Source organism: Phalangium opilio, unplaced genomic scaffold (assembly GCF_054372755.1).
Source record: "Phalangium opilio isolate 3A_F unplaced genomic scaffold, DU_Popi_V2 ptg000505l_1, whole genome shotgun sequence".
In the NCBI taxonomy this organism is placed as follows: Eukaryota; Metazoa; Arthropoda; class Arachnida; order Opiliones; family Phalangiidae; genus Phalangium; species Phalangium opilio.
In genome coordinates this window covers 1,426,907-1,498,995 of record NW_028324239.1, presented here as the reverse complement: position 1 = coordinate 1,498,995, position 72,089 = coordinate 1,426,907, and the positions used below count along the sequence as shown (strand labels likewise).

The 72,089-nt window shown below is 36.4% G+C and overlaps 9 non-coding genes across 9 annotated transcripts; all 9 read left to right on the top strand.

The window, feature by feature from the left end:
- The first annotated feature begins 24,545 nt into the window (after nucleotides 1-24,545).
- On the top strand, nucleotides 24,546-24,618 carry TRNAY-GUA (transfer RNA tyrosine (anticodon GUA)). The gene has a single exon. It is a non-coding gene; the product is annotated as a tRNA-Tyr (tRNA).
- Nucleotides 24,619-30,416: 5,798 nt separating this feature from the next.
- On the top strand, nucleotides 30,417-30,488 carry TRNAS-GCU (transfer RNA serine (anticodon GCU)). The gene has a single exon. It is a non-coding gene; the product is annotated as a tRNA-Ser (tRNA).
- A 6,239-nt stretch (nucleotides 30,489-36,727) lies between these two features.
- TRNAS-GCU (transfer RNA serine (anticodon GCU)) lies at nucleotides 36,728-36,799 on the top strand. The gene has a single exon. It is a non-coding gene; the product is annotated as a tRNA-Ser (tRNA).
- Nucleotides 36,800-38,486: 1,687 nt separating this feature from the next.
- Nucleotides 38,487-38,558, top strand: TRNAS-GCU (transfer RNA serine (anticodon GCU)). Its single transcript has one exon. It is a non-coding gene; the product is annotated as a tRNA-Ser (tRNA).
- Nucleotides 38,559-40,247: 1,689 nt separating this feature from the next.
- On the top strand, nucleotides 40,248-40,319 carry TRNAS-GCU (transfer RNA serine (anticodon GCU)). Its single transcript has one exon. It is a non-coding gene; the product is annotated as a tRNA-Ser (tRNA).
- Nucleotides 40,320-43,348: 3,029 nt separating this feature from the next.
- TRNAS-GCU (transfer RNA serine (anticodon GCU)) lies at nucleotides 43,349-43,420 on the top strand. Its single transcript has one exon. It is a non-coding gene; the product is annotated as a tRNA-Ser (tRNA).
- Nucleotides 43,421-44,962: 1,542 nt separating this feature from the next.
- On the top strand, nucleotides 44,963-45,034 carry TRNAS-GCU (transfer RNA serine (anticodon GCU)). Its single transcript has one exon. It is a non-coding gene; the product is annotated as a tRNA-Ser (tRNA).
- Nucleotides 45,035-47,322: 2,288 nt separating this feature from the next.
- On the top strand, nucleotides 47,323-47,395 carry TRNAN-GUU (transfer RNA asparagine (anticodon GUU)). The gene has a single exon. It is a non-coding gene; the product is annotated as a tRNA-Asn (tRNA).
- A 3,896-nt stretch (nucleotides 47,396-51,291) lies between these two features.
- TRNAK-CUU (transfer RNA lysine (anticodon CUU)) lies at nucleotides 51,292-51,364 on the top strand. Its single transcript has one exon. It is a non-coding gene; the product is annotated as a tRNA-Lys (tRNA).
- Nucleotides 51,365-72,089: the final 20,725 nt, after the last annotated feature.

Below are 72,089 nucleotides of genomic sequence, written 5' to 3'. Positions count from 1 at the left end.
AATTCAATTTTCAATAAGAAATCGTTGTCACGGATTTTTTTACCTTGAAGAAAAAAAACATGCGATTTTTTCGGTTCACTTTTGAATGCATTTTTTTCTGGACAAATTTTTGACTGAATTCAGCTTATTTACCTATAAAATACTCATGAAAAGTGATTTCATCTCGATTGATCAATAAATAAAAATGTACCTCGATTTTTAATGAAATTTTCAAAATCGACGTTTCTCGACCAGAAAAGCACATTTTGAGTTTTATTTTCGCTATTTACAAATATAATCACTGAAACCATTAATTTTGTACTTTTCGCTTTAATTCAAGCAAATATAACGATATTCATTCAAAAAACTGTTAAAATTCAATTTTCAATAAGAAATCGTTGTCACGGATTTTTTTACCTTGAAGAAAAAAAACATGCGATTTTTTCGGTTCACTTCTGAATGCATTTTTTTCTGGACAAATTTTTGACTGAATTCAGCTTATTTACCTATAAAATACTCATTAAAAGTGATTTCATCTCGATTGATCAATAAATAAAAATGTACCTCGATTTTTAATAAAATTTTCAAAATCGACGTTTCTCGACCAGAGAAGCACTTTTTGAGAATTTTTTCACTATTTTCAAATATAACCGCTGAAACCATAGTTTTTGTACTTTTTGCTATAATTCAAGCAAATATAACGATATTCATTCAAAAAACTGTTAAAATTCAATTTTCAATAAGAAATCGTTGTCACGGATTTTTTTACCTTGAAGAAAAAAAACATGCGATTTTTTCGGTTCACTTTTGAATGCATTTTTTTCTGGACAAATTTTTGACTGAATTCAGCTTATTTACCTATAAAATACTCATGAAAAGTGATTTCATCTCGATTGATCAATAAATAAAAATGTACCTCGATTTTTAATGAAATTTTCAAAATCGACGTTTCTCGACCAGAAAAGCACATTTTGAGTTTTATTTTCGCTATTTACAAATATAATCACTGAAACCATTAATTTTGTACTTTTCGCTTTAATTCAAGCAAATATAACGATATTCATTCAAAAAACTGTTAAAATTCAATTTTCAATAAGAAATCGTTGTCACGGATTTTTTTACCTTGAAGAAAAAAAACATGCGATTTTTTCGGTTCACTTCTGAATGCATTTTTTTCTGGACAAATTTTTGACTGAATTCAGCTTATTTACCTATAAAATACTCATTAAAAGTGATTTCATCTCGATTGATCAATAAATAAAAATGTACCTCGATTTTTAATAAAATTTTCAAAATCGACGTTTCTCGACCAGAGAAGCACTTTTTGAGAATTTTTTCACAATTTTCAAATATAACCGCTGAAACCATAGTTTTTGTACTTTTTGCTATAATTCAAGCAAATATAACGATATTCATTCAAAAAACTATTAAAATTCAATTTTCAATAAGAAATCGTTGTCACGGATTTTTTTACCTTGAAGAAAAAAAACATGCGATTTTTTCGGTTCACTTTTGAATGCATTTTTTTCTGGACAAATTTTTGACTGAATTCAGCTTATTTACCTATAAAATACTCATGAAAAGTGATTTCATCTCGATTGATCAATAAATAAAAATGTACCTCGATTTTTAATAAAATTTTCAAAATCGACGTTTCTCGACCAGAGAAGCATTTTTTGAGAATTTTTTCAATATTTTCAAATATAACCGCTGAAACCATAGTTTTTGTACTTTTTGCTATAATTCAAGGAAATATAACGATATTCATTCAAAAAACTGCTAAAATTCAATTTTCAATAAGAAATCGTTGTCACGGATTTTTTTACCTTGAGAAAAAAAACATGCGATTTTTTCGGTTCACTTTTGAATGCATTTTTTTTCTGGACAAATTTTTGACTGAATTCAGCTTATTTACCTATAAAATACTCATTAAAAGTGGTTTCATCTCGATTGATCAATAAATAAAAATGTACCTCGATTTTTAATAAAATTTTCAAAATCGACGTTTCTCGACCAGAGAAGCACTTTTTGAGAATTTTTTCACTATTTTCAAATATAAATGCTGAAACCAAATTTTTTGTACTTTTTGCTTTAATTCAAGCAAATATAACGATATTCATTCAAAAAACTGTTCAAATTCAATTTTCAATAAGAAATCGTTGTCACGGATTTTGTATCTTGAAGAAAAAAAGCATGCGATTATTTCGGTACAATTTTGAATGCATTTTTTTCTGGACAAATTTTTGACCGAATTTAGCTTAAATACATATAAAATACTCATTAAAAGCGATTTCATCTCGATTGATCAGTAAATAAAAATGTACCTCGATTTTTAATTACATTTTAAAAATCGACGTTTCTCGACCAGAGAAGCACTTTTTGAGAATTTTTTCACTATTTTCAAATATAACCGCTGAAACCATAGTTTTTGTACTTTTTGCTTTAATTCAAGCAAATGTAACGATATTCATTCAAAAAACTGTTCAAATTCAATTTTCAATAAGAAATCGTTGTCACGGATTTTGTATCTTGAAGAAAAAAAGCATGCGATTTTTTCGGTACAATTTTGAATGCATTTTTTTCTGGACAAATTTTTGACTGAATTCAGCTTATTTACCTATAAAATACTCATGAAAAGTGATTTCATCTCGATTGATCAATAAATAAAAATGTTCCTCGATTTTTAATGAAATTTTCAAAATCGACCTTTCTCGACCAGAAAAGCACATTTTGAGTTTTATTTTCGCTATTTACAAATATAATCACTGAAACCATTAATTTTGTACTTTTCGCTTTAATTCAAGCAAATATAACGATATTCATTCAAAAAACTGTTAAAATTCAATTTTCAATAAGAAATCGTTGTCACGGATTTTTTTACCTTGAAGAAAAAAAACATGCGATTTTTTCGGTTCACTTTTGAATGCATTTTTTTCTGGACAAATTTTTGACTGAATTCAGCTTATTTACCTATAAAATACTCATGAAAAGTGATTTCATCTCGATTGATCAATAAATAAAAATGTACCTCGATTTTTAATGAAATTTTCAAAATCGACGTTTCTCGACCAGAAAAGCACATTTTGAGTTTTATTTTCGCTATTTACAAATATAATCACTGAAACCATTAATTTTGTACTTTTCGCTTTAATTCAAGCAAATATAACGATATTCATTCAAAAAACTGTTAAAATTCAATTTTCAATAAGAAATCGTTGTCACGGATTTTTTTACCTTGAAGAAAAAAAACATGCGATTTTTTCGGTTCACTTCTGAATGCATTTTTTTCTGGACAAATTTTTGACTGAATTCAGCTTATTTACCTATAAAATACTCATTAAAAGTGATTTCATCTCGATTGATCAATAAATAAAAATGTACCTCGATTTTTAATAAAATTTTCAAAATCGACGTTTCTCGACCAGAGAAGCACTTTTTGAGAATTTTTTCACAATTTTCAAATATAACCGCTGAAACCATAGTTTTTGTACTTTTTGCTATAATTCAAGCAAATATAACGATATTCATTCAAAAAACTATTAAAATTCAATTTTCAATAAGAAATCGTTGTCACGGATTTTTTTACCTTGAAGAAAAAAAACATGCGATTTTTTCGGTTCACTTTTGAATGCATTTTTTTCTGGACAAATTTTTGACTGAATTCAGCTTATTTACCTATAAAATACTCATGAAAAGTGATTTCATCTCGATTGATCAATAAATAAAAATGTACCTCGATTTTTAATAAAATTTTCAAAATCGACGTTTCTCGACCAGAGAAGCATTTTTTGAGAATTTTTTCAATATTTTCAAATATAACCGCTGAAACCATAGTTTTTGTACTTTTTGCTATAATTCAAGGAAATATAACGATATTCATTCAAAAAACTGCTAAAATTCAATTTTCAATAAGAAATCGTTGTCACGGATTTTTTTACCTTGAGAAAAAAAACATGCGATTTTTTCGGTTCACTTTTGAATGCATTTTTTTTCTGGACAAATTTTTGACTGAATTCAGCTTATTTACCTATAAAATACTCATTAAAAGTGGTTTCATCTCGATTGATCAATAAATAAAAATGTACCTCGATTTTTAATAAAATTTTCAAAATCGACGTTTCTCGACCAGAGAAGCACTTTTTGAGAATTTTTTCACTATTTTCAAATATAAATGCTGAAACCAAATTTTTTGTACTTTTTGCTTTAATTCAAGCAAATATAACGATATTCATTCAAAAAACTGTTCAAATTCAATTTTCAATAAGAAATCGTTGTCACGGATTTTGTATCTTGAAGAAAAAAAGCATGCGATTATTTCGGTACAATTTTGAATGCATTTTTTTCTGGACAAATTTTTGACCGAATTTAGCTTAAATACATATAAAATACTCATTAAAAGCGATTTCATCTCGATTGATCAGTAAATAAAAATGTACCTCGATTTTTAATTACATTTTAAAAATCGACGTTTCTCGACCAGAGAAGCACTTTTTGAGAATTTTTTCACTATTTTCAAATATAACCGCTGAAACCATAGTTTTTGTACTTTTTGCTTTAATTCAAGCAAATGTAACGATATTCATTCAAAAAACTGTTCAAATTCAATTTTCAATAAGAAATCGTTGTCACGGATTTTGTATCTTGAAGAAAAAAAGCATGCGATTTTTTCGGTACAATTTTGAATGCATTTTTTTCTGGACAAATTTTTGACTGAATTCAGCTTATTTACCTATAAAATACTCATGAAAAGTGATTTCATCTCGATTGATCAATAAATAAAAATGTTCCTCGATTTTTAATGAAATTTTCAAAATCGACCTTTCTCGACCAGAAAAGCACATTTTGAGTTTTATTTTCGCTATTTACAAATATAATCACTGAAACCATTAATTTTGTACTTTTCGCTTTAATTCAAGCAAATATAACGATATTCATTCAAAAAACTGTTAAAATTCAATTTTCAATAAGAAATCGTTGTCACGGATTTTTTTACCTTGAAGAAAAAAAACATGCGATTTTTTCGGTTCACTTTTGAATGCATTTTTTTCTGGACAAATTTTTGACTGAATTCAGCTTATTTACCTATAAAATACTCATTAAAAGTGATTTCATCTCGATTGATCAATAAATAAAAATGTACCTCGATTTTTAATAAAATTTTCAAAATCGACGTTTCTCGACCAGAGAAGCACTTTTTGAGAATTTTTTCACTATTTTCAAATATAACCGCTGAAACCATAGTTTTTGTACTTTTTGCTATAATTCAAGCAAATATAACGATATTCATTCAAAAAACTGTTCAAATTCAATTTTCAATAAGAAATCGTTGTCACGGATTTTTTTACCTTGAAGAAAAAAAACATGCGATTTTTTCGGTTCACTTTTGAATGCATTTTTTTCTGGACAAATTTTTGACTGAATTCAGCTTATTTACCTATAAAATACTCATGAAAAGTGATTTCATCTCGATTGATCAATAAATAAAAATGTACCTCGATTTTTAATGAAATTTTCAAAATCGACGTTTCTCGACCAGAAAAGCACATTTTGAGTTTTATTTTCGCTATTTACAAATATAATCACTGAAACCATTAATTTTGTACTTTTCGCTTTAATTCAAGCAAATATAACGATATTCATTCAAAAAACTGTTAAAATTCAATTTTCAATAAGAAATCGTTGTCACGGATTTTTTTACCTTGAAGAAAAAAAACATGCGATTTTTTCGGTTCACTTCTGAATGCATTTTTTTCTGGACAAATTTTTGACTGAATTCAGCTTATTTACCTATAAAATACTCATTAAAAGTGATTTCATCTCGATTGATCAATAAATAAAAATGTACCTCGATTTTTAATAAAATTTTCAAAATCGACGTTTCTCGACCAGAGAAGCACTTTTTGAGAATTTTTTCACTATTTTCAAATATAACCGCTGAAACCATAGTTTTTGTACTTTTTGCTATAATTCAAGCAAATATAACGATATTCATTCAAAAAACTGTTAAAATTCAATTTTCAATAAGAAATCGTTGTCACGGATTTTTTTACCTTGAAGAAAAAAAACATGCGATTTTTTCGGTTCACTTTTGAATGCATTTTTTTCTGGACAAATTTTTGACTGAATTCAGCTTATTTACCTATAAAATACTCATGAAAAGTGATTTCATCTCGATTGATCAATAAATAAAAATGTACCTCGATTTTTAATGAAATTTTCAAAATCGACGTTTCTCGACCAGAAAAGCACATTTTGAGTTTTATTTTCGCTATTTACAAATATAATCACTGAAACCATTAATTTTGTACTTTTCGCTTTAATTCAAGCAAATATAACGATATTCATTCAAAAAACTGTTAAAATTCAATTTTCAATAAGAAATCGTTGTCACGGATTTTTTTACCTTGAAGAAAAAAAACATGCGATTTTTTCGGTTCACTTCTGAATGCATTTTTTTCTGGACAAATTTTTGACTGAATTCAGCTTATTTACCTATAAAATACTCATTAAAAGTGATTTCATCTCGATTGATCAATAAATAAAAATGTACCTCGATTTTTAATAAAATTTTCAAAATCGACGTTTCTCGACCAGAGAAGCACTTTTTGAGAATTTTTTCACAATTTTCAAATATAACCGCTGAAACCATAGTTTTTGTACTTTTTGCTATAATTCAAGCAAATATAACGATATTCATTCAAAAAACTATTAAAATTCAATTTTCAATAAGAAATCGTTGTCACGGATTTTTTTACCTTGAAGAAAAAAAACATGCGATTTTTTCGGTTCACTTTTGAATGCATTTTTTTCTGGACAAATTTTTGACTGAATTCAGCTTATTTACCTATAAAATACTCATGAAAAGTGATTTCATCTCGATTGATCAATAAATAAAAATGTACCTCGATTTTTAATAAAATTTTCAAAATCGACGTTTCTCGACCAGAGAAGCATTTTTTGAGAATTTTTTCAATATTTTCAAATATAACCGCTGAAACCATAGTTTTTGTACTTTTTGCTATAATTCAAGGAAATATAACGATATTCATTCAAAAAACTGCTAAAATTCAATTTTCAATAAGAAATCGTTGTCACGGATTTTTTTACCTTGAGAAAAAAAACATGCGATTTTTTCGGTTCACTTTTGAATGCATTTTTTTTCTGGACAAATTTTTGACTGAATTCAGCTTATTTACCTATAAAATACTCATTAAAAGTGGTTTCATCTCGATTGATCAATAAATAAAAATGTACCTCGATTTTTAATAAAATTTTCAAAATCGACGTTTCTCGACCAGAGAAGCACTTTTTGAGAATTTTTTCACTATTTTCAAATATAAATGCTGAAACCAAATTTTTTGTACTTTTTGCTTTAATTCAAGCAAATATAACGATATTCATTCAAAAAACTGTTCAAATTCAATTTTCAATAAGAAATCGTTGTCACGGATTTTGTATCTTGAAGAAAAAAAGCATGCGATTATTTCGGTACAATTTTGAATGCATTTTTTTCTGGACAAATTTTTGACCGAATTTAGCTTAAATACATATAAAATACTCATTAAAAGCGATTTCATCTCGATTGATCAGTAAATAAAAATGTACCTCGATTTTTAATTACATTTTAAAAATCGACGTTTCTCGACCAGAGAAGCACTTTTTGAGAATTTTTTCACTATTTTCAAATATAACCGCTGAAACCATAGTTTTTGTACTTTTTGCTTTAATTCAAGCAAATGTAACGATATTCATTCAAAAAACTGTTCAAATTCAATTTTCAATAAGAAATCGTTGTCACGGATTTTGTATCTTGAAGAAAAAAAGCATGCGATTTTTTCGGTACAATTTTGAATGCATTTTTTTCTGGACAAATTTTTGACTGAATTCAGCTTATTTACCTATAAAATACTCATGAAAAGTGATTTCATCTCGATTGATCAATAAATAAAAATGTTCCTCGATTTTTAATGAAATTTTCAAAATCGACCTTTCTCGACCAGAAAAGCACATTTTGAGTTTTATTTTCGCTATTTACAAATATAATCACTGAAACCATTAATTTTGTACTTTTCGCTTTAATTCAAGCAAATATAACGATATTCATTCAAAAAACTGTTAAAATTCAATTTTCAATAAGAAATCGTTGTCACGGATTTTTTACCTTGAAGAAAAAAAACATGCGATTTTTTCGGTTCACTTTTGAATGCATTTTTTTCTGGACAAATTTTTGACTGAATTCAGCTTATTTACCTATAAAATACTCATTAAAAGTGATTTCATCTCGATTGATCAATAAATAAAAATGTACCTCGATTTTTAATAAAATTTTCAAAATCGACGTTTCTCGACCAGAGAAGCACTTTTTGAGAATTTTTTCACTATTTTCAAATATAACCGCTGAAACCATAGTTTTTGTACTTTTTGCTATAATTCAAGCAAATATAACGATATTCATTCAAAAAACTGTTCAAATTGAATTTTCAATAAGAAATCGTTGTCACGGATTTTTTTACCTTGAAGAAAAAAAACATGCGATTTTTTCGGTTCACTTTTGAATGCATTTTTTTCTGGACAAATTTTTGACTGAATTCAGCTTATTTACCTATAAAATACTCATGAAAAGTGATTTCATCTCGATTGATCAATAAATAAAAATGTACCTCGATTTTTAATGAAATTTTCAAAATCGACGTTTCTCGACCAGAAAAGCACATTTTGAGTTTTATTTTCGCTATTTACAAATATAATCACTGAAACCATTAATTTTGTACTTTTCGCTTTAATTCAAGCAAATATAACGATATTCATTCAAAAAACTGTTAAAATTCAATTTTCAATAAGAAATCGTTGTCACGGATTTTTTTACCTTGAAGAAAAAAAACATGCGATTTTTTCGGTTCACTTTTGAATGCATTTTTTTCTGGACAAATTTTTGACTGAATTCAGCTTATTTACCTATAAAATACTCATGAAAAGTGATTTCATCTCGATTGATCAATAAATAAAAATGTTCCTCGATTTTTAATGAAATTTTCAAAATCGACCTTTCTCGACCAGAAAAGCACATTTTGAGTTTTATTTTCGCTATTTACAAATATAATCACTGAAACCATTAATTTTGTACTTTTCGCTTTAATTCAAGCAAATATAACGATATTCATTCAAAAAACTGTTAAAATTCAATTTTCAATAAGAAATCGTTGTCACGGATTTTTTTACCTTGAAGAAAAAAAACATGCGATTTTTTCGGTTCACTTTTGAATGCATTTTTTTCTGGACAAATTTTTGACTGAATTCAGCTTATTTACCTATAAAATACTCATTAAAAGTGATTTCATCTCGATTGATCAATAAATAAAAATGTACCTCGATTTTTAATAAAATTTTCAAAATCGACGTTTCTCGACCAGAGAAGCACTTTTTGAGAATTTTTTCACTATTTTCAAATATAACCGCTGAAACCATAGTTTTTGTACTTTTTGCTATAATTCAAGCAAATATAACGATATTCATTCAAAAAACTGTTCAAATTCAATTTTCAATAAGAAATCGTTGTCACGGATTTTTTTACCTTGAAGAAAAAAAACATGCGATTTTTTCGGTTCACTTTTGAATGCATTTTTTTCTGGACAAATTTTTGACTGAATTCAGCTTATTTACCTATAAAATACTCATGAAAAGTGATTTCATCTCGATTGATCAATAAATAAAAATGTACCTCGATTTTTAATGAAATTTTCAAAATCGACGTTTCTCGACCAGAAAAGCACATTTTGAGTTTTATTTTCGCTATTTACAAATATAATCTCTGAAACCATTAATTTTGTACTTTTCGCTTTAATTCAAGCAAATATAACGATATTCATTCAAAAAACTGTTAAAATTCAATTTTCAATAAGAAATCGTTGTCACGGATTTTTTTACCTTGAAGAAAAAAAACATGCGATTTTTTCGGTTCACTTTTGAATGCATTTTTTTCTGGACAAATTTTTGACTGAATTCAGCTTATTTACCTATAAAATACTCATTAAAAGTGATTTCATCTCGATTGATCAATAAATAAAAATGTACCTCGATTTTTAATAAAATTTTCAAAATCGACGTTTCTCGACCAGAGAAGCACTTTTTGAGAATTTTTTCACTATTTTCAAATATAACCGCTGAAACCATAGTTTTTGTACTTTTTGCTATAATTCAAGCAAATATAACGATATTCATTCAAAAAACTGTTAAAATTCAATTTTCAATAAGAAATCGTTGTCACGGATTTTTTTACCTTGAAGAAAAAAAAACATGCGATTTTTTCGGTTCACTTTTGAATGCATTTTTTTCTGGACAAATTTTTGACTGAATTCAGCTTATTTACCTATAAAATACTCATTAAAAGTGATTTCATCTCGATTGATCAATAAATAAAAATGTACCTCGATTTTTAATAAAATTTTCAAAATCGACGTTTCTCGACCAGAGAAGCACTTTTTGAGAATTTTTTCACTATTTTCAAATAGAACCGCTGAAACCATAGTTTTTGTACTTTTTGCTATAATTCAAGCAAATATAACGATATTCATTCAAAAAACTGTTCAAATTCAATTTTCAATAAGAAATCGTTGTCACGGATTTTTTTACCTTGAAGAAAAAAAACATGCGATTTTTTCGGTTCACTTTTGAATGCATTTTTTTCTGGACAAATTTTTGACTGAATTCAGCTTATTTACCTATAAAATACTCATTAAAAGTGATTTCATCTCGATTGATCAATAAATAAAAATGTACCTCGATTTTTAATAAAATTTTCAAAATCGACGTTTCTCGACCAGAGAAGCACTTTTTGAAAATATTTTCACTATTTTCAAATATAACCGCTGAAACCATAGTTTTTGTACTTTTTGCTATAATTCAAGCAAATATAACGATATTCATTCAAAAAACTGTTAAAATTCAATTTTCAATAAGAAATCGTTGTCACGGATTTTTTTACCTTGAAGAAAAAAAACATGCGATTTTTTCGGTTCACTTTTGAATGCATTTTTTTCTGGACAAATTTTTGACTGAATTCAGCTTATTTACCTATAAAATACTCATGAAAAGTGATTTCATCTCGATTGATCAATAAATAAAAATGTACCTCGATTTTTAATGAAATTTTCAAAATCGACGTTTCTCGACCAGAAAAGCACATTTTGAGTTTTATTTTCGCTATTTACAAATATAATCACTGAAACCATTAATTTTGTACTTTTCGCTTTAATTCAAGCAAATATAACGATATTCATTCAAAAAACTGTTAAAATTCAATTTTCAATAAGAAATCGTTGTCACGGATTTTTTTACCTTGAAGAAAAAAAACATGCGATTTTTTCGGTTCACTTCTGAATGCATTTTTTTCTGGACAAATTTTTGACTGAATTCAGCTTATTTACCTATAAAATACTCATTAAAAGTGATTTCATCTCGATTGATCAATAAATAAAAATGTACCTCGATTTTTAATAAAATTTTCAAAATCGACGTTTCTCGACCAGAGAAGCACTTTTTGAGAATTTTTTCACTATTTTCAAATATAACCGCTGAAACCATAGTTTTTGTACTTTTTGCTATAATTCAAGCAAATATAACGATATTCATTCAAAAAACTGTTAAAATTCAATTTTCAATAAGAAATCGTTGTCACGGATTTTTTTACCTTGAAGAAAAAAAACATGCGATTTTTTCGGTTCACTTTTGAATGCATTTTTTTCTGGACAAATTTTTGACTGAATTCAGCTTATTTACCTATAAAATACTCATGAAAAGTGATTTCATCTCGATTGATCAATAAATAAAAATGTACCTCGATTTTTAATGAAATTTTCAAAATCGACGTTTCTCGACCAGAAAAGCACATTTTGAGTTTTATTTTCGCTATTTACAAATATAATCACTGAAACCATTAATTTTGTACTTTTCGCTTTAATTCAAGCAAATATAACGATATTCATTCAAAAAACTGTTAAAATTCAATTTTCAATAAGAAATCGTTGTCACGGATTTTTTTACCTTGAAGAAAAAAAACATGCGATTTTTTCGGTTCACTTCTGAATGCATTTTTTTCTGGACAAATTTTTGACTGAATTCAGCTTATTTACCTATAAAATACTCATTAAAAGTGATTTCATCTCGATTGATCAATAAATAAAAATGTACCTCGATTTTTAATAAAATTTTCAAAATCGACGTTTCTCGACCAGAGAAGCACTTTTTGAGAATTTTTTCACAATTTTCAAATATAACCGCTGAAACCATAGTTTTTGTACTTTTTGCTATAATTCAAGCAAATATAACGATATTCATTCAAAAAACTATTAAAATTCAATTTTCAATAAGAAATCGTTGTCACGGATTTTTTTACCTTGAAGAAAAAAAACATGCGATTTTTTCGGTTCACTTTTGAATGCATTTTTTTCTGGACAAATTTTTGACTGAATTCAGCTTATTTACCTATAAAATACTCATGAAAAGTGATTTCATCTCGATTGATCAATAAATAAAAATGTACCTCGATTTTTAATAAAATTTTCAAAATCGACGTTTCTCGACCAGAGAAGCATTTTTTGAGAATTTTTTCAATATTTTCAAATATAACCGCTGAAACCATAGTTTTTGTACTTTTTGCTATAATTCAAGGAAATATAACGATATTCATTCAAAAAACTGCTAAAATTCAATTTTCAATAAGAAATCGTTGTCACGGATTTTTTTACCTTGAGAAAAAAAACATGCGATTTTTTCGGTTCACTTTTGAATGCATTTTTTTTCTGGACAAATTTTTGACTGAATTCAGCTTATTTACCTATAAAATACTCATTAAAAGTGGTTTCATCTCGATTGATCAATAAATAAAAATGTACCTCGATTTTTAATAAAATTTTCAAAATCGACGTTTCTCGACCAGAGAAGCACTTTTTGAGAATTTTTTCACTATTTTCAAATATAAATGCTGAAACCAAATTTTTTGTACTTTTTGCTTTAATTCAAGCAAATATAACGATATTCATTCAAAAAACTGTTCAAATTCAATTTTCAATAAGAAATCGTTGTCACGGATTTTGTATCTTGAAGAAAAAAAGCATGCGATTATTTCGGTACAATTTTGAATGCATTTTTTTCTGGACAAATTTTTGACCGAATTTAGCTTAAATACATATAAAATACTCATTAAAAGCGATTTCATCTCGATTGATCAGTAAATAAAAATGTACCTCGATTTTTAATTACATTTTAAAAATCGACGTTTCTCGACCAGAGAAGCACTTTTTGAGAATTTTTTCACTATTTTCAAATATAACCGCTGAAACCATAGTTTTTGTACTTTTTGCTTTAATTCAAGCAAATGTAACGATATTCATTCAAAAAACTGTTCAAATTCAATTTTCAATAAGAAATCGTTGTCACGGATTTTGTATCTTGAAGAAAAAAAGCATGCGATTTTTTCGGTACAATTTTGAATGCATTTTTTTCTGGACAAATTTTTGACTGAATTCAGCTTATTTACCTATAAAATACTCATGAAAAGTGATTTCATCTCGATTGATCAATAAATAAAAATGTTCCTCGATTTTTAATGAAATTTTCAAAATCGACCTTTCTCGACCAGAAAAGCACATTTTGAGTTTTATTTTCGCTATTTACAAATATAATCACTGAAACCATTAATTTTGTACTTTTCGCTTTAATTCAAGCAAATATAACGATATTCATTCAAAAAACTGTTAAAATTCAATTTTCAATAAGAAATCGTTGTCACGGATTTTTTTACCTTGAAGAAAAAAAACATGCGATTTTTTCGGTTCACTTTTGAATGCATTTTTTTCTGGACAAATTTTTGACTGAATTCAGCTTATTTACCTATAAAATACTCATAAAAAGTGATTTCATCTCGATTGATCAATAAATAAAAATGTACCTCGATTTTTAATGAAATTTTCAAAATCGACGTTTCTCGACCAGAAAAGCACATTTTGAGTTTTATTTTCGCTATTTACAAATATAATCACTGAAACCATTAATTTTGTACTTTTCGCTTTAATTCAAGCAAATATAACGATATTCATTCAAAAAACTGTTAAAATTCAATTTTCAATAAGAAATCGTTGTCACGGATTTTTTTACCTTGAAGAAAAAAAACATGCGATTTTTTCGGTTCACTTTTGAATGCATTTTTTTCTGGACAAATTTTTGACTGAATTCAGCTTATTTACCTATAAAATACTCATTAAAAGTGATTTCATCTCGATTGATCAATAAATAAAAATGTACCTCGATTTTTAATAAAATTTTCAAAATCGACGTTTCTCGACCAGAGAAGCACTTTTTGAGAATTTTTTCACTATTTTCAAATATAACCGCTGAAACCATAGTTTTTGTACTTTTTGCTATAATTCAAGCAAATATAACGATATTCATTCAAAAAACTGTTCAAATTCAATTTTCAATAAGAAATCGTTGTCACGGATTTTTTTACCTTGAAGAAAAAAAACATGCGATTTTTTCGGTTCACTTTTGAATGCATTTTTTTCTGGACAAATTTTTGACTGAATTCAGCTTATTTACCTATAAAATACTCATTAAAAGTGATTTCATCTCGATTGATCAATAAATAAAAATGTACCTCGATTTTTGATAAAATTTTCAAAATCGACGTTTCTCGACCAGAGAAGCACTTTTTGAAAATATTTTCACTATTTTCAAATATAACCGCTGAAACCATAGTTTTTGTACTTTTTGCTATAATTCAAGCAAATATAACGATATTCATTCAAAAAACTGTTAAAATTCAATTTTCAATAAGAAATCGTTGTCACGGATTTTTTTACCTTGAAGAAAAAAAACATGCGATTTTTTCGGTTCACTTTTGAATGCATTTTTTTCTGGACAAATTTTTGACTGAATTCAGCTTATTTACCTATAAAATACTCATGAAAAGTGATTTCATCTCGATTGATCAATAAATAAAAATGTACCTCGATTTTTAATGAAATTTTCAAAATCGACGTTTCTCGACCAGAAAAGCACATTTTGAGTTTTATTTTCGCTATTTACAAATATAATCACTGAAACCATTAATTTTGTACTTTTCGCTTTAATTCAAGCAAATATAACGATATTCATTCAAAAAACTGTTAAAATTCAATTTTCAATAAGAAATCGTTGTCATGGATTTTTTTACCTTGAAGAAAAAAATTATGCGATTTTTTCGGTTCACTTCTGAATGCATTTTTTTCTGGACAAATTTTTGACTGAATTCAGCTTATTTACCTATAAAATACTCATGAAAAGTGATTTCATCTCGATTGATCAATAAATAAAAATGTACCTCGATTTTTAATGAAATTTTCAAAATCGACGTTTCTCGACCAGAAAAGCACATTTTGAGTTTTATTTTCGCTATTTACAAATATAATCACTGAAACCATTAATTTTGTACTTTTCGCTTTAATTCAAGCAAATATAACGATATTCATTCAAAAAACTGTTAAAATTCAATTTTCAATAAGAAATCGTTGTCACGGATTTTTTTACCTTGAAGAAAAAAAACATGCGATTTTTTCGGTTCACTTCTGAATGCATTTTTTTCTGGACAAATTTTTGACTGAATTCAGCTTATTTACCTATAAAATACTCATTAAAAGTGATTTCATCTCGATTGATCAATAAATAAAAATGTACCTCGATTTTTAATAAAATTTTCAAAATCGACGTTTCTCGACCAGAGAAGCACTTTTTGAGAATTTTTTCACTATTTTCAAATATAACCGCTGAAACCATAGTTTTTGTACTTTTTGCTATAATTCAAGCAAATATAACGATATTCATTCAAAAAACTGTTAAAATTCAATTTTCAATAAGAAATCGTTGTCACGGATTTTTTTACCTTGAAGAAAAAAAACATGCGATTTTTTCGGTTCACTTTTGAATGCATTTTTTTCTGGACAAATTTTTGACTGAATTCAGCTTATTTACCTATAAAATACTCATGAAAAGTGATTTCATCTCGATTGATCAATAAATAAAAATGTACCTCGATTTTTAATGAAATTTTCAAAATCGACGTTTCTCGACCAGAAAAGCACATTTTGAGTTTTATTTTCGCTATTTACAAATATAATCACTGAAACCATTAATTTTGTACTTTTCGCTTTAATTCAAGCAAATATAACGATATTCATTCAAAAAACTGTTAAAATTCAATTTTCAATAAGAAATCGTTGTCACGGATTTTTTTACCTTGAAGAAAAAAAACATGCGATTTTTTCGGTTCACTTTTGAATGCATTTTTTTCTGGACAAATTTTTGACTGAATTCAGCTTATTTACCTATAAAATACTCATTAAAAGTGATTTCATCTCGATTGATCAATAAATAAAAATGTACCTCGATTTTTAATAAAATTTTCAAAATCGACGTTTCTCGACCAGAGAAGCACTTTTTGAAAATATTTTCACTATTTTCAAATATAACCGCTGAAACCATAGTTTTTGTACTTTTTGCTATAATTCAAGCAAATATAACGATATTCATTCAAAAAACTGTTAAAATTCAATTTTCAATAAGAAATCGTTGTCACGGATTTTTTTACCTTGAAGAAAAAAAACATGCGATTTTTTCGGTTCACTTTTGAATGCATTTTTTTCTGGACAAATTTTTGACTGAATTCAGCTTATTTACCTATAAAATACTCATGAAAAGTGATTTCATCTCGATTGATCAATAAATAAAAATGTACCTCGATTTTTAATGAAATTTTCAAAATCGACGTTTCTCGACCAGAAAAGCACATTTTGAGTTTTATTTTCGCTATTTACAAATATAATCACTGAAACCATTAATTTTGTACTTTTCGCTTTAATTCAAGCAAATATAACGATATTCATTCAAAAAACTGTTAAAATTCAATTTTCAATAAGAAATCGTTGTCACGGATTTTTTTACCTTGAAGAAAAAAAACATGCGATTTTTTCGGTTCACTTCTGAATGCATTTTTTTCTGGACAAATTTTTGACTGAATTCAGCTTATTTACCTATAAAATACTCATTAAAAGTGATTTCATCTCGATTGATCAATAAATAAAAATGTACCTCGATTTTTAATAAAATTTTCAAAATCGACGTTTCTCGACCAGAGAAGCACTTTTTGAGAATTTTTTCACTATTTTCAAATATAACCGCTGAAACCATAGTTTTTGTACTTTTTGCTATAATTCAAGCAAATATAACGATATTCATTCAAAAAACTGTTAAAATTCAATTTTCAATAAGAAATCGTTGTCACGGATTTTTTTACCTTGAAGAAAAAAAACATGCGATTTTTTCGGTTCACTTTTGAATGCATTTTTTTCTGGACAAATTTTTGACTGAATTCAGCTTATTTACCTATAAAATACTCATGAAAAGTGATTTCATCTCGATTGATCAATAAATAAAAATGTACCTCGATTTTTAATGAAATTTTCAAAATCGACGTTTCTCGACCAGAAAAGCACATTTTGAGTTTTATTTTCGCTATTTACAAATATAATCACTGAAACCATTAATTTTGTACTTTTCGCTTTAATTCAAGCAAATATAACGATATTCATTCAAAAAACTGTTAAAATTCAATTTTCAATAAGAAATCGTTGTCACGGATTTTTTTACCTTGAAGAAAAAAAACATGCGATTTTTTCGGTTCACTTCTGAATGCATTTTTTTCTGGACAAATTTTTGACTGAATTCAGCTTATTTACCTATAAAATACTCATTAAAAGTGATTTCATCTCGATTGATCAATAAATAAAAATGTACCTCGATTTTTAATAAAATTTTCAAAATCGACGTTTCTCGACCAGAGAAGCACTTTTTGAGAATTTTTTCACAATTTTCAAATATAACCGCTGAAACCATAGTTTTTGTACTTTTTGCTATAATTCAAGCAAATATAACGATATTCATTCAAAAAACTATTAAAATTCAATTTTCAATAAGAAATCGTTGTCACGGATTTTTTTACCTTGAAGAAAAAAAACATGCGATTTTTTCGGTTCACTTTTGAATGCATTTTTTTCTGGACAAATTTTTGACTGAATTCAGCTTATTTACCTATAAAATACTCATGAAAAGTGATTTCATCTCGATTGATCAATAAATAAAAATGTACCTCGATTTTTAATAAAATTTTCAAAATCGACGTTTCTCGACCAGAGAAGCATTTTTTGAGAATTTTTTCAATATTTTCAAATATAACCGCTGAAACCATAGTTTTTGTACTTTTTGCTATAATTCAAGGAAATATAACGATATTCATTCAAAAAACTGCTAAAATTCAATTTTCAATAAGAAATCGTTGTCACGGATTTTTTTACCTTGAGAAAAAAAACATGCGATTTTTTCGGTTCACTTTTGAATGCATTTTTTTTCTGGACAAATTTTTGACTGAATTCAGCTTATTTACCTATAAAATACTCATTAAAAGTGGTTTCATCTCGATTGATCAATAAATAAAAATGTACCTCGATTTTTAATAAAATTTTCAAAATCGACGTTTCTCGACCAGAGAAGCACTTTTTGAGAATTTTTTCACTATTTTCAAATATAAATGCTGAAACCAAATTTTTTGTACTTTTTGCTTTAATTCAAGCAAATATAACGATATTCATTCAAAAAACTGTTCAAATTCAATTTTCAATAAGAAATCGTTGTCACGGATTTTGTATCTTGAAGAAAAAAAGCATGCGATTATTTCGGTACAATTTTGAATGCATTTTTTTCTGGACAAATTTTTGACCGAATTTAGCTTAAATACATATAAAATACTCATTAAAAGCGATTTCATCTCGATTGATCAGTAAATAAAAATGTACCTCGATTTTTAATTACATTTTAAAAATCGACGTTTCTCGACCAGAGAAGCACTTTTTGAGAATTTTTTCACTATTTTCAAATATAACCGCTGAAACCATAGTTTTTGTACTTTTTGCTTTAATTCAAGCAAATGTAACGATATTCATTCAAAAAACTGTTCAAATTCAATTTTCAATAAGAAATCGTTGTCACGGATTTTGTATCTTGAAGAAAAAAAGCATGCGATTTTTTCGGTACAATTTTGAATGCATTTTTTTCTGGACAAATTTTTGACTGAATTCAGCTTATTTACCTATAAAATACTCATGAAAAGTGATTTCATCTCGATTGATCAATAAATAAAAATGTTCCTCGATTTTTAATGAAATTTTCAAAATCGACCTTTCTCGACCAGAAAAGCACATTTTGAGTTTTATTTTCGCTATTTACAAATATAATCACTGAAACCATTAATTTTGTACTTTTCGCTTTAATTCAAGCAAATATAACGATATTCATTCAAAAAACTGTTAAAATTCAATTTTCAATAAGAAATCGTTGTCACGGATTTTTTTACCTTGAAGAAAAAAAACATGCGATTTTTTCGGTTCACTTTTGAATGCATTTTTTTCTGGACAAATTTTTGACTGAATTCAGCTTATTTACCTATAAAATACTCATAAAAAGTGATTTCATCTCGATTGATCAATAAATAAAAATGTACCTCGATTTTTAATGAAATTTTCAAAATCGACGTTTCTCGACCAGAAAAGCACATTTTGAGTTTTATTTTCGCTATTTACAAATATAATCACTGAAACCATTAATTTTGTACTTTTCGCTTTAATTCAAGCAAATATAACGATATTCATTCAAAAAACTGTTAAAATTCAATTTTCAATAAGAAATCGTTGTCACGGATTTTTTTACCTTGAAGAAAAAAAACATGCGATTTTTTCGGTTCACTTTTGAATGCATTTTTTTCTGGACAAATTTTTGACTGAATTCAGCTTATTTACCTATAAAATACTCATTAAAAGTGATTTCATCTCGATTGATCAATAAATAAAAATGTACCTCGATTTTTAATAAAATTTTCAAAATCGACGTTTCTCGACCAGAGAAGCACTTTTTGAGAATTTTTTCACTATTTTCAAATATAACCGCTGAAACCATAGTTTTTGTACTTTTTGCTATAATTCAAGCAAATATAACGATATTCATTCAAAAAACTGTTCAAATTCAATTTTCAATAAGAAATCGTTGTCACGGATTTTTTTACCTTGAAGAAAAAAAACATGCGATTTTTTCGGTTCACTTTTGAATGCATTTTTTTCTGGACAAATTTTTGACTGAATTCAGCTTATTTACCTATAAAATACTCATTAAAAGTGATTTCATCTCGATTGATCAATAAATAAAAATGTACCTCGATTTTTGATAAAATTTTCAAAATCGACGTTTCTCGACCAGAGAAGCACTTTTTGAAAATATTTTCACTATTTTCAAATATAACCGCTGAAACCATAGTTTTTGTACTTTTTGCTATAATTCAAGCAAATATAACGATATTCATTCAAAAAACTGTTAAAATTCAATTTTCAATAAGAAATCGTTGTCACGGATTTTTTTACCTTGAAGAAAAAAAACATGCGATTTTTTCGGTTCACTTTTGAATGCATTTTTTTCTGGACAAATTTTTGACTGAATTCAGCTTATTTACCTATAAAATACTCATGAAAAGTGATTTCATCTCGATTGATCAATAAATAAAAATGTACCTCGATTTTTAATGAAATTTTCAAAATCGACGTTTCTCGACCAGAAAAGCACATTTTGAGTTTTATTTTCGCTATTTACAAATATAATCACTGAAACCATTAATTTTGTACTTTTCGCTTTAATTCAAGCAAATATAACGATATTCATTCAAAAAACTGTTAAAATTCAATTTTCAATAAGAAATCGTTGTCATGGATTTTTTTACCTTGAAGAAAAAAATTATGCGATTTTTTCGGTTCACTTCTGAATGCATTTTTTTCTGGACAAATTTTTGACTGAATTCAGCTTATTTACCTATAAAATACTCATGAAAAGTGATTTCATCTCGATTGATCAATAAATAAAAATGTACCTCGATTTTTAATGAAATTTTCAAAATCGACGTTTCTCGACCAGAAAAGCACATTTTGAGTTTTATTTTCGCTATTTACAAATATAATCACTGAAACCATTAATTTTGTACTTTTCGCTTTAATTCAAGCAAATATAACGATATTCATTCAAAAAACTGTTAAAATTCAATTTTCAATAAGAAATCGTTGTCACGGATTTTTTTACCTTGAAGAAAAAAAACATGCGATTTTTTCGGTTCACTTCTGAATGCATTTTTTTCTGGACAAATTTTTGACTGAATTCAGCTTATTTACCTATAAAATACTCATTAAAAGTGATTTCATCTCGATTGATCAATAAATAAAAATGTACCTCGATTTTTAATAAAATTTTCAAAATCGACGTTTCTCGACCAGAGAAGCACTTTTTGAGAATTTTTTCACTATTTTCAAATATAACCGCTGAAACCATAGTTTTTGTACTTTTTGCTATAATTCAAGCAAATATAACGATATTCATTCAAAAAACTGTTAAAATTCAATTTTCAATAAGAAATCGTTGTCACGGATTTTTTTACCTTGAAGAAAAAAAACATGCGATTTTTTCGGTTCACTTTTGAATGCATTTTTTTCTGGACAAATTTTTGACTGAATTCAGCTTATTTACCTATAAAATACTCATGAAAAGTGATTTCATCTCGATTGATCAATAAATAAAAATGTACCTCGATTTTTAATGAAATTTTCAAAATCGACGTTTCTCGACCAGAAAAGCACATTTTGAGTTTTATTTTCGCTATTTACAAATATAATCACTGAAACCATTAATTTTGTACTTTTCGCTTTAATTCAAGCAAATATAACGATATTCATTCAAAAAACTGTTAAAATTCAATTTTCAATAAGAAATCGTTGTCACGGATTTTTTTACCTTGAAGAAAAAAAACATGCGATTTTTTCGGTTCACTTCTGAATGCATTTTTTTCTGGACAAATTTTTGACTGAATTCAGCTTATTTACCTATAAAATACTCATTAAAAGTGATTTCATCTCGATTGATCAATAAATAAAAATGTACCTCGATTTTTAATAAAATTTTCAAAATCGACGTTTCTCGACCAGAGAAGCGCTTTTTGAGAATTTTTTCACTATTTTCAAATATAACCGCTGAAACCATAGTTTTTGTACTTTTTGCTTTAATTCAAGCAAATAAAACGATATTCATTTAAAAAACTGTTAAAATTCAATTTTCAATAAGAAATCGTTGTCACGGATTTTTTTACCTTGAAGAAAAAAAACATGCGATTTTTTCGGTTCACTTCTGAATGCATTTTTTTCTGGACAAATTTTTGACTGAATTCAGCTTATTTACCTATAAAATACTCATTAAAAGTGATTTCATCTCGATTGATCAATAAATAAAAATGTACCTCGATTTTTAATAAAATTTTCAAAATCGACGTTTCTCGACCTGAGAAGCACTTTTTGAGAATTTTTTCACTATTTTCAAATATAAATGCTGAAACCAAATTTTTTGTACTTTTTGCTTTAATTCAAGCAAATATAACGATATTCATTCAAAAAACTGTTAAAATTCAATTTTCAATAAGAAATCGTCACGGATTTTGTGTCTCGAAGAAAAAAAGCATGCGATTTTTTCGGTACAATTTTGAATGCATTTTTTTCTGGACAAATTTTTGACCGAATTTAGCTTAAATACATAAAATACTCATTAAAAGTGATTTCATCTCGATTGATCAATAAATAAAAATGTACCTCGATTTTTAATAAAATTTTCAAAATCGACGTTTCTCGACCAGAGAAGCACTTTTTGAGAATTTTTTCACTATTTTCAAATATAACCGCTTAAACCATAGTTTTTGTACTTTTTGCTTTAATTCAAGCAAATGTAACCATATTCATTCAAAAAACTGTTCAAATTCAATTTTCAATAAGAAATCGTTGTCACGGATTTTTTTACCTTGAAGAAAAAAAACATGCGATTTTTTCGGTTCACTTTTGAATGCATTTTTTTCTGGACAAATTTTTGACTGAATTCAGCTTATTTACCTATAAAATACTCATTAAAAGTGATTTCATCTCGATTGATCAATAAATAAAAATGTACCTCGATTTTTTATAACATTTTCGAAATCGACGTTTCTCGACCAGAGAAGCACTTTTTGAGAATTTTTTCACTATTTTCAAATATAACCGCTGAAACCATAGTTTTTGTACTTTTTGCTTTAATTCAAGCAAATATAACGATATTCATTCAAAAAACTGTTAAAATTCAATTTTCAATAAGAAATCGTCACGGATTTTGTGTCTTGAAGAAAAAAAAGCATGCGATTTTTTCGGTACAAATTTTGAATGCATTTTTTTCTGGACAAATTTTTGACCGAATTTATTTTTTGGGCTTCCGTAGCGCAATGGTTAGCGCGTTCGGCTGTTAACCGAAAGGTTGGTGGTACGAACCCACCCGGGAGCGGTGTTGTGAAGTCTCAAATGTAACGTAAAAAGCCAAAAATTTTCCACAATACGTGACAACCATTTAATTTCTGAGCTCCCGTGGCTCAATGGTTATCGCGTTCGGCTCTTAACCAATAGGTTGGTGGTTCGAGCCCACCCGGGAGCGGTGTTGTGGGATCTCAAATGTAACGTAAAAAGCCAAAGTTTTTCCACAATACCTGACAACCATTTAATTTCTGAGATTCCGTGGCTCAATGGTTATCGCGTTCGGCTGTTAACCAATAGGTTGGTGGTTCGAGCCCACCCGGGAGTGGTGTTGTGAGATCTCAAATGTAACGTAAAAAGCCAAAGTTTTTCCACAATACCTGACGACCATTTAATTTTTGGGCTTCCGTGGCGCAATGGTTAGCGCGTTCGGATGTTAACCGAAAGGTTGGTGGTTCGAGCCCACCCGGGAGAGGTGTTGTGGAGTCTCAGATGTAGCGTAAAAAGCCAAAGTTTTTCCACAATACGTGACAACCATTTAATTTATGAGCTCCCTTGGCTCAATGGTTATCGCGTTCGGCTGTTAACCAATAGGTTGGTGGTTCGAGCCCACCCGGGAGTGGTGTTGTGGGATCTCAAATGTAACGTAAAAAGTCAGAGTTTTTCCACAATACCTGACAAGCATTTAATTTCTGAGATTCCGTGGCTCAATGGTTAGCGCGTTCGGCTGTTAAACGAAAGGTTGGTGGTTCAAGCCCACCCGGGAGCGGTGTTGTGAAGTCTCAAATGTAACGTAAAAAGCCAAAGCTTTTCCACAATACCTGACGACCACTTATTTTTTGGGCTTCCGTGGCGCAATGGTTAGCGCGTTCGGCTGTTAACCGAAAGGTTGGTGGTTCGAGACCACCCGGGAGAGGTGTTGTGGAGTCTCAGATGTAGCATAAAAAGTCAAAACTTTTCCACAATACGTGACAACCATTTAATTTCTGAGCTCCAGTGGCTCAATGGTTATCGCGTTCCGCTGTTAACCAATAGGTTGGTGGTTCGAGCCCACCCGGGAGCGGTGTTGTGGGATCTCAAATGTAACGTAAAAAGCCAAAGTTTTTCCACAATACCTGACAACCATTTAATTTCTGAGATTCCGTGGCTCAATGGTTAGCGCGTTCGGCTGTAAACCAAAAGGTTGGTGGTTCAAGCCCACCCGGAAGCGGTGTTATGGGATCTCAAATGTAAGGTAAAAAGTCAGAGTTTTTCCACAATAGCTGAAGACTATTTCATTTCTGAGCTTCTTTGGCTCCATGGTTAGCGCGTTCGGATGTTAACCGAAAGGTTGGTGGTTCGAGCCCACCCGGGAGAGGTGTTGTGGAGTCTCAGATGTAGCGTAAAAAGCCAAAGTTTTTCCACAATACGTGACAAACATTTAATTTATGAGCTACCTTGGCTCAATGGTTATCGCGTTCGGCTGTTAACCAATAGGTTGGTGGTTCGAGCCCACCCGGGAGTGGTGTTGTGGGATCTCAAATGTAACGTAAAATGTCAGAGTTTTTCCACAATACCTGACAACCATTTAATTTCTGAGATTCCGTGGCTCAATGGTTAGCGCGTTCGGCTGTTAAACGAAAGGTTGGTGGTTCAAGCCCACCCGGGAGCGGTGTTGTGAAGTCTCAAATGTAACGTAAAAAGCCAAAGCTTTTCCACAATACCTGACGACCACTTATTTTTTGGGCTTCCGTGGCGCAATGGTTAGCGCGTTCGGCTGTTAACCGAAAGGTTGGTGGTTCGAGACCACCCGGGAGAGGTGTTGTGGAGTCTCAGATGTAGCATAAAAAGTCAAAACTTTTCCACAATACGTGACAACCATTTAATTTCTGAGCTCCAGTGGCTCAATGGTTATCGCGTTCGGCTGTTAACCAATAGGTTGGTGGTTCGAGCCCACACGGGAGCGGTGTTATGGGATCTCAAATGAAACGTAAAAAGTCAGAGTTTTCCCACTATACCTGACGACCATTTATTTTTTGGGCTTCCGTAGCGCAATGGTTAGCGCGTTCGGCTGTTAACCGAAAGGTTGGTGGTTCGAGCCCACCCGGGAGCGGTGTTTTGAAGTCTCAAATGTAACGTAAAAAGCCAAACATTTTCCACAATACGTGACAACCATTTAATTTCTGAGCTCCCGTGGCTCAATGGTTATCGCGTTCGGCTGTTAACCAATAGGTTGGTGGTTCGAGCCCACATGGGAGCGGTGTTATGGGATCTCAAATGAAACGTAAAAAGTCAGAGTTTTTCCACAATAGCTGAAGACTATTTCATTTCTGAGCTTCTTTGGCTCCATGGTTAGCGCGTTCGGATGTTAACCGAAAGGTTGGTGGTTCGAGCCCACCCGGAAGAGGTGTTGTGGAGTCTCAGATGTAGCGTAAAAAGTCAATACTTTTCCACAATACGTGACAACCATTTAATTTCTGAGCTCCCGTGGCTCAATGGTTATCGCGTTCGGCTGTTAACCAATAGGTTGGTGGTTCGAGCCCACACGTAAGCGGTGTTATGGGATCTCAAATGAAACGTAAAAAGTCAGAGTTTTTCCACAATAGCTGAAGACTATTTCATTTCTGAGCTTCCGTGGCTCAATGGTTAGCGCGCTAGGCTGTTAACCAATAGATTGGTGGTTCGAGCCCACCCGGTAGCGGTGTTATGGGATCTCAAATGTAACGTAAAAGTCAGAGTTTTTCCACAATACCTGACGAACATTTAATTTTTGGGCTTCCGTGGCGCATTTTTTAGCGCGTTCAGCTGTTAACCGAAAGGTTGGTGGTTCGAGCCCACCCGCGAGAGGTGTTGTGGGGTCTCAGATGTAGCGTGAAAAGTCATAACTTTTCCACAATACCTGACAACCATTTAATTTCTGAGCTTCCGTGGCTCAATGGTTAGCGCGTTCGGCTGTTAACCAATAGGTTGGTGGTTCGAGCCCACCCGGTAGCGGTGTTATGGGATCTCAAATGTAACGTAAAAAGTCAGAGTTTTTCCACAATACCTGACGACCATTTATTGTTTGGGCTTCCGTGGCGCAATGGTTAGCGCGTGCGGCTGTTAACCGAAAGGTTGGTGGTTCGAGCCCACCCGGGAGCGGAGTTATGGGATCTAAAATGTAACGTAAAAAGTCAGAGTTTTTCCACAATACCTGACAACCATTCAATTTCTGAGCATCCGTGGCTCAATGGTTAGCGCGTTCGGCTGTTAACCAATAGGTTGGTGGTTCGAGCCCACCCGGGAGCGGTGTTGTGAAGTCTCAAATGTAACGTAAAAAGGCAAAGTTTTTCCACAATACCTGACGAACATTTATTTTTCGGGCTTCCGTGGCGCAATGGATTGCGCGTTCGGCTGTTATCCGAAAGGTTGGTGGTTCGAGCCCACACGGGAGCGGTGTTATGGGATCTCAAATGTAACGTAAAAAGTCAGAGTTTTTCCACAATACCTAACGAACATTCAATTTTTGGGCTTCCGTGGCGCAATGGTTAGCGCATTCAGCTGTTAACCGAAAGGTTGATTGTTCGAGCCCACCCGGAAGCGGTGTTATGGGATCTCAAGTGTAACGTAAAAAGACAGAGTTTTTCCACAATACCTGACAACCATTCAATTTCTGAGCTTCCGTGGCTCAATGGTTAGCGCGTTCGGCTGTTATCCAATAGGTTGGTGGTTCGAGCCCACCCGGGAGCGGTGTTATGGGATCTCAAATGTAACGTAAAAAGTCAGAGTTTTTCCACAATACCTGACGAACATTTAATTTTTGTGCTTCCGTGGCGCAATGGTTAGCGCGTTCAGCTGTTAACCGAAAGGTTGGTGGTTCGAGCCCACCCGGGAGAGGTGTTGTGGGGTCTCAAATGTAACGTGAAAAGTCAGAGTTTTTCCACAATACCTGACGAACATTTATTTTTTGGGCTTCCGTGGCGCAATGGATAGCGCGTTCGGCTGTTAAACGAAAGGTTGGTGGTTCGAGCCCACCCGGGAGCGGTGTTATGGGATCTCAAATATAACGTAAAAAGTCAGAGTTTTTCCACAATACCTAACGAACATTTATTTTTTGGGCTTCCGTGGCGCAATGGATTGCGCGTTCGGCTGTTAACCGAAAGGTTGGTGGTTCGAGCCCACACGGGAGCGGTGTTATGGGATCTCAAATGTAACGTAAAAAGTCAGAGTTTTTCCACAATACCTAACGAACATTTAATTTTTGGGCTTCCGTGGCGCAATGGTTAGCGCATTCAGCTGTTAACCGAAAGGTTGGTTGTTCGAGCCCACCCGGGAGAGGTGTTGTGGGGTCTCAGATGTAGCGTGAAAAGTAATAACTTTTCCACAATACCTGACAACCATTTAATTTCTGAGCTTCCGTGGCTCAATGGTTAGCGCACTAGGCTGTTAACCAATAGATTGGTGGTTCGAGCCCACCCGGAAGCGGTGTTATGGGATCTCAAGTGTAACGTAAAAAGTCAGAGTTTTTCCACAATACCTGACAAGCATTCAATTTCTGAGCTTCCGTGGCTCAATGGTTAGCGCGTTCGGCTGTTATCCAATAGGTTGGTGGTTCGAGCCCACCCGGGAGCGGTGTTATGGGATCTCAAATGTAACGTAAAAAGTCAGATCTTTTCCACAATACCTGACGAACATTTAATTTTTGGGCTTCCGTGGCGCATTTTTTAGCGCGTTCAGCTGTTAACCGAAAGGTTGGTGGTTCGAGCCCACCCGGGAGAGGTGTTGTGGGGTCTCAGATGTAGCGTGAAAAGTCATAACTTTTCCACAATACCTGACAACCATTTAATTTCTGAGCTTCCGTGGCTCAATGGTTAGCGCGCTAGGCTGTTAACCAATAGATTGGTGGTTCGAGCCCACCCGGTAGCGGTGTTATGGGATCTCAAATGTAACGTAAAAGTCAGAGTTTTTCCACAATACCTGACGAACATTTAATTTTTGGGCTTCCGTGGCGCAATGGTTAGTGCGTTCGGCTGTTAACCGAAAGGTTGGTGGTTCGAGCCACACGGGAGCGGTGTTATGGGATCTCAAATGTAACGTAAAAAGGCAAAGTTTTCCACAATACCTGACGAACATTTATTTTTCGGGCTTCCGTGGCGCAATGGATAGCGCGTTCGGCTGTTAATCGAAAGGTTGGTGGTTCGAGCCCACACGGGAGCGGTGTTATGGGATCTAAATGTAACGTAAAAAGTCAGAGTTTTTCCACAATATATAACGAACATTTATTTTTTGGGCTTCCGTGGCGCAATGGATTGCGCGTTCGGCTGTTAACCGAAAGGTTGGTGGTTCGAGCCCACACGGGAGCGGTGTTATGGGATCTCAAATGTAACGTAAAAAGTCAGAGTTTTTCCACAATACCTAACGAACATTCAATTTTTGGGCTTCCGTGGCGCAATGGTTAGCGCATTCAGCTGTTAACCGAAAGGTTGATTGTTCGAGCCCACCCGGAAGCGGTGTTATGGGATCTCAAGTGTAACGTAAAAAGTCAGATTTTTTCCACAATACCTGACAAGCATTCAATTTCTGAGCTTCCGTGGCTCAATGGTTAGCGCGTTCGGCTGTTATCCAATAGGTTGGTGGTTCGAGCCCACCCGGGAGCGGTGTTATGGGATCTCAAATGTAACGTAAAAAGTCAGATCTTTTCCACAATACCTGACGAACATTTAATTTTTGGGCTTCCGTGGCGCATTTTTTAGCGCGTTCAGCTGTTAACCGAAAGGTTGGTGGTTCGAGCCCACCCGGGAGAGGTGTTGTGGGGTCTCAGATGTAGCGTGAAAAGTCATAACTTTTCCACAATACCTGACAACCATTTAATTTCTGAGCTTCCGTGGCTCAATGGTTAGCGCGCTAGGCTGTTAACCAATAGATTGGTGGTTCGAGCCCACCCGGTAGCGGTGTTATGGGATCTCAAATGTAACGTAAAAGTCAGAGTTTTTCCACAATACCTGACGAACATTTAATTTTTGGGCTTCCGTGGCGCAATGGTTAGTGCGTTCGGCTGTTAACCGAAAGGTTGGTGGTTCGAGCCACACGGGAGCGGTGTTATGGGATCTCAAATGTAACGTAAAAAGGCAAAGTTTTCCACAATACCTGACGAACATTTATTTTTCGGGCTTCCGTGGCGCAATGGATAGCGCGTTCGGCTGTTAATCGAAAGGTTGGTGGTTCGAGCCCACACGGGAGCGGTGTTATGGGATCTAAATGTAACGTAAAAAGTCAGAGTTTTTCCACAATATATAACGAACATTTATTTTTTGGGCTTCCGTGGCGCAATGGATTGCGCGTTCGGCTGTTAACCGAAAGGTTGGTGGTTCGAGCCCACACGGGAGCGGTGTTATGGGATCTCAAATGTAACGTAAAAAGTCAGAGTTTTTCCACAATACCTAACGAACATTCAATTTTTGGGCTTCCGTGGCGCAATGGTTAGCGCATTCAACTGTTAACCGAAAGGTTGATTGTTCGAGCCCACCCGGAAGCGGTGTTATGGGATCTCAAGTGTAACGTAAAAAGTCAGAGTTTTTCCACAATACCTGACAACCATTCAATTTCTGAGCTTCCGTGGCTCAATGGTTAGCGCGTTCGGCTGTTATCCAATAGGTTGGTGGTTCGAGCCCACCCGGGAGCGGTGTTATGGGATCTCAAATGTAACGTAAAAAGTCAGAGTTTTTCCACAATACCTGACGAACATTTAATTTTTGGGCTTCCGTGGCGCAATGGTTAGTGCGTTCGGCTGTTAACCGAAAGGTCGGTGGTTCGAGCCCACCCGGGAGCGGTATTGTGAATTCTCAAATGTAACGTAAAAAGGCAAAGTTTTTCCACAATACCTGACGAACATTTATTTTTCGGGCTTCCGTGGCGCAATGGATTGCGCGTTCGGCTGTTATCCGAAAGGTTGGTGGTTCGAGCCCACACGGGAGCGGTGTTATGGGATCTCAAATGTAACGTAAAAAGTCAGAGTTTTTCCACAATACCTAACGAACATTCAATTTTTGGGCTTCCGTGGCGCAATGGATAGCGCGTTCGGCTGCTAACCGAAAGGTTGGTGGTTCGAGCCACACGGGAGCGGTGTTATGGGATCTCAAATGTAACGTAAAAAGTCAGAGTTTTTCCACAATACCTGACGAACATTTAATTTTTGGGCTTCCGTGGCGCAATGGTTAGTGCGTTCGGCTGTTAACCGAAAGGTCGGTGGTTCGAGCCCACCCGGGAGCGGTATTGTGAATTCTCAAATGTAACGTAAAAAGGCAAAGTTTTTCCACAATACCTGACGAACATTTATTTTTCGGGCTTCCGTGGCGCAATGGATTGCGCGTTCGGCTGTTATCCGAAAGGTTGGTGGTTCGAGCCCACACGGGAGCGGTGTTATGGGATCTCAAATGTAACGTAAAAAGTCAGAGTTTTTCCACAATACCTAACGAACATTCAATTTTTGGGCTTCCGTGGCGCAATGGTTAGCGCATTCAGCTGTTAACCGAAAGGTTGATTGTTCGAGCCCACCCGGAAGCGGTGTTATGGGATCTCAAGTGTAACGTAAAAAGACAGAGTTTTTCCACAATACCTGACAACCATTCAATTTCTGAGCTTCCGTGGCTCAATGGTTAGCGCGTTCGGCTGTTATCCAATAGGTTGGTGGTTCGAGCCCACCCGGGAGCGGTGTTATGGGATCTCAAATGTAACGTAAAAAGTCAGAGTTTTTCCACAATACCTGACGAACATTTAATTTTTGTGCTTCCGTGGCGCAATGGTTAGCGCGTTCAGCTGTTAACCGAAAGGTTGGTGGTTCGAGCCCACCCGGGAGAGGTGTTGTGGGGTCTCAAATGTAACGTGAAAAGTCAGAGTTTTTCCACAATACCTGACGAACATTTATTTTTTGGGCTTCCGTGGCGCAATGGATAGCGCGTTCGGCTGTTAAACGAAAGGTTGGTGGTTCGAGCCCACCCGGGAGCGGTGTTATGGGATCTCAAATATAACGTAAAAAGTCAGAGTTTTTCCACAATACCTAACGAACATTTATTTTTTGGGCTTCCGTGGCGCAATGGATTGCGCGTTCGGCTGTTAACCGAAAGGTTGGTGGTTCGAGCCCACACGGGAGCGGTGTTATGGGATCTCAAATGTAACGTAAAAAGTCAGAGTTTTTCCACAATACCTAACGAACATTTAATTTTTGGGCTTCCGTGGCGCAATGGTTAGCGCATTCAGCTGTTAACCGAAAGGTTGGTTGTTCGAGCCCACCCGGAAGCGGTGTTATGGGATCTCAAGTGTAACGTAAAAAGTCAGAGTTTTTCCACAATACCTGACAACCATTCAATTTCTGAGCTTCCGTGGCTCAATGGTTAGCGCGTTCGGCTGTTATCCAATAGGTTGGTGGTTCGAGCCCACCCGGGAGCGGTGTTATGGGATCTCAAATGTAACGTAAAAAGTCAGAGTTTTTCCACAATACCTGACGAACATTTAATGTATGGGCTTCCTTGGCGCAATGGTTAGCGCGTTCAGCTGTTAACCGAAAGGTTGGTGGTTCGAGCCCACCCGGGAGAGTTGTTGTGGGGTCTCAAATGTAACGTAAAAAGTCAGAGTTTTTCCACAATACCTGACGAACATTTAATTTTTGGGCTTCCGTGACGCATTTTTTAGCGCGTTTAGCTGTTAACCGAAAGGTTGGTGGTTCGAGCCCACCCGGGAGAGGTGTTGTGGGGTCTCAGATGTAGCGTGAAAAGTAATAACTTTTCCACAATACCTGACAACCATTTAATTTCTGAGCTTCCGTGGCTCAATGGTTAGCGCACTAGGCTGTTAACCAATAGATTGGTGGTTCGAGCCCACCCGGAAGCGGTGTTATGGGATCTCAAGTGTAACGTAAAAAGTCAGAGTTTTTCCACAATACCTGACAAGCATTCAATTTCTGAGCTTCCGTGGCTCAATGGTTAGCGCGTTCGGCTGTTATCCAATAGGTTGGTGGTTCGAGCCCACCCGGGAGCGGTGTTATGGGATCTCAAATGTAACGTAAAAAGTCAGATCTTTTCCACAATACCTGACGAACATTTAATTTTTGGGCTTCCGTGGCGCATTTTTTAGCGCGTTCAGCTGTTAACCGAAAGGTTGGTGGTTCGAGCCCACCCGGGAGAGGTGTTGATGGGTCTCAGATGTAGCGTGAAAAGTCATAACTTTTCCACAATACCTGACAACCATTTAATTTCTGAGCTTCCGTGGCTCAATGGTTAGCGCGCTAGGCTGTTAACCAATAGATTGGTGGTTCGAGCCCACCCGGTAGCGGTGTTATGGGATCTCAAATGTAACGTAAAAGTCAGAGTTTTTCCACAATACCTGACGAACATTTAATTTTTGGGCTTCCGTGGCGCAATGGTTAGTGCGTTCGGCTGTTAACCGAAAGGTTGGTGGTTCGAGCCACACGGGAGCGGTGTTATGGGATCTCAAATGTAACGTAAAAAGGCAAAGTTTTCCACAATACCTGACGAACATTTATTTTTCGGGCTTCCGTGGCGCAATGGATAGCGCGTTCGGCTGTTAATCGAAAGGTTGGTGGTTCGAGCCCACACGGGAGCGGTGTTATGGGATCTAAATGTAACGTAAAAAGTCAGAGTTTTTCCACAATATATAACGAACATTTGTTTTTTGGGCTTCCGTGGCGCAATGGATTGCGCGTTCGGCTGTTAACCGAAAGGTTGGTGGTTCGAGCCCACACGGGAGCGGTGTTATGGGATCTCAAATGTAACGTAAAAAGTCAGAGTTTTTCCACAATACCTAACGAACATTCAATTTTTGGGCTTCCGTGGCGCAATGGTTAGCGCATTCAGCTGTTAACCGAAAGGTTGATTGTTCGAGCCCACCCGGAAGCGGTGTTATAGGATCTCAAGTGTAACGTAAAAAGTCAGAGTTTTTCCACAATACCTGACAACCATTCAATTTCTGAGCTTCCGTGGCTCAATGGTTAGCGCGTTCGGCTGTTATCCAATAGGTTGGTGGTTCGAGCCCACCCGGGAGCGGTGTTATGGGATCTCAAATGTAACGTAAAAAGTCAGAGTTTTTCCACAATACGTGACGAACATTTAATTTTTGTGCTTCCGTGGCGCAATGGTTAGCGCGTTCAGCTGTTAACCGAAAGGTTGGTGGTTCGAGCCCACCCGGGAGAGGTGTTGTGGGGTCTCAAATGTAACGTGAAAAGTCAGAGTTTTTCCACAATACCTGACGAACATTTAATTTTTGGGCTTCCGTGGCGCATTTTTTAGCGCGTTCAGCTGTTAACCGAAAGGTTGGTGGTTCGAGCCCACCCGCGAGAGGTGTTGTGGGGTCTCAGATGTAGCGTGAAAAGTCATAACTTTTCCACAATACCTGACAACCATTTAATTTCTGAGCTTCCGTGGCTCAATGGTTAGCGCGTTCGGCTGTTAACCAATAGGTTGGTGGTTCAAGCCCACCCGGTAGCGGTGTTATGGGATCTCAAATGTAACGTAAAAAGTCAGAGTTTTTCCACAATACCTGACGACCATTTATTGTTTGGGCTTCCGTGGCGCAATGGTTAGCGCGTGCGGCTGTTAACCGAAAGGTTGGTGGTTCGAGCCCACCCGGGAGCGGAGTTATGGGATCTAAAATGTAACGTAAAAAGTCAGAGTTTTTCCACAATACCTGACAACCATTCAATTTCTGAGCATCCGTGGCTCAATGGTTAGCGCGTTCGGCTGTTAACCAATAGGTTGGTGGTTCGAGCCCACCCGGGAGCGGTGTTTTGAAGTCTCAAATGTAACGTAAAAAGGCAAAGTTTTTCCACAATACCTGACGAACATTTATTTTTTGGGCTTCCGTGGCGCAATGGATAGCGCGTTCGGCTGCTAACCGAAAGGTTGGTTGTTCGAGCCACACGGGAGCGGTGTTATGGGATCTCAAATGTAACGTAAAAAGTCAGAGTTTTTCCACAATACCTAACGAACATTTATTTTTTGGGCTTCCGTGGCGCAATGGATTGCGCGTTCGGCTGTTAACCGAAAGGCTGGTGGTTCGAGCCCACCCGGGAGCGGTGTTATGGGATCTCAAATGTAACGTAAAAAGTCAGAGTTTTTCCACAATACCTGACAACCATTCAATTTCTGAGCTTCCGTGGCTCAATGGTTAGCGCGTTCGGCTGTTATCCAATAGGTTGGTGGTTCGAGCCCACCCGGGAGCGGTGTTATGGGATCTCAAATGTAACGTAAAAAGTCAGAGTTTTTCCACAATACCTGACGAACATTTAATTTTTGGGCTTCCGTGGCGCATTTTTTAGAGCGTTCAGCTGTTAACCGAAAGGTTGGTGGTTCGAGCCCACCCGGGAGAGGTGTTGTGGGGTCTCAGATGTAGCGTGAAAAGTCATAACTTTTCCACAATACCTGACAACCATTTAATTTCTGAGCTTCCGTGGCTCAATGGTTAGCGCGCTAGGCTGTTAACCAATAGATTGGTGGTTCGAGCCCACCCGGTAGCGGTGTTATGGGATCTCAAATGTAACGTAAAAGTCAGAGTTTTTCCACAATACCTGACGAACATTTATTTTTTGGGCTTCCGTGGCGCAATGGATAGCGCGTTCGGCTGTTAACCGAAAGGTTGGTGGTTCGAGCCCACCCGGGAGCGGTGTTGTGAAGTCTCAAATGTAACGTAAAAAGGAAAAGTTTTTCCACAATACCTGACGAACATTTATTTTTTGGGCTTCCGTGGCGCAATGGTTAGCGCGTGTTCGGCTGTTAAACGAAAGGTTGGTGGTTCGAGCCCACCCGGGAGCGGTGTTATGGGATGTCAAATGTAACGTAAAAAGTCAGAGTTTTTACAATACCTGACGAACATTTAATTTTTGGGCTTCCGTGGCTCAATGGTTAGCGCGTTTAGCTGTTAACCGAAAGGTTGGTGGTTCGAGCCCACCCGGGAGCGGAGTTATGGGATCTAAAATGTAACGTAAAAAGTCAGAGTTTTTCCACAATACCTGACAACCATTCAATTTCTGAGCATCCGTGGCTCAATGGTTAGCGCGTTCGGCTGCTAACCGAAAGGTTGGTGGTTCGAGCCACACGGGAGCGATGTTATGGGATCTCAAATGTAACGTAAAAAGTCAGAGTTTTTCCACAATACCTAACGAACATTTATTTTTTGGGCTTCCGTGGCGCAATGGATTGCGCGTTCGGCTGTTAACCGAAAGGCTGGTGGTTCGAGCCCACCCGGGAGCGGTGTTATGGGATCTCAAATGTAACGTAAAAAGTCAGAGTTTTTCCACAATACCTGACAACCATTTAATTTCTGAGCTTCCGTGGCTCAATGGTTAGCGCGCTAGGCTGTTAACCAATAGATTGGTGGTTCGAGCCCACCCGGTAGCGGTGTTATGGGATCTCAAATGTAACGTAAAAGTCAGAGTTTTTCCACAATACCTGACGAACATTTAATTTTTGGGCTTCCGTGGCGCAATGGTTAGTGCGTTCGGCTGTTAACCGAAAGGTCGGTGGTTCGAGCCCACCCGGGAGCGGTATTGTGAATTCTCAAATGTAACGTAAAAAGGCAAAGTTTTTCCACAATACCTGACGAACATTTATTTTTCGGGCTTCCGTGGCGCAATGGATAGCGCGTTCGGCTGTTAATCGAAAGGTTGGTGGTTCGAGCCCACACGGGAGCGGTGCTATGGGATCTAAATGTAACGTAAAAAGTCAGAGTTTTTCCACAATACCTAACGAACCTTTATTTTTTGGGCTTCCGTGGCGCAATGGATTGCGCGTTCGGCTGTTATCCGAAAGGTTGGTGGTTCGAGCCCACACGGGAGCGGTGTTATGGGATCTCAAATGTAACGTAAAAAGTCAGAGTTTTTCCACAATACCTAACGAACATTCAATTTTTGGGCTTCCGTGGCGCAATGGTTAGCGCATTCAGCTGTTAACCGAAAGGTTGATTGTTCGAGCCCACCCGGAAGCGGTGTTATGGGATCTCAAGTGTAACGTAAAAAGTCAGAGTTTTTCCACAATACCTGACAACCATTCAATTTCTGAGCTTCCGTGGCTCAATGGTTAGCGCGTTCGGCTGTTATCCAATAGGTTGGTGGTTCGAGCCCACCCGGGAGCGGTGTTATGGGATCTCAAATGTAACGTAAAAAGTCAGAGTTTTTCCACAATACCTGACGAACATTTAATTTTTGTGCTTCCGTGGCGCAATGGTTAGCGCGTTCAGCTGTTAACCGAAAGGTTGGTGGTTCGAGCCCACCCGGGAGAGGTGTTGTGGGGTCTCAAATGTAACGTGAAAAGTCAGAGTTTTTCCACAATACCTGACGAACATTTATTTTTTGGGCTTCCGTGGCGCAATGGATAGCGCGTTCGGCTGCTAACCGAAAGGTTGGTGGTTCGAGCCACACGGGAGCGGTGTTATGGGATCTCAAATGTAACGTAAAAAGTCAGAGTTTTTCCACAATACCTAACGAACATTTATTTTTTGGGCTTCCGTGGCGCAATGGATTGCGCGTTCGGCTGTTAACCGAAAGGCTGGTGGTTCGAGCCCACCCGGGAGCGGTGTTATGGGATCTCAAATGTAACGTAAAAAGTCAGAGTTTTTCCACAATACCTGACAACCATTCAATTTCTGAGCTTCCGTGGCTCAATGGTTAGCGCGTTCGGCTGTTATCCAATAGGTTGGTGGTTCGAGCCCACCCGGGAGCGGTGTTATGGGATCTCAAATGTAACGTAAAAAGTCAGAGTTTTTCCACAATACCTGACGAACATTTAATTTTTGGGCTTCCGTGGCGCATTTTTTAGAGCGTTCAGCTGTTAACCGAAAGGTTGGTGGTTCGAGCCCACCCGGGAGAGGTGTTGTGGGGTCTCAGATGTAGCGTGAAAAGTCATAACTTTTCCACAATACCTGACAACCATTTAATTTCTGAGCTTCCGTGGCTCAATGGTTAGCGCGCTAGGCTGTTAACCAATAGATTGGTGGTTCGAGCCCACCCGGTAGCGGTGTTATGGGATCTCAAATGTAACGTAAAAGTCAGAGTTTTTCCACAATACCTGACGAACATTTAATTTTTGGGCTTCCGTGGCGCAATGGTTAGTGCGTTTGGCTGTTAACCGAAAGGTTGGTGGTTCGAGCCACACGGGAGCGGTGTTATGGGATCTCAAATGTAACGTAAAAAGGCAAAGTTTTCCACAATACCTGACGAACATTTATTTTTCGGGCTTCCGTGGCGCAATGGATAGCGCGTTCGGCTGTTAATCGAAAGGTTGGTGGTTCGAGCCCACACGGGAGCGGTGTTATGGGATCTAAATGTAACGTAAAAAGTCAGAGTTTTTCCACAATACCTAACGAACATTTATTTTTTGGGCTTCCGTGGCGCAATGGATTGCGCGTTCGGCTGTTAACCGAAAGGTTGGTGGTTCGAGCCCACACGGGAGCGGTGTTATGGGATCTCAAATGTAACGTAAAAAGTCAGAGTTTTTCCACAATACCTAACGAACATTCAATTTTTGGGCTACCGTGGCGCAATGGTTAGCGCATTCAGCTGTTAACCGAAAGGTTGATTGTTCGAGCCCACCCGGAAGCGGTGTTATGGGATCTCAAGTGTAACGTAAAAAGTCAGAGTTTTTCCACAATACCTGACAACCATTCAATTTCTGAGCTTCCGTGGCTCAATGGTTAGCGCGTTCGGCTGTTATCCAATAGGTTGGTGGTTCGAGCCCACCCGGGAGCGGTGTTATGGGATCTCAAATGTAACGTAAAAAGTCAGAGTTTTTCCACAATACCTGACGAACATTTAATTTTTGTGCTTCCGTGGCGCAATGGTTAGCGCGTTCAGCTGTTAACCGAAAGGTTGGTGGTTCGAGCCCACCCGGGAGAGGTGTTGTGGGGTCTCAAATGTAACGTGAAAAGTCAGAGTTTTTCCACAATACCTGACGAACATTTAATTTTTGGGCTTCCGTGGCGCATTTTTTAGCGCGTTCAGCTGTTAACCGAAAGGTTGGTGGTTCGAGCCCACCCGGGAGCGGTGTTGTGAAGTCTCAAATGTAACGTAAAAAGGCAAAGTTTTTCCACAATACCTGACGAACATTTATTTTTTGGGCTTCCGTGGCGCAATGGATAGCGCGTTCGGCTGCTAACCGAAAGGTTGGTGGTTCGAGCCACACGGGAGCGGTGTTATGGGATCTCAAATGTAACGTAAAAAGTCAGAGTTTTTCCACAATACCTAACGAACATTTATTTTTTGGGCTTCCGTGGCGCAATGGATTGCGCGTTCGGCTGTTAACCGAAAGGCTGGTGGTTCGAGCCCACCCGGGAGCGGTGTTATGGGATCTCAAATGTAACGTAAAAAGTCAGAGTTTTTCCACAATACCTGACAACCATTCAATTTCTGAGCTTCCGTGGCTCAATGGTTAGCGCGTTCGGCTGTTATCCAATAGGTTGGTGGTTCGAGCCCACCCGGGAGCGGTGTTATGGGATCTCAAATGTAACGTAAAAAGTCAGAGTTTTTCCACAATACCTGACGAACATTTAATTTTTGGGCTTCCGTGGCGCAATTTTTAGAGCGTTCAGCTGTTAACCGAAAGGTTGGTGGTTCGAGCCCACCCGGGAGAGGTGTTGTGGGGTCTCAGATGTAGCGTGAAAAGTCATAACTTTTCCACAATACCTGACAACCATTTAATTTCTGAGCTTCCGTGGCTCAATGGTTAGCGCGCTAGGCTGTTAACCAATAGATTGGTGGTTCGAGCCCACCCGGTAGCGGTGTTATGGGATCTCAAATGTAACGTAAAAGTCAGAGTTTTTCCACAATACCTGACGAACATTTAATTTTTGGGCTTCCTTGGCGCAATGGTTAGCGCGTTCGTCTGTTAACCGAAAGGTTGGTGGTTCGAGCCCACCCGGGAGCGGTGTTGTGAAGTCTCAAATGTAACGTAAAAAGGCAAAGTTTTTCCACAATACCTGACGAACATTTATTTTTTGGGCTTCCGTGGCGCAATGGTTAGTGCGTTCGGCTGTTAACCGAAAGGTCGGTGGTTCGAGCCCACCCGGGAGCGGTATTGTGAATTCTCAAATGTAACGTAAAAAGGCAAAGTTTTTCCACAATACCTGACGAACATTTATTTTTCGGGCTTCCGTGGCGCAATGGATAGCGCGTTCGGCTGTTAATCGAAAGGTTGGTGGTTCGAGCCCACACGGGAGCGGTGCTATGGGATCTAAATGTAACGTAAAAAGTCAGAGTTTTTCCACAATACCTAACGAACCTTTATTTTTTGGGCTTCCGTGGCGCAATGGATTGCGCGTTCGGCTGTTATCCGAAAGGTTGGTGGTTCGAGCCCACACGGGAGCGGTGTTATGGGATCTCAAATGTAACGTAAAAAGTCAGAGTTTTTCCACAATACCTAACGAACATTCAATTTTTGGGCTTCCGTGGCGCAATGGTTAGCGCATTCAGCTGTTAACCGAAAGGTTGATTGTTCGAGCCCACCCGGAAGCGGTGTTATGGGATCTCAAGTGTAACGTAAAAAGTCAGAGTTTTTCCACAATACCTGACAACCATTCAATTTCTGAGCTTCCGTGGCTCAATGGTTAGCGCGTTCGGCTGTTATCCAATAGGTTGGTGGTTCGAGCCCTCCCGGGAGCGGTGTTATGGGATCTCAAATGTAACGTAAAAAGTCAGAGTTTTTCCACAATACCTGACGAACATTTAATTTTTGTGCTTCCGTGGCGCAATGGTTAGCGCGTTCAGCTGTTAACCGAAAGGTTGGTGGTTCGAGCCCACCCGGGAGAGGTGTTGTGGGGTCTCAAATGTAACGTGAAAAGTCAGAGTTTTTCCACAATACCTGACGAACATTTATTTTTTGGGCTTCCGTGGCGCAATGGATAGCGCGTTCGGCTGCTAACCGAAAGGTTGGTGGTTCGAGCCACACGGGAGCGGTGTTATGGGATCTCAAATGTAACGTAAAAAGTCAGAGTTTTTCCACAATACCTGACAACCATTCAATTTCTGAGCTTCCGTGGCTCAATGGTTAGCGCGTTCGGCTGTTATCCAATAGGTTGGTGGTTCGAGCCCACCCGGGAGCGGTGTTATGGGATCTCAAATGTAACGTAAAAAGTCAGAGTTTTTCCACAATACCTGACGAACATTTAATATATGGGCTTCCTTGGCCCAATGGTTAGCGCGTTCAGCTGTTAACCGAAAGGTTGGTGGTTCGAGCCCACCCGGGAGAGGTGTTGTGGGGTCTCAAATGTAACGTAAAAAGTCAGAGTTTTTCCACAATACCTGACGAACATTTAATTTTTGGGCTTCCGTGACGCATTTTTTAGCGCGTTTAGCTGTTAACCGAAAGGTTGGTGGTTCGAGCTCACCCGGGAGAGGTGTTGTGGGGTCTCAGATGTAGCGTGAAAAGTCATAACTTTTCCACAATACCTGACAACCATTTAATTTCTGAGCTTCCGTGGCTCAATGGTTAGCGCGCTCGGCTGTTAACCAATAGATTGGTGGTTCGAGCCCACCCGGAAGCGGTGTTATGGGGTCTCAGATGTAGCGTGAAAAGTCATAACTTTTCCACAATACCTGACAACCATTTAATTTCTGAGCTTCCGTGGCTCAATGGTTAGCGCGTTCGGCTGTTAACCAATAGGTTGGTGGTTCGAGCCCACCCGGTAGCGGTGTTATGGGATCTCAAATGTAACGTAAAAAGTCAGAGTTTTTCCACAATACCTGACGAACATTTAATTTTTGGGCTTCCGTGGCGTAATGGTTAGCGCGTTCAGCTGTTAACCGAAAGGTTGGTGGTTCGAGCCCACCCGGGAGAGGTGTTGTGGGGTCTTAAATGTAACGTAAAAAGTCAGAGTTTTTCCACAATACCTGACGAACATTTATTTTTTGGGCTTCCGTGGCGCAATGATAAGCGCGTTCAGCTGTTAACCGAAAGGTTGGTGGTTCGAGCCCACCTGGAAGCGGTGTTGTGGAGTCTCAGATGTAGCGTGAAAAGTCATAACTTTTCCACAATACCTGACAACCATTCAATTTCTGAGTTTCCGTGGCTCAATGGTTAGCGCGTTAGGCTGTTAACAAATAGGTTGGTGGTTCGAGCCCACCCGGGAGCGGTGTTATGGGATCTCAAATGTAACGTAAAAAGTCAGAGTTTTTTCCACAATACCTGACGAACACTTAATTTTTGGGCTTCCGTGGCGCAATGGTTAGCGCGTTCAGCTGTTAACCGAAAGGTTGGTGGTTCGAGCCCACCCGTTAGCGGTGTTATGGGATCTCAAATGTAACGTAAAAAGTCAGAGTTTTTCCACAATACCTGACGAACATTTAATTTTCAGGCTTCCGTGGCGCAATGGTTAGCGCGTTCAGCTGTTAACCGAAAGGTTGGTGGTTCGAGCCCACACGGAAGCGGTGTTATGGGATGTCAAATGTAACGTAAAAAGTCAGAGTTTTTCCACAATACCTGACGAACATTTAATTTTCAGGCTTCCGTGGCGCAATGGTTAGCGCGTTCAGCTGTTAATCGAAATGTTGGTGGTTCGAGCCCACCCGGAATCGGTGTTGTGGGGTCTCAAATGTAACGTAAAAAGGCAAAGTTTTTCCACAATACCTGACGAACATTTATTTTTTGGGCTTCCGTGGCTCAATGGTTAGCGCGTTAGGCTGTTAACAAATAGGTTGGTGGTTCGAGCCCACCCGGGAGCGGTGTTATGGGATCTCAAATGTAACGTAAAAAGTCAGAGTTTTTTCCACAATACCTGATGAACACTTAATTTTTGGGCTTCCGTGGCGCAATGGTTAGCGCGTTCAGCTGTTAACCGAAAGGTTGGTGGTTCGAGCCCACCCGGGAGCGGTGTTATGGGATCTCAAATGTAACGTAAAAAGTCAGAGTTTTTCCACAATACCTGACGAACATTAAATTTTTGGGCTTCCGTGGCGCAATGGTTAGCGCGCAGCGCGATCAGCTGTTAACCGAAAGGTTGGTGGTTCGAGCCCACCCGCGAGAGGTGTTGTGGGGTCTCTGATGTAGCGTGAAAAGTCATAACTTTTCCACAATACCTGACAACATTTAATTTCTGAGCTACCGTGGCTCAATGGTTAGCGCGTTCGGCTGTTAACCAATAGGTTGATGGTTCGAGTCCACCCGGGAGCGGTGTTATGGGATCTCAAATGTAACGTAAAAAGTCAGAGTTTTTCCACAATACCTGACGAACATTAAATTTTTGGGCTTCCGTGGCGCAATGGTTAGCGCGTTCGGCTGTTAACCGAAAGGTTGGTGGTTCGAGCCCACCCGGGAGCGGTGTTGTGGGGTCTCAAATGTAACGTAAAAAGTCAGAGTTTTTCCACAATACCTGACGAACATTTAATTTTTAGGCTTCCATGGCGCAATTTTTAGTGCGTTCAGCTGTTAACCGAAAGGTTGGTGGTTCGAGCCCACCCGGAAGCGGTGTTGTGGGGTCTCAAATGTAACGTAAAAAGTCAGAGTTTTTCCACAATACCTGACGAACATTAAATTTTTGGGCTTCCGTCGCGCAATGGTTAGCGCGCAGCGCGTTCAGCTGTTAACCGAAAGGTTGGTGGTTCGAGCCCACCCGCGAGAGGTGTTGTGGGGTCTCTGATGTAGCGTGAAAAGTCATAACTTTTCCACAATACCTGACAACCATTTAATTTCTGAGCATCCGTGGCTCAATGGTTAGCGCGTTCGGCTGTTAACCAATAGGTTGGTGGTTCGAGCCCACCCGGGAGCGGTGTTGTACGGTCTCAAATGTAACGTGAAAAGTCAGAGTTTTTCCACAATACCTGACGAACATTTAATTTTTGGGCTTCCGTGGCGCATTTTTTAGCGCGTTCAGCTGTTAACCGAAAGGTTGGTGGTTCGAGCCCACCCGGGAGCGGTGTTGTGAAGTCTCAAATGTAACGTAAAAAGGCAAAGTTTTTCCACAATACCTGACGAACATTTATTTTTTGGGCTTCCGTGGCGCAATGGATAGCGCGTTCGGCTGCTAACCGAAAGGTTGGTGGTTCGAGCCACACGGGAGCGGTGTTATGGGATCTCAAATGTAACGTAAAAAGTCAGAGTTTTTCCACAATACCTAACGAACATTTATTTTTTGGGCTTCCGTGGCGCAATGGATTGCGCGTTCGGCTGTTAACCGAAAGGCTGGTGGTTCGAGCCCACCCGGGAGCGGTGTTATGGGATCTCAAATGTAACGTAAAAAGTCAGAGTTTTTCCACAATACCTGACAACCATTCAATTTCTGAGCTTCCGTGGCTCAATGGTTAGCGCGTTCGGCTGTTATCCAATAGGTTGGTGGTTCGAGCCCACCCGGGAGCGGTGTTATGGGATCTCAAATGTAACGTAAAAAGTCAGAGTTTTTCCACAATACCTGACGAACATTTAATTTTTGGGCTTCCGTGGCGCAATTTTTAGAGCGTTCAGCTGTTAACCGAAAGGTTGGTGGTTCGAGCCCACCCGGGAGAGGTGTTGTGGGGTCTCAGATGTAGCGTGAAAAGTCATAACTTTTCCACAATACCTGACAACCATTTAATTTCTGAGCTTCCGTGGCTCAATGGTTAGCGCGCTAGGCTGTTAACCAATAGATTGGTGGTTCGAGCCCACCCGGTAGCGGTGTTATGGGATCTCAAATGTAACGTAAAAGTCAGAGTTTTTCCACAATACCTGACGAACATTTAATTTTTGGGCTTCCGTGGCGCAATGGTTAGTGCGTTCGGCTGTTAACCGAAAGGTCGGTGGTTCGAGCCCACCCGGGAGCGGTATTGTGAATTCTCAAATGTAACGTAAAAAGGCAAAGTTTTTCCACAATACCTGACGAACATTTATTTTTCGGGCTTCCGTGGCGCAATGGATAGCGCGTTCGGCTGTTAATCGAAAGGTTGGTGGTTCGAGCCCACACGGGAGCGGTGCTATGGGATCTAAATGTAACGTAAAAAGTCAGAGTTTTTCCACAATACCTAACGAACCTTTATTTTTTGGGCTTCCGTGGCGCAATGGATTGCGCGTTCGGCTGTTATCCGAAAGGTTGGTGGTTCGAGCCCACACGGGAGCGGTGTTATGGGATCTCAAATGTAACGTAAAAAGTCAGAGTTTTTCCACAATACCTAACGAACATTCAATTTTTGGGCTTCCGTGGCGCAATGGTTAGCGCATTCAGCTGTTAACCGAAAGGTTGATTGTTCGAGCCCACCCGGAAGCGAAGTTATGGGATCTCAAGTGTAACGTAAAAAGTCAGAGTTTTTCCACAATACCTGACAACCATTCAATTTCTGAGCTTCCGTGGCTCAATGGTTAGCGCGTTCGGCTGTTATCCAATAAGTTGGTGGTTCGAGCCCACCCGGGAGCGGTGTTATGGGATCTCAAATGTAACGTAAAAATTCAGAGTTTTTCCACAATACCTGACGAACATTTAATTTTTGTGCTTCCGTGGCGCAATGGTTAGCGCGTTCAGCTGTTAACCGAAAGGTTGGTGGTTCGAGCCCACCCGGGAGAGGTGTTGTGGGGTCTCAAATGTAACGTGAAAAGTCAGAGTTTTTCCACAATACCTGACGAACATTTATTTTTTGGGCTTCCGTGGCGCAATGGATAGCGCGTTCGGCTGCTAACCGAAAGGTTGGTGGTTCGAGCCACACGGGAGCGGTGTTATGGGATCTCAAATGTAACGTAAAAAGTCAGAGTTTTTCCACAATACCTAACGAACATTTATTTTTTGGGCTTCCGTGGCGCAATGGATTGCGCGTTCGGCTGTTAACCGAAAGGTTGGTGGTTCGAGCCCACCCGGGAGCGGTGTTATGGGATCTCAAATGTAACGTAAAAAGTCAGAGTTTTTCCACAATACCTGACAACCATTCAATTTCTGAGCTTCCGTGGCTCAATGGTTAGCGCGTTCGGCTGTTATCCAATAGGTTGGTGGTTCGAGCCCACCCGGGAGCGGTGTTATGGGATCTCAAATGTAACGTGAAAAGTCAGAGTTTTTCCACAATACCTGACGAACATTTAATATATGGGCTTCCTTGGCCCAATGGTTAGCGCGTTCAGCTGTTAACCGAAAGGTTGGTGGTTCGAGCCCACCCGGGAGAGGTGTTGTGGGGTCTCAAATGTAACGTAAAAAGTCAGAGTTTTTCCACAATACCTGACGAACATTTAATTTTTGGGCTTCCGTGACGCATTTTTTAGCGCGTTTAGCTGTTAACCGAAAGGTTGGTGGTTCGAGCTCACCCGGGAGAGGTGTTGTGGGGTCTCAGATGTAGCGTGAAAAGTCATAACTTTTCCACAATACCTGACAACCATTTAATTTCTGAGCTTCCGTGGCTCAATGGTTAGCGCGCTCGGCTGTTAACCAATAGATTGATGGTTCGAGCCCACCCGGAAGCGGTGTTATGGGGTCTCAGATGTAGCGTGAAAAGTCATAACTTTTCCACAATACCTGACAACCATTTAATTTCTGAGCTTCCGTGGCTCAATGGTTAGCGCGTTCGGCTGTTAACCAATAGGTTGGTGGTTCGAGCCCACCCGGTAGCGGTGTTATGGGATCTCAAATGTAACGTAAAAAGTCAGAGTTTTTCCACAATACCTGACGAACATTTAATTTTTGGGCTTCCGTGGCGCAATGGTTAGCGCGTTCAGCTGTTAACCGAAAGGTTGGTGGTTCGAGCCCACCCGGGAGAGGTGTTGTGGGGTCTTAAATGTAACGTAAAAAGTCAGAGTTTTTCCACAATACCTGACGAACATTTATTTTTTGGGCTTCCGTGGCGCAATGATAAGCGCGTTCAGCTGTTAACCGAAAGGTTGGTGGTTCGAGCCCACCTGGAAGCGGTGTTGTGGAGTCTCAGATGTAGCGTGAAAAGTCATAACTTTTCCACAATACCTGACAACCATTCAATTTCTGAGTTTCCGTGGCTCAATGGTTAGCGCGTTAGGCTGTTAACAAATAGGTTGGTGGTTCGAGCCCACCCGGGAGCGGTGTTATGGGATCTCAAATGTAACGTAAAAAGTCAGAGTTTTTTCCACAATACCTGACGAACACTTAATTTTTGGGCTTCCGTGGCGCAATGGTTAGCGCGTTCAGCTGTTAACCGAAAGGTTGGTGGTTCGAGCCCACCCGTTAGCGGTGTTATGGGATCTCAAATGTAACGTAAAAAGTCAGAGTTTTTCCACAATACCTGACGAACATTTAATTTTCAGGCTTCCGTGGCGCAATGGTTAGCGCGTTCAGCTGTTAATCGAAATGTTGGTGGTTCGAGCCCACCCGGAAGCGGTGTTGTGGGGTCTCAAATGTAACGTAAAAAGGCAAAGTTTTTCCACAATACCTGACGAACATTTATTTTTTGGGCTTCCGTGGCTCAATGGTTAGCGCGTTAGGCTGTTAACAAATAGGTTGGTGGTTCGAGCCCACCCGGGAGCGGTGTTATGGGATCTCAAATGTAACGTAAAAAGTCAGAGTTTTTTCCACAATACCTGATGAACACTTAATTTTTGGGCGTCCGTGGCGCAATGGTTAGCGCGTTCAGCTGTTAACCGAAAGGTTGGTGGTTCGAGCCCACCCGGGAGCGGTGTTATGGGATCTCAAATGTAACGTAAAAAGTCAGAGTTTTTCCACAATACCTGACGAACATTAAATTTTTGGGCTTCCGTGGCGCAATGGTTAGCGCGCAGCGCGATCAGCTGTTAACCGAAAGGTTGGTGGTTCGAGCCCACCCGCGAGAGGTGTTGTGGGGTCTCTGATGTAGCGTGAAAAGTCATAACTTTTCCACAATACCTGACAACCATTTAATTTCTGAGCATCCGTGGCTCAATGGTTAGCGCGTTCGGCTGTTAACCAATAGGTTGGTGGTTCGAGCCCACCCGGGAGCGGTGTTGTACGGTCTCAAATGTATCGTAAAAAGTCAGAGTTTTTCCACAATACCTGACGAACATTTAATTTTTGGGCTTCCGTGGCGCAATGGTTAGCGCGTTCGGCTGTTAACCGAAAGGTTGGTGGTTCGAGCCCACCCGGAAGCGGTGTTGTGGGGTCTCAAATGTAACGTAAAAAGTCAGAGTTTTTCCACAATACCTGACGAACATTTAATTTTCAGGCTTCCGTGGCGCAATGGTTAGCGCGTTCAGCTGTTAACCGAAAGGTTGGTGGTTCGAGCCCACACGGAAGCGGTGTTATGGGATGTCAAATGTAACGTAAAAAGTCAGAGTTTTTCCACAATACCTGACGAACATTTAATTTTCAGGCTTCCGTGGCGCAATGGTTAGCGCGTTCAGCTGTTAACCGAAAGGTTGGTGGTTCGAGCCCACCCGGAAGCGGTGTTGTGGGGTCTCAAATGTAACGTAAAAAGGCAAAGTTTTTCCACAATACCTGACGAACATTTATTTTTTGGGCTTCCGTGGCGCAATGGATAGCGCGTTCGGCTGTTAACCGAAAGGTTGGTGGTTCGAGCCCACACGGGAGCGGTGTTATGGGATCTCAAATGTAACGTAAAAAGTCAGAGTTTTTCCACAATACCTGACGAACATTTAATTTTCAGGCTTCCGTGGCGCAATGGTTAGCGCGTTCAGCTGTTAACCGAAAGGTTGGTGGTTCGAGCCCACCCGGAAGCGGTGTTGTGGAGTCTCAGATGTAGCGTGAAAAGTCATAACTTTTCCACAATACCTGACAACCATTCAATTTCTGAGTTTCCGTGGCTCAATGGTTAGCGCGTTAGGCTGTTAACAAATAGGTTGGTGGTTCGAGCCCACCCGGGAGCGGTGTTATGGGATCTCAAATGTAACGTAAAAAGTCAGAGTTTTTCCACAATACCTGACGAACATTAAATTGTTGGGCTTCCGTGGCGCAATGGTTAGCGCGTTCGGCTGTTAACCGAAAGGTTGGTGGTTCGAGCCCACCCGGGAGCGGTGTTGTTGGGTCTCAAATGTAACGTAAAAAGTCAGAGTTTTTCCACAATACCTGACGAACATTTAATTTTTAGGCTTCCGTGGCGCAATGGTTAGCGCGTTCAGCTGTTAACCGAAGGGTTGGTGGTTCGAGCCCACCCGGAAGCGGTGTTGTGGGGTCTCAAATGTAACGTAAAAAGTCAGAGTTTTTCCACAATACCTGACGAACATTTAATTTTTGGGCTTCCGTGGCATATTTTTTAGCGCGTTCAGCTGTTAACCGAAAGGTTGGTGGTTCGTGCCCACCCGGGAGAGGTGTTGTGGGGTCTCTGATGTAGCGTGAAAAGTCATAACTTTTCCACAATACCTGACAACCATTTACTTTCTGAGCTTCCGTGGCTCAATGGTTAGCGCGTTCGGCTGTTAACCAATAGGTTGGTGGTTCGAGCCCACCCGGGAGCGGTGTTATGGGATCTCAAATGTAACGTAAAAAGTCAGAGTTTTTCCACAATACCTGACAAACATTAAATTGTTGGGCTTCCGTGGCGCAATGGTTAGCGCGTTCGGCTGTTAACCGAAAGGTTGGTGGTTCGAGCCCACCCGGGAGCGGTGTTGTGAAGTCTCGAATGTAACGTAAAAAGGCAAAGTTTTTCCACAATACCTGACGAACATTTACTTTTTGGGCTTCCGTGGCGCAATGGTTAGCGCGTTCGGCTGTTAACCGAAAGGTTGGTGGTTCGAGCCCACCCGGGAGCGGTGTTGTGGGGTCTCAAATGTAACGTAAAAAGTCAGAGTTTTTCCACAATACCTGACGAACATTTAATTTATAGGCTTCCAAGGCGCAATGGTTAGCGCGTTCAGCTGTTAACCGAAAGGTTGGTGGTTCGAGCCCACCCGGGAGCGGTGTTGTGGGGTCTCAAATGTAACGTAAAAAACAGAGTTTTTCCACAATACCTGACGAACATTTAATTTTTAGGCTTCCATGGCGCAGTTTTTAGCGCGTTCAGCTGTTAACCGAAAGGTTGGTGGTTCGAGCCCACCCGGAAGCGGTGTTGTGGAGTCTCAGATGTAGCGTGAAAAGTCATAACTTTTCCACAATACCTGACAACCATTCAATTTCTGAGTTTCCGTGGCTCAATGGTTAGCGCGTTAGGCTGTTAACCAATAGGTTGGTGGTTCGAGCCCACCCGGGAGCGGTGTTATGGGATCTCAAATGTAACGTAAAAAGTCAGAGTTTTTCCACAATACCTGACAAACATTAAATTGTTGGGCTTCCGTGGCGCAATGGTTAGCGCGTTCGGCTGTTAACCGAAAGGTTGGTGGTTCGAGCCCACCCGGGAGCGGTGTTGTGAAGTCTCGAATGTAACGTAAAAAGGCAAAGTTTTTCCACAATACCTGACGAACATTTACTTTTTGGGCTTCCGTGGCGCAATGGTTAGCGCGTTCGGCTGTTAACCGAAAGGTTGGTGGTTCGAGCCCACCCGGGAGTGGTGTTGTGGGGTCTCAAATGTAACGTAAAAAGTCAGAGTTTTTCCACAATACCTGACGAACATTTAATTTATAGGCTTCCAAGGCGCAATGGTTAGCGCGTTCAGCTGTTAACCGAAAGGTTGGTGGTTCGAGCCCACCCGGGAGCGGTGTTGTGGGGTCTCAAATGTAACGTAAAAAGTCAGAGTTTTTCCACAATACCTGACGAACATTTAATTTTTAGGCTTCCGTGGCGCAATGGTTAGCGCGTTCAGCTGTTAACCGAAAGGTTGGTTTTTCGAGCCCACCCGGAAGCGGTGTTGTGGGGTCTCAAATGTAACGTAAAAAGGCAAAGTTTTTCCACAATACCTGACGAACATTTATTTTTTGGGCTTCCGTGGCGCAATGGTTAGCGCGTTCAGCTGTTAACCGAAAGGTTGGTGGTTCGAGCCCACCTGGAAGCGGTGTTGTGGAGTCTCATATGTAGCGTGAAAAGTCATAACTTTTCCACAATACCTGACAACCATTCAATTTCTGAGTTTCCGTGGCTCAATGGTTAGCGCGTTAGGCTGTTAACAAATAGGTTGGTGGTTCTAGCCCACCCGGGAGCGGTGTTATGGGATCTCAAATGTAACGTAAAAAGTCAGAGTTTTTTCCACAATACCTGACGAACACTTAATTTTTGGGCTTCCGTGGCGCAATGGTTAGCGCGTTCAGCTGTTAACCGAAAGGTTGGTGGTTCGAGCCCACCCGGGAGCGGTGTTATGGGATCTCAAATGTAACGTAAAAAGTCAGAGTTTTTCCACAATACCTGACGAACATTTAATTTTCAGGCTTCCGTGGCGCAATGGTTAGCGCGTTCAGCTGTTAACCGAAAGGTTGGTGGTTCGAGCCCACACGGAAGCGGTGTTATGGGATGTCAAATGTAACATAAAAAGTCAGAGTTTTTCCACAATACCTGACGAACATTTAATTTTCAGGCTTCCGTGGCGCAATGGTTAGCGCGTTCAGCTGTTAACCGAAGGGTTGGTGGTTCGAGCCCACCCGGAAGCGGTGTTGTGGGGTCTCAAATGTAACGTAAAAAGTCAGAGTTTTTCCACAATACCTGACGAACATTTAATTTTTGGGCTTCCGTGGCATATTTTTTAGCGCGTTCAGCTGTTAACCGAAAGGTTGGTGGTTCGTGCCCACCCGGGAGAGGTGTTGTGGGGTCTCTGATGTAGCGTGAAAAGTCATAACTTTTCCACAATACCTGACAACCATTTACTTTCTGAGCTTCCGTGGCTCAATGGTTAGCGCGTTCGGCTGTTAACCAATAGGTTGGTGGTTCGAGCCCACCCGGGAGCGGTGTTATGGGATCTCAAATGTAACGTAAAAAGTCAGAGTTTTTCCACAATACCTGACAAACATTAAATTGTTGGGCTTCCGTGGCGCAATGGTTAGCGCGTTCGGCTGTTAACCGAAAGGTTGGTGGTTCGAGCCCACCCGGGAGCGGTGTTGTGAAGTCTCGAATGTAACGTAAAAAGGCAAAGTTTTTCCACAATACCTGACGAACATTTACTTTTTGGGCTTCCGTGGCGCAATGGTTAGCGCGTTCGGCTCTTAACCGAAAGGTTGGTGGTTCGAGCCCACCCGGGAGCGGTGTTGTGGGGTCTCAAATGTAACGTAAAAAGTCAGAGTTTTTCCACAATACCTGACGAACATTTAATTTATAGGCTTCCAAGGCGCAATGGTTAGCGCGTTCAGCTGTTAACCGAAAGGTTGGTGGTTCGAGCCCACCCGGGAGCGGTGTTGTGGGGTCTCAAATGTAACGTAAAAAACAGAGTTTTTCCACAATACCTGACGAACATTTAATTTTTAGGCTTCCATGGCGCAGTTTTTAGCGCGTTCAGCTGTTAACCGAAAGGTTGGTGGTTCGAGCCCACCCGGAAGCGGTGTTGTGGAGTCTCAGATGTAGCGTGAAAAGTCATAACTTTTCCACAATACCTGACAACCATTCAATTTCTGAGTTTCCGTGGCTCAATGGTTAGCGCGTTAGGCTGTTAACCAATAGGTTGGTGGTTCGAGCCCACCCGGGAGCGGTGTTATGGGATCTCAAATGTAACGTAAAAAGTCAGAGTTTTTCCACAATACCTGACAAACATTAAATTGTTGGGCTTCCGTGGCGCAATGGTTAGCGCGTTCGGCTGTTAACCGAAAGGTTGGTGGTTCGAGCCCACCCGGGAGTGGTGTTGTGGGGTCTCAAATGTAACGTAAAAAGTCAGAGTTTTTCCACAATACCTGACGAACATTTAATTTATAGGCTTCCAAGGCGCAATGGTTAGCGCGTTCAGCTGTTAACCGAAAGGTTGGTGGTTCGAGCCCACCCGGGAGCGGTGTTGTGGGGTCTCAAATGTAACGTAAAAAGTCAGAGTTTTTCCACAATACCTGACGAACATTTAATTTTTAGGCTTCCGTGGCGCAATGGTTAGCGCGTTCAGCTGTTAACCGAAAGGTTGGTTTTTCGAGCCCACCCGGAAGCGGTGTTGTGGGGTCTCAAATGTAACGTAAAAAGGCAAAGTTTTTCCACAATACCTGACGAACATTTATTTTTTGGGCTTCCGTGGCGCAATGGTTAGCGCGTTCAGCTGTTAACCGAAAGGTTGGTGGTTCGAGCCCACCTGGAAGCGGTGTTGTGGAGTCTCATATGTAGCGTGAAAAGTCATAACTTTTCCACAATACCTGACAACCATTCAATTTCTGAGTTTCCGTGGCTCAATGGTTAGCGCGTTAGGCTGTTAACAAATAGGTTGGTGGTTCTAGCCCACCCGGGAGCGGTGTTATGGGATCTCAAATGTAACGTAAAAAGTCAGAGTTTTTTCCACAATACCTGACGAACACTTAATTTTTGGGCTTCCGTGGCGCAATGGTTAGCGCGTTCAGCTGTTAACCGAAAGGTTGGTGGTTCGAGCCCACCCGGGAGCGGTGTTATGGGATCTCAAATGTAACGTAAAAAGTCAGAGTTTTTCCACAATACCTGACGAACATTTAATTTTCAGGCTTCCGTGGCGCAATGGTTAGCGCGTTCAGCTGTTAACCGAAAGGTTGGTGGTTCGAGCCCACACGGAAGCGGTGTTATGGGATGTCAAATGTAACATAAAAAGTCAGAGTTTTTCCACAATACCTGACGAACATTTAATTTTCAGGCTTCCGTGGCGCAATGGTTAGCGCGTTCAGCTGTTAACCGAAGGGTTGGTGGTTCGAGCCCACCCGGAAGCGGTGTTGTGGGGTCTCAAATGTAACGTAAAAAGTCAGAGTTTTTCCACAATACCTGACGAACATTTAATTTTTGGGCTTCCGTGGCATATTTTTTAGCGCGTTCAGCTGTTAACCGAAAGGTTGGTGGTTCGTGCCCACCCGGGAGAGGTGTTGTGGGGTCTCTGATGTAGCGTGAAAAGTCATAACTTTTCCACAATACCTGACAACCATTTACTTTCTGAGCTTCCGTGGCTCAATGGTTAGCGCGTTCGGCTGTTAACCAATAGGTTGGTGGTTCGAGCCCACCCGGGAGCGGTGTTATGGGATCTCAAATGTAACGTAAAAAGTCAGAGTTTTTCCACAATACCTGACAAACATTAAATTGTTGGGCTTCCGTGGCGCAATGGTTAGCGCGTTCGGCTGTTAACCGAAAGGTTGGTGGTTCGAGCCCACCCGGGAGCGGTGTTGTGAAGTCTCGAATGTAACGTAAAAAGGCAAAGTTTTTCCACAATACCTGACGAACATTTACTTTTTGGGCTTCCGTGGCGCAATGGTTAGCGCGTTCGGCTGTTAACCGAAAGGTTGGTGGTTCGAGCCCACCCGGGAGCGGTGTTGTGGGGTCTCAAATGTAACGTAAAAAGTCAGAGTTTTTCCACAATACCTGACGAACATTTAATTTATAGGCTTCCAAGGCGCAATGGTTAGCGCGTTCAGCTGTTAACCGAAAGGTTGGTGGTTCGAGCCCACCCGGGAGCGGTGTTGTGGGGTCTCAAATGTAACGTAAAAAACAGAGTTTTTCCACAATACCTGACGAACATTTAATTTTTAGGCTTCCATGGCGCAGTTTTTAGCGCGTTCAGCTGTTAACCGAAAGGTTGGTGGTTCGAGCCCACCCGGAAGCGGTGTTGTGGAGTCTCAGATGTAGCGTGAAAAGTCATAACTTTTCCACAATACCTGACAACCATTCAATTTCTGAGTTTCCGTGGCTCAATGGTTAGCGCGTTAGGCTGTTAACCAATAGGTTGGTGGTTCGAGCCCACCCGGGAGCGGTGTTATGGGATCTCAAATGTAACGTAAAAAGTCAGAGTTTTTCCACAATACCTGACAAACATTAAATTGTTGGGCTTCCGTGGCGCAATGGTTAGCGCGTTCGGCTGTTAACCGAAAGGTTGGTGGTTCGAGCCCACCCGGGAGCGGTGTTGTGAAGTCTCGAATGTAACGTAAAAAGGCAAAGTTTTTCCACAATACCTGACGAACATTTACTTTTTGGGCTTCCGTGGCGCAATGGTTAGCGCGTTCGGCTGTTAACCGAAAGGTTGGTGGTTCGAGCCCACCCGGGAGTGGTGTTGTGGGGTCTCAAATGTAACGTAAAAAGTCAGAGTTTTTCCACAATACCTGACGAACATTTAATTTATAGGCTTCCAAGGCGCAATGGTTAGCGCGTTCAGCTGTTAACCGAAAGGTTGGTGGTTCGAGCCCACCCGGGAGCGGTGTTGTGGGGTCTCAAATGTAACGTAAAAAGTCAGAGTTTTTCCACAATACCTGACGAACATTTAATTTTTAGGCTTCCGTGGCGCAATGGTTAGCGCGTTCAGCTGTTAACCGAAAGGTTGGTTTTTCGAGCCCACCCGGAAGCGGTGTTGTTGGGTCTCAAATGTAACGTAAAAAGGCAAAGTTTTTCCACAATACCTGACGAACATTTATTTTTTGGGCTTCCGTGGCGCAATGGTTAGCGCGTTCAGCTGTTAACCGAAAGGTTGGTGGTTCGAGCCCACCTGGAAGCGGTGTTGTGGAGTCTCAGATGTAGCGTGAAAAGTCATAACTTTTCCACAATACCTGACAACCATTCAATTTCTGAGTTTCCGTGGCTCAATGGTTAGCGCGTTAGGCTGTTAACAAATAGGTTGGTGGTTCGAGCCCACCCGGGAGCGGTGTTATGGGATCTCAAATGTAACGTAAAAAGTCAGAGTTTTTTCCACAATACCTGACGAACACTTAATTTTTGGGCTTCCGTGGCGCAATGGTTAGCGCGTTCAGCTGTTAACCGAAAGGTTGGTGGTTCGAGCCCACCCGGGAGCGGTGTTATGGGATCTCAAATGTAACGTAAAAAGTCAGAGTTTTTCCACAATACCTGACGAACATTTAATTTTCAGGCTTCCGTGGCGCAATGGTTAGCGCGTTCAGCTGTTAACCGAAAGGTTGGTGGTTCGAGCCCACACGGAAGCGGTGTTATGGGATGTCAAATGTAACATAAAAAGTCAGAGTTTTTCCACAATACCTGACGAACATTTAATTTTCAGGCTTCCGTGGCGCAATGGTTAGCGCGTTCAGCTGTTAACCGAAATGTTGGTGGTTCGAGCCCACCCGGGAGCGGTGTTATGGGATCTCAAATGTAACGTAAAAAGTCAGAGTTTTTTCCACAATACCTGATGAACACTTAATTTTTGGGCTTCCGTGGCGCAATGGTTAGCGCGTTCAGCTGTTAACCGAAAGGTTGGTGGTTCGAGCCCACCCGGGAGCGGTGTTATGGGATCTCATATGTAACGTAAAAAGTCAGAGTTTTTCCACAATACCTGACGAACATTAAATTTTTGGGCTTCCGTGGCGCAATGGTTAGCGCGCAGCTCGATCAGCTGTTAACCGAAAGGTTGGTGGTTCGAGCCCACCCGCGAGAGGTGTTGTGGGGTCTCTGATGTAGCGTGAAAAGTCATAACTTTTCCACAATACCTGACAACCATTTAATTTCTGAGCTACCTTGGCTCAATGGTTAGCGCGTTCGGCTGTTAACCAATAGGTTGGTGGTTCGAGTCCACCCGGGAGCGGTGTTATGGGATCTCAAATGTAACGTAAAAAGTCAGAGTTTTTCCACAATACCTGACGAACATTAAATTTTTGGGCTTCCGTGGCGCAATGGTTAGCGCGTTCGGCTGTTAACCGAAAGGTTGGTGGTTCGAGCCCACCCGGGAGCGGTGTTGTGGGGTCTCAAATGTAACGTAAAAAGTCAGAGTTTTTCCACAATACCTGACGAACATTTAATTTTTAGGCTTCCATGGCGCAATTTTTAGTGCGTTCAGCTGTTAACCGAAAGGTTGGTGGTTCGAGCCCACCCGGAAGCGGTGTTGTGGGGTCTCAAATGTAACGTAAAAAGTCAGAGTTTTTCCACAATACCTGACGAACATTAAATTTTTGGGCTTCCGTCTTGCAATGTTTAGCGCGCAGCGCGTTCAGCTGTTAACCGAAAGGTTGGTGGTTCGAGCCCACCCGCGAGAGGTGTTGTGGGGTCTCTGATGTAGCGTGAAAAGTCATAACTTTTCCACAATACCTGACGAACATTAAATTTTTGGGCTTCCGTGGCGCAATGGTTAGCGCGCAGCGCGTTCAGCTGTTAACCGAAAGGTTGGTGGTTCGAGCCCACCCGCGAGAGGTGTTGTGGGGTCTCTGATGTAGCGTGAAAAGTCATAAATTTTACACAATAATTGACAACCATTTAATTTCTGAGCATCCGTGGCTCAATGGTTAGCGCGTTCGGCTGTTAACCAATAGGTTGGTGGTTCGAGCCCACCCGGGAGCGGTGTTGTGGGGTCTCAAATGTAACGTAAAAAGTCAGAGTTTTTCCACAATACCTGACGAACATTTAATTTTCAGGCTTCCGTGGCGCAATGGTTAGCGCGTTCAGCTGTTAACCGAAAGGTTGGTGGTTCGAGCCCACCCGGAAGCGGTGTTGTGGGGTCTCAAATGTAACGTAAAAAGGCAAAGTTTTTCCACAATACCTGACGAACATTTATTTTTTGGGCTTCCGTGGCGCAATGGATAGCGCGTTCGGCTGTTAACCGAAAGGTTGGTGGTTCGAGCCCACACGGGAGCGGTGTTATGGGATCTCAAATGTAACGTAAAAAGTCAGAGTTTTTCCACAATACCTGACGAACATTTAATTTTCAGGCTTCCGTGGCGCAATGGTTAGCGCGTTCAGCTGTTAACCGAAAGGTTGGTGGTTCGAGCCCACCCGGAAGCGGTGTTGTGGAGTCTCAGATGTAGCGTGAAAAGTCATAACTTTTCCACAATACCTGACAACCATTCAATTTCTGAGTTTCCGTGGCTCAATGGTTAGCGCGTTAGGCTGTTAACAAATAGGTTGGTGGTTCGAGCCCACCCGGGAGCGGTGTTATGGGATCTCAAATGTAACGTAAAAAGTCAGAGTTTTTCCACAATACCTGACGAACATTAAATTGTTGGGCTTCCGTGGCGCAATGGTTAGCGCGTTCGGCTGTTAACCGAAAGGTTGGTGGTTCGAGCCCACCCGGGAGCGGTGTTGTTGGGTCTCAAATGTAACGTAAAAAGTCAGAGTTTTTCCACAATACCTGACGAACATTTAATTTTTATATTAAAAATCGAGGTACATTTTTATTTATTGATCAATCGAGATGAAATCACTTTTAATGAGTATTTGATGTATTTAAGCTAAATTCGGTCAAAAATTTGTCCAGAAAAAAATGCATTCAAAATTGTACCGAAAAAATCGCATGCTTTTTTTCTTCGAGACACAAAATCCGTGACGATTTCTTATTGAAAATTGAATTTTAACAGTTTTTTGAATGAATATCGTTATATTTGCTTGAATTAAAGCAAAAAGTACAAAAAATTTGGTTTCAGCATTTATATTTGAAAATAGTGAAAAAATTCTCAAAAAGTGCTTCTCTGGTCGAGAAACGTCGATTTTGAAAATTTTATTAAAAATCGAGGTACATTTTTATTTATTGATCAATCGAGATGAAACCACTTTTAATGAGTATTTTATAGGTAAATAAGCTGAATTCAGTCAAAAATTTGTACAGAAAAAAAATGCTTTCAAAAGTGAACCGAAAAAATCGCATGTTTTTTTTTTCAAGGTAAAAAAATCCGTGACAACGATTTCTTATTGAAAATTGAATTTTAACAGTTTTTTGAATGAATATCGTTATATTTGCTTGAATTATAGCAAAAAGTACAAAAACTATGGTTTCAGCGGTTATATTTGAAAATAGTGAAAAAATTCTCAAAAAGTGCTTCTCTGGTCGAGAAACGTCGATTTTGAAAATTTTATTAAAAATCGAGGTACATTTTTATTTATTGATCAATCGAGATGAAATCACTTTTAATGAGTATTTGATGTATTTAAGCTAAATTCGGTCAAAAATTTGTCCAGAAAAAAATGCATTCAAAATTGTACCGAAAAAATCGCATGTTTTTTTTTCAAGGTAAAAAAATCCGTGACAACGATTTCTTATTGAAAATTGAATTTTAACAGTTTTTTGAATGAATATCGTTATATTTGCTTGAATTATAGCAAAAAGTACAAAAACTATGGTTTCAGCGGTTATATTTGAAAATAGTGAAAAAATTCTCAAAAAGTGCTTCTCTGGTCGAGAACCGTCGATTTTGAAAATTTTATTAAAAATCGAGGTACATTTTTATTTATTGATCAATCGAGATGAAACCACTTTTAATGAGTATTTTATAGTTAAATAAGCTGAATTCAGTCAAAAATTTGTACAGAAAAAAAATGCATTCAAAAGTGAACCGAAAAAATCGCATGTTTTTTTTTCAAGGTAAAAAAATCCGTGACAACGATTTCTTATTGAAAATTGAATTTTAACAGTTTTTTGAATGAATATCGTTATATTTGCTTGAATTATAGCAAAAAGTACAAAAACTATGGTTTCAGCGGTTATATTTGAAAATAGTGAAAAAATTCTCAAAAAGTGCTTCTCTGGTCGAGAAACGTCGATTTTGAAAATTTTATTAAAAATCGAGGTACATTTTTATTTATTGATCAATCGAGATGAAATCACTTTTAATGAGTATTTGATGTATTTAAGCTAAATTCGGTCAAAAATTTGTCCAGAAAAAAATGCATTCAAAATTGTACCGAAAAAATCGCATGTTTTTTTTTCAAGGTAAAAAAATCCGTGACAACGATTTCTTATTGAAAATTGAATTTTAACAGTTTTTTGAATGAATATCGTTATATTTGCTTGAATTATAGCAAAAAGTACAAAAACTATGGTTTCAGCGGTTATATTTGAAAATAGTGAAAAAATTCTCAAAAAGTGCTTCTCTGGTCGAGAACCGTCGATTTTGAAAATTTTATTAAAAATCGAGGTACATTTTTATTTATTGATCAATCGAGATGAAATCACTTTTAATGAGTATTTGATGTATTTAAGCTAAATTCGGTCAAAAATTTGTCCAGAAAAAAATGCATTCAAAATTGTACCGAAAAAATCGCATGCTTTTTTTCTTCGAGACACAAAATCCGTGACGATTTCTTATTGAAAATTGAACTTTAACAGTTTTTTGAATGAATATCGTTATATTTGCTTGAATTAAAGCAAAAAGTACAAAAAATTTGGTTTCAGCATTTATATTTGAAAATAGTGAAAAAATTCTCAAAAAGTGCTTCTCTGGTCGAGAAACGTCGATTTTGAAAATTTTATTAAAAATCGAGGTACATTTTTATTTATTGATCAATCGAGATGAAACCACTTTTAATGAGTATTTTATAGGTAAATAAGCTGAATTCAGTCAAAAATTTGTACAGAAAAAAAATGCATTCAAAAGTGAACCGAAAAAATCGCATGTTTTTTTTTTCAAGGTAAAAAAATCCGTGACAACGATTTCTTATTGAAAATTGAATTTTAACAGTTTTTTGAATGAATATCGTTATATTTGCTTGAATTATAGCAAAAAGTACAAAAACTATGGTTTCAGCGGTTATATTTGAAAATAGTGAAAAAATTCTCAAAAAGTGCTTCTCTGGTCGAGAAACGTCGATTTTGAAAATTTTATTAAAAATCGAGGTACATTTTTATTTATTGATCAATCGAGATGAAACCACTTTTAATGAGTATTTGATGTATTTAAGCTAAATTCGGTCAAAAATTTGTCCAGAAAAAAATGCATTCAAAATTGTACCGAAAAAATCGCATGTTTTTTTTTCAAGGTAAAAAAATCCGTGACAACGATTTCTTATTGAAAATTGAATTTTAACAGTTTTTTGAATGAATATCGTTATATTTGCTTGAATTATAGCAAAAAGTACAAAAACTATGGTTTCAGCGGTTATATTCGAAAATAGTGAAAAAATTCTCAAAAAGTGCTTCTCTGGTCGAGAACCGTCGATTTTGAAAATTTTATTAAAAATCGAGGTACATTTTTATTTATTGATCAATCGAGATGAAATCACTTTTAATGAGTATTTGATGTATTTAAGCTAAATTCGGTCAAAAATTTGTCCAGAAAAAAATGCATTCAAAATTGTACCGAAAAAATCGCATGCTTTTTTTCTTCGAGACACAAAATCCGTGACGATTTCTTATTGAAAATTGAATTTTAACAGTTTTTTGAATGAATATCGTTATATTTGCTTGTATTAAAGCAAAAAGTACAAAAAATTTGGTTTCAGCATTTATATTTGAAAATAGTGAAAAAATTCTCAAAAAGTGCTTCTCTGGTCGAGAAACGTCGATTTTGAAAATTTTATTAAAAATCGAGGTACATTTTTATTTATTGATCAATCGAGATGAAACCACTTTTAATGAGTATTTTATAGGTAAATAAGCTGAATTCAGTCAAAAATTTGTACAGAAAAAAAATGCATTCAAAAGTGAACCGAAAAAATCGCATGTTTTTTTTTTCAAGGTAAAAAAATCCGTGACAACGATTTCTTATTGAAAATTGAATTTTAACAGTTTTTTGAATGAATATCGTTATATTTGCTTGAATTATAGCAAAAAGTACAAAAACTATGGTTTCAGCGGTTATATTTGAAAATAGTGAAAAAATTCTCAAAAAGTGCTTCTCTGGTCGAGAAACGTCGATTTTGAAAATTTTATTAAAAATCGAGGTACATTTTTATTTATTGATCAATCGAGATGAAACCACTTTTAATGAGTATTTTATAGGTAAATAAGCTGAATTCAGTCAAAAATTTGTTAGAAAAAAAATGCATTCAAAAGTGAACCGAAAAAATCGCATGTTTTTTTTTTCAAGGTAAAAAAATCCGTGACAACGATTTCTTATTGAAAATTGAATTTTAACAGTTTTTTGAATGAATATCGTTATATTTGCTTGAATTATAGCAAAAAGTACAAAAACTATGGTTTCAGCGGTTATATTTGAAAATAGTGAAAAAATTCTCAAAAAGTGCTTCTCTGGTCGAGAAACGTCGATTTTGAAAATTTTATTAAAAATCGAGGTACATTTTTATTTATTGATCAATCGAGATGAAATCACTTTTAATGAGTATTTGATGTATTTAAGCTAAATTCGGTCAAAAATTTGTCCAGAAAAAAATGCATTCAAAATTGTACCGAAAAAATCGCATGCTTTTTTTCTTCGAGACACAAAATCCGTGACGATTTCTTATTGAAAATTGAATTTTAACAGTTTTTTGAATGAATATCGTTATATTTGCTTGAATTAAAGCAAAAAGTACAAAAAATTTGGTTTCAGCATTTATATTTGAAAATAGTGAAAAAATTCTCAAAAAGTGCTTCTCTGGTCGAGAAACGTCGATTTTGAAAATTTTATTAAAAATCGAGGTACATTTTTATTTATTGATCAATCGAGATGAAACCACTTTTAATGAGTATTTTATAGGTAAATAAGCTGAATTCAGTCAAAAATTTGTCCAGAAAAAAAATGCATTCAAAAGTGAACCGAAAAAATCGCATGTTTTTTTTTTCAAGGTAAAAAAATCCGTGACAACGATTTCTTATTGAAAATTGAATTTTAACAGTTTTTTGAATGAATATCGTTATATTTGCTTGAATTATAGCAAAAAGTACAAAAACTATGGTTTCAGCGGTTATATTTGAAAATAGTGAAAAAATTCTCAAAAAGTGCTTCTCTGGTCGAGAAACGTCGATTTTGAAAATTTTATTAAAAATCGAGGTACATTTTTATTTATTGATCAATCGAGATGAAATCACTTTTAATGAGTATTTGATGTATTTAAGCTAAATTCGGTCAAAAATTTGTCCAGAAAAAAATGCATTCAAAATTGTACCGAAAAAATCGCATGTTTTTTTTTCAAGGTAAAAAAATCCGTGACAACGATTTCTTATTGAAAATTGAATTTTAACAGTTTTTTGAATGAATATCGTTATATTTGCTTGAATTATAGCAAAAAGTACAAAAACTATGGTTTCAGCGGTTATATTTGAAAATAGTGAAAAAATTCTCAAAAAGTGCTTCTCTGGTCGAGAACCGTCGATTTTGAAAATTTTATTAAAAATCGAGGTACATTTTTATTTATTGATCAATCGAGATGAAACCACTTTTAATGAGTATTTTATAGTTAAATAAGCTGAATTCAGTCAAAAATTTGTACAGAAAAAAAATGCATTCAAAAGTGAACCGAAAAAATCGCATGTTTTTTTTTCAAGGTAAAAAAATCCGTGACAACGATTTCTTATTGAAAATTGAATTTTAACAGTTTTTTGAATGAATATCGTTATATTTGCTTGAATTATAGCAAAAAGTACAAAAACTATGGTTTCAGCGGTTATATTTGAAAATAGTGAAAAAATTCTCAAAAAGTGCTTCTCTGGTCGAGAAACGTCGATTTTGAAAATTTTATTAAAAATCGAGGTACATTTTTATTTATTGATCAATCGAGATGAAATCACTTTTAATGAGTATTTGATGTATTTAAGCTAAATTCGGTCAAAAATTTGTCCAGAAAAAAATGCATTCAAAATTGTACCGAAAAAATCGCATGTTTTTTTTTCAAGGTAAAAAAATCCGTGACAACGATTTCTTATTGAAAATTGAATTTTAACAGTTTTTTGAATGAATATCGTTATATTTGCTTGAATTATAGCAAAAAGTACAAAAACTATGGTTTCAGCGGTTATATTTGAAAATAGTGAAAAAATTCTCAAAAAGTGCTTCTCTGGTCGAGAACCGTCGATTTTGAAAATTTTATTAAAAATCGAGGTACATTTTTATTTATTGATCAATCGAGATGAAATCACTTTTAATGAGTATTTGATGTATTTAAGCTAAATTCGGTCAAAAATTTGTCCAGAAAAAAATGCATTCAAAATTGTACCGAAAAAATCGCATGCTTTTTTTCTTCGAGACACAAAATCCGTGACGATTTCTTATTGAAAATTGAACTTTAACAGTTTTTTGAATGAATATCGTTATATTTGCTTGAATTAAAGCAAAAAGTACAAAAAATTTGGTTTCAGCATTTATATTTGAAAATAGTGAAAAAATTCTCAAAAAGTGCTTCTCTGGTCGAGAAACGTCGATTTTGAAAATTTTATTAAAAATCGAGGTACATTTTTATTTATTGATCAATCGAGATGAAACCACTTTTAATGAGTATTTTATAGGTAAATAAGCTGAATTCAGTCAAAAATTTGTACAGAAAAAAAATGCATTCAAAAGTGAACCGAAAAAATCGCATGTTTTTTTTTTCAAGGTAAAAAAATCCGTGACAACGATTTCTTATTGAAAATTGAATTTTAACAGTTTTTTGAATGAATATCGTTATATTTGCTTGAATTATAGCAAAAAGTACAAAAACTATGGTTTCAGCGGTTATATTTGAAAATAGTGAAAAAATTCTCAAAAAGTGCTTCTCTGGTCGAGAAACGTCGATTTTGAAAATTTTATTAAAAATCGAGGTACATTTTTATTTATTGATCAATCGAGATGAAACCACTTTTAATGAGTATTTTATAGGTAAATAAGCTGAATTCAGTCAAAAATTTGTCCAGAAAAAAAATGCATTCAAAAGTGAACCGAAAAAATCGCATGTTTTTTTTTTTCAAGGTAAAAAAATCCGTGACAACGATTTCTTATTGAAAATTGAATTTTAACAGTTTTTTGAATGAATATCGTTATATTTGCTTGAATTATAGCAAAAAGTACAAAAACTATGGTTTCAGCGGTTATATTTGAAAATAGTGAAAAAATTCTCAAAAAGTGCTTCTCTGGTCGAGAAACGTCGATTTTGAAAATTTTATTAAAAATCGAGGTACATTTTTATTTATTGATCAATCGAGATGAAATCACTTTTAATGAGTATTTGATGTATTTAAGCTAAATTCGGTCAAAAATTTGTCCAGAAAAAAATGCATTCAAAATTGTACCGAAAAAATCGCATGTTTTTTTTTCAAGGTAAAAAAATCCGTGACAACGATTTCTTATTGAAAATTGAATTTTAACAGTTTTTTGAATGAATATCGTTATATTTGCTTGAATTATAGCAAAAAGTACAAAAACTATGGTTTCAGCGGTTATATTCGAAAATAGTGAAAAAATTCTCAAAAAGTGCTTCTCTGGTCGAGAACCGTCGATTTTGAAAATTTTATTAAAAATCGAGGTACATTTTTATTTATTGATCAATCGAGATGAAATCACTTTTAATGAGTATTTGATGTATTTAAGCTAAATTCGGTCAAAAATTTGTCCAGAAAAAAATGCATTCAAAATTGTACCGAAAAAATCGCATGCTTTTTTTCTTCGAGACACAAAATCCGTGACGATTTCTTATTGAAAATTGAATTTTAACAGTTTTTTGAATGAATATCGTTATATTTGCTTGAATTAAAGCAAAAAGTACAAAAAATTTGGTTTCAGCATTTATATTTGAAAATAGTGAAAAAATTCTCAAAAAGTGCTTCTCTGGTCGAGAAACGTCGATTTTGAAAATTTTATTAAAAATCGAGGTACATTTTTATTTATTGATCAATCGAGATGAAACCACTTTTAATGAGTATTTTATAGGTAAATAAGCTGAATTCAGTCAAAAATTTGTACAGAAAAAAAATGCATTCAAAAGTGAACCGAAAAAATCGCATGTTTTTTTTTTCAAGGTAAAAAAATCCGTGACAACGATTTCTTATTGAAAATTGAATTTTAACAGTTTTTTGAATGAATATCGTTATATTTGCTTGAATTATAGCAAAAAGTACAAAAACTATGGTTTCAGCGGTTATATTTGAAAATAGTGAAAAAATTCTCAAAAAGTGCTTCTCTGGTCGAGAAACGTCGATTTTGAAAATTTTATTAAAAATCGAGGTACATTTTTATTTATTGATCAATCGAGATGAAACCACTTTTAATGAGTATTTTATAGGTAAATAAGCTGAATTCAGTCAAAAATTTGTTAGAAAAAAAATGCATTCAAAAGTGAACCGAAAAAATCGCATGTTTTTTTTTTCAAGGTAAAAAAATCCGTGACAACGATTTCTTATTGAAAATTGAATTTTAACAGTTTTTTGAATGAATATCGTTATATTTGCTTGAATTATAGCAAAAAGTACAAAAACTATGGTTTCAGCGGTTATATTTGAAAATAGTGAAAAAATTCTCAAAAAGTGCTTCTCTGGTCGAGAAACGTCGATTTTGAAAATTTTATTAAAAATCGAGGTACATTTTTATTTATTGATCAATCGAGATGAAATCACTTTTAATGAGTATTTGATGTATTTAAGCTAAATTCGGTCAAAAATTTGTCCAGAAAAAAATGCATTCAAAATTGTACCGAAAAAATCGCATGCTTTTTTTCTTCGAGACACAAAATCCGTGACGATTTCTTATTGAAAATTGAATTTTAACAGTTTTTTGAATGAATATCGTTATATTTGCTTGAATTAAAGCAAAAAGTACAAAAAATTTGGTTTCAGCATTTATATTTGAAAATAGTGAAAAAATTCTCAAAAAGTGCTTCTCTGGTCGAGAAACGTCGATTTTGAAAATTTTATTAAAAATCGAGGTACATTTTTATTTATTGATCAATCGAGATGAAACCACTTTTAATGAGTATTTTATAGGTAAATAAGCTGAATTCAGTCAAAAATTTGTCCAGAAAAAAAATGCATTCAAAAGTGAACCGAAAAAATCGCATGTTTTTTTTTTCAAGGTAAAAAAATCCGTGACAACGATTTCTTATTGAAAATTGAATTTTAACAGTTTTTTGAATGAATATCGTTATATTTGCTTGAATTATAGCAAAAAGTACAAAAACTATGGTTTCAGCGGTTATATTTGAAAATAGTGAAAAAATTCTCAAAAAGTGCTTCTCTGGTCGAGAAACGTCGATTTTGAAAATTTTATTAAAAATCGAGGTACATTTTTATTTATTGATCAATCGAGATGAAATCACTTTTAATGAGTATTTGATGTATTTAAGCTAAATTCGGTCAAAAATTTGTCCAGAAAAAAATGCATTCAAAATTGTACCGAAAAAATCGCATGTTTTTTTTTCAAGGTAAAAAAATCCGTGACAACGATTTCTTATTGAAAATTGAATTTTAACAGTTTTTTGAATGAATATCGTTATATTTGCTTGAATTATAGCAAAAAGTACAAAAACTATGGTTTCAGCGGTTATATTTGAAAATAGTGAAAAAATTCTCAAAAAGTGCTTCTCTGGTCGAGAACCGTCGATTTTGAAAATTTTATTAAAAATCGAGGTACATTTTTATTTATTGATCAATCGAGATGAAATCACTTTTAATGAGTATTTGATGTATTTAAGCTAAATTCGGTCAAAAATTTGTCCAGAAAAAAATGCATTCAAAATTGTACCGAAAAAATCGCATGCTTTTTTTCTTCGAGACACAAAATCCGTGACGATTTCTTATTGAAAATTGAATTTTAACAGTTTTTTGAATGAATATCGTTATATTTGCTTGAATTAAAGCAAAAAGTACAAAAAATTTGGTTTCAGCATTTATATTTGAAAATAGTGAAAAAATTCTCAAAAAGTGCTTCTCTGGTCGAGAAACGTCGATTTTGAAAATTTTATTAAAAATCGAGGTACATTTTTATTTATTGATCAATCGAGATGAAATCACTTTTAATGAGTATTTTATAGGTAAATAAGCTGAATTCAGTCAAAAATTTGTCCAGAAAAAAAATGCATTCAAAAGTGAACCGATAAAATCGCATGTTTTTTTTTCAAGGTAAAAAAATCCGTGACAACGATTTCTTATTGAAAATTGAATTTTAACAGTTTTTTGAATGAATATCGTTATATTTGCTTGAATTATAGCAAAAAGTACAAAAACTATGGTTTCAGCGGTTATATTTGAAAATAGTGAAAAAATTCTCAAAAAGTGCTTCTCTGGTCGAGAAACGTCGATTTTGAAAATTTTATTAAAAATCGAGGTACATTTTTATTTATTGATCAATCGAGATGAAACCACTTTTAATGAGTATTTTATAGGTAAATAAGCTGAATTCAGTCAAAAATTTGTCCAGAAAAAAAATGCATTCAAAAGTGAACCGAAAAAATCGCATGTTTTTTTTTTTCAAGGTAAAAAAATCCGTGACAACGATTTCTTATTGAAAATTGAATTTTAACAGTTTTTTGAATGAATATCGTTATATTTGCTTGAATTATAGCAAAAAGTACAAAAACTATGGTTTCAGCGGTTATATTTGAAAATAGTGAAAAAATTCTCAAAAAGTGCTTCTCTGGTCGAGAAACGTCGATTTTGAAAATTTTATTAAAAATCGAGGTACATTTTTATTTATTGATCAATCGAGATGAAATCACTTTTAATGAGTATTTGATGTATTTAAGCTAAATTCGGTCAAAAATTTGTCCAGAAAAAAATGCATTCAAAATTGTACCGAAAAAATCGCATGCTTTTTTTCTTCGAGACACAAAATCCGTGACGATTTCTTATTGAAAATTGAATTTTAACAGTTTTTTGAATGAATATCGTTATATTTGCTTGAATTAAAGCAAAAAGTACAAAAAATTTGGTTTCAGCATTTATATTTGAAAATAGTGAAAAAATTCTCAAAAAGTGCTTCTCTGGTCGAGAAACGTCGATTTTGAAAATTTTATTAAAAATCGAGGTACATTTTTATTTATTGATCAATCGAGATGAAACCACTTTTAATGAGTATTTTATAGGTAAATAAGCTGAATTCAGTCAAAAATTTGTCCAGAAAAAAAATGCATTCAAAAGTGAACCGAAAAAATCGCATGTTTTTTTTTTCAAGGTAAAAAAATCCGTGACAACGATTTCTTATTGAAAATTGAATTTTAACAGTTTTTTGAATGAATATCGTTATATTTGCTTGAATTATAGCAAAAAGTACAAAAACTATGGTTTCAGCGGTTATATTTGAAAATAGTGAAAAAATTCTCAAAAAGTGCTTCTCTGGTCGAGAAACGTCGATTTTGAAAATTTTATTAAAAATCGAGGTACATTTTTATTTATTGATCAATCGAGATGAAATCACTTTTAATGAGTATTTTATAGGTAAATAAGCTGAATTCAGTCAAAAATTTGTCCAGAAAAAAAATGCATTCAAAAGTGAACCGAAAAAATCGCATGTTTTTTTTTCAAGGTAAAATATCCGTGACAACGATTTCTTATTGAAAATTGAATTTTAACAGTTTTTTGAATGAATATCGTTATATTTGCTTGAATTATAGCAAAAAGTACAAAAACTATGGTTTCAGCGGTTATATTTGAAAATAGTGAAAAAATTCTCAAAAAGTGCTTCTCTGGTCGAGAAACGTCGATTTTGAAAATTTTATTAAAAATCGAGGTACATTTTTATTTATTGATCAATCGAGATGAAATCACTTTTAATGAGTATTTGATGTATTTAAGCTAAATTCGGTCAAAAATTTGTCCAGAAAAAAATGCATTCAAAATTGTACCGAAAAAATCGCATGCTTTTTTTCTTCGAGACACAAAATCCGTTATGATTTCTTATTGAAAATTGAATTTTAACAGTTTTTTGAATGAATATCGTTATATTTGCTTGAATTAAAGCAAAAAGTACAAAAAATTTGGTTTCAGCATTTATATTTGAAAATAGTGAAAAAATTCTCAAAAAGTGCTTCTCTGGTCGAGAAACGTCGATTTTGAAAATTTTATTAAAAATCGAGGTACATTTTTATTTATTGATCAATCGAGGAGAAATCACTTTTAATGAGTATTTTATAGGTAAATAAGCTGAATTCAGTCAAAAATTTGTCCAGAAAAAAAATGCATTCAAAAGTGAACCGATAAAATCGCATGTTTTTTTTTCAAGGTAAAAAAATCCGTGACAACGATTTCTTATTGAAAGTTGAATTTTAACAGTTTTTTGAATGAATATCGTTATATTTGCTTGAATTATAGCAAAAAGTACAAAAACTATGGTTTCAGCGGTTATATTTGAAAATAGTGAAAAAATTCTCAAAAAGTGCTTCTCTGGTCGAGAAACGTCGATTTTGAAAATTTTATTAAAAATCGAGGTACATTTTTATTTATTGATCAATCGAGATGAAATCACTTTTAATGAGTATTTGATGTATTTAAGCTAAATTCGGTCAAAAATTTGTCCAGAAAAAAATGCATTCAAAATTGTACCGAAAAAATCGCATGTTTTTTTTTCAAGGTAAAAAAATCCGTGACAACGATTTCTTATTGAAAATTGAATTTTAACAGTTTTTTGAATGAATATCGTTATATTTGCTTGAATTATAGCAAAAAGTACAAAAACTATGGTTTCAGCGGTTATATTTGAAAATAGTGAAAAAATTCTCAAAAAGTGCTTCTCTGGTCGAGAACCGTCGATTTTGAAAATTTTATTAAAAAATCGAGGTACATTTTTATTTATTGATCAATCGAGATGAAATCACTTTTAATGAGTATTTGATGTATTTAAGCTAAATTCGGTCAAAAATTTGTCCAGAAAAAAATGCATTCAAAATTGTACCGAAAAAATCGCATGCTTTTTTTCTTCGAGACACAAAATCCGTGACGATTTCTTATTGAAAATTGAATTTTAACAGTTTTTTGAATGAATATCGTTATATTTGCTTGAATTAAAGCAAAAAGTACAAAAAATTTGGTTTCAGCATTTATATTTGAAAATAGTGAAAAAATTCTCAAAAAGTGCTTCTCTGGTCGAGAAACGTCGATTTTGAAAATTTTATTAAAAATCGAGGTACATTTTTATTTATTGATCAATCGAGATGAAACCACTTTTAATGAGTATTTTATAGGTAAATAAGCTGAATTCAGTCAAAAATTTGTCCAGAAAAAAAATGCATTCAAAAGTGAACCGAAAAAATCGCATGTTTTTTTTTTTCAAGGTAAAAAAATCCGTGACAACGATTTCTTATTGAAAATTGAATTTTAACAGTTTTTTGAATGAATATCGTTATATTTGCTTGAATTATAGCAAAAAGTACAAAAACTATGGTTTCAGCGGTTATATTTGAAAATAGTGAAAAAATTCTCAAAAAGTGCTTCTCTGGTCGAGAAACGTCGATTTTGAAAATTTTATTAAAAATCGAGGTACATTTTTATTTATTGATCAATCGAGATGAAATCACTTTTAATGAGTATTTGATGTATTTAAGCTAAATTCGGTCAAAAATTTGTCCAGAAAAAAATGCATTCAAAATTGTACCGAAAAAATCGCATGCTTTTTTTCTTCGAGACACAAAATCCGTGACGATTTCTTATTGAAAATTGAATTTTAACAGTTTTTTGAATGAATATCGTTATATTTGCTTGAATTAAAGCAAAAAGTACAAAAAATTTGGTTTCAGCATTTATATTTGAAAATAGTGAAAAAATTCTCAAAAAGTGCTTCTCTGGTCGAGAAACGTCGATTTTGAAAATTTTATTAAAAATCGAGGTACATTTTTATTTATTGATCAATCGAGATGAAACCACTTTTAATGAGTATTTTATAGGTAAATAAGCTGAATTCAGTCAAAAATTTGTCCAGAAAAAAAATGCATTCAAAAGTGAACCGAAAAAATCGCATGTTTTTTTTTTCAAGGTAAAAAAATCCGTGACAACGATTTCTTATTGAAAATTGAATTTTAACAGTTTTTTGAATGAATATCGTTATATTTGCTTGAATTATAGCAAAAAGTACAAAAACTATGGTTTCAGCGGTTATATTTGAAAATAGTGAAAAAATTCTCAAAAAGTGCTTCTCTGGTCGAGAAACGTCGATTTTGAAAATTTTATTAAAAATCGAGGTACATTTTTATTTATTGATCAATCGAGATGAAATCACTTTTAATGAGTATTTTATAGGTAAATAAGCTGAATTCAGTCAAAAATTTGTCCAGAAAAAAAATGCATTCAAAAGTGAACCGAAAAAATCGCATGTTTTTTTTTCAAGGTAAAAAAATCCGTGACAACGATTTCTTATTGAAAATTGAATTTTAACAGTTTTTTGAATGAATATCGTTATATTTGCTTGAATTATAGCAAAAAGTACAAAAACTATGGTTTCAGCGGTTATATTTGAAAATAGTGAAAAAATTCTCAAAAAGTGCTTCTCTGGTCGAGAAACGTCGATTTTGAAAATTTTATTAAAAATCGAGGTACATTTTTATTTATTGATCAATCGAGATGAAATCACTTTTAATGAGTATTTGATGTATTTAAGCTAAATTCGGTCAAAAATTTGTCCAGAAAAAAATGCATTCAAAATTGTACCGAAAAAATCGCATGCTTTTTTTCTTCGAGACACAAAATCCGTTATGATTTCTTATTGAAAATTGAATTTTAACAGTTTTTTGAATGAATATCGTTATATTTGCTTGAATTAAAGCAAAAAGTACAAAAAATTTGGTTTCAGCATTTATATTTGAAAATAGTGAAAAAATTCTCAAAAAGTGCTTCTCTGGTCGAGAAACGTCGATTTTGAAAATTTTATTAAAAATCGAGGTACATTTTTATTTATTGATCAATCGAGGAGAAATCACTTTTAATGAGTATTTTATAGGTAAATAAGCTGAATTCAGTCAAAAATTTGTCCAGAAAAAAAATGCATTCAAAAGTGAACCGATAAAATCGCATGTTTTTTTTTCAAGGTAAAAAAATCCGTGACAACGATTTCTTATTGAAAGTTGAATTTTAACAGTTTTTTGAATGAATATCGTTATATTTGCTTGAATTATAGCAAAAAGTACAAAAACTATGGTTTCAGCGGTTATATTTGAAAATAGTGAAAAAATTCTCAAAAAGTGCTTCTCTGGTCGAGAAACGTCGATTTTGAAAATTTTATTAAAAATCGAGGTACATTTTTATTTATTGATCAATCGAGATGAAATCACTTTTAATGAGTATTTGATGTATTTAAGCTA